We start from the raw sequence: 72,089 nt of genomic DNA, 5'->3' as shown, positions 1-72,089 counted from the left end.
GGTCACCACCGGTAGACGACTTCTCCTGGAGGCAATGCTTTCCACTGTAAGCTGGTTGGCGAGGAAAGTTCCGGGGTGCATAATTGGGTGGTCTCATATGATCCCACGAAAAGTGTGGCGGGGGGCTGTTTCGATTCCTGCTTTGAACCATTCTGTTAGAAAACTTAATAACAAAGTGAGTAGGTTGTTTCGTTCCAGGACATTGCATTCTATCTCGCACGGTTGTATTAATGATGACAGTATGTATCTAGGGGATGGTGTGCATTTGTCTCGGGTGGGGAATGAGTTACTCATAGGAGACTTCTTAGCATGGTTAAAAACGTTGAAACATGACCTTTAGCTAGGAGTTTTGTGGGGGGCCCGGATAGCCGGTCAACTATCCGGGCCTGTGGCGGTAAGGTCATGATCGGTGAGCACTAATTAGTAGATCCCTATGAGTGGGCGTCACCCAACACGGATGGGAGCGCTCGGGAGAGGTGGCCATTGGCCCCTCAATGGGGAGGCGGTCCCTTCTAAGGATGGGTCGCCGGAAGTAAAGGAAAGGCGGTCAAGGCCCCTTCCTTTGTAGGAGGGGTTACAGCCCCCTCCTGGGGAATTTCCCGGGGCCAGTGACATCTGCGACGGCAGATGCGGTAAGTTGTGTGGGGTTGGGATAAGGTCTACGGTACCTTCTAGATACCTCACACGAGTATTCGAACGACCTTTAACTGGCGTCGAGTCTTTAGGTGCCCCCGTCAAGTCAAGGGAAATTGGTAATAGTTGCACTTGAGGTACGCCTCCGTGCTGTCGCCCAGCCCAAGTGGGAGGGGTAAGTCCGGTTAGGGATCTTGACACCGGTTATGACCTTGCCGTTGGCCCTTAAACGTTAGGTGTACAATTTCAATATGTCAAGAAATGTTTTGTAGGATGCTAGTTCGGCTAGGAGAACCTCTGTATTAGAGAATCTGTTAAGGTTAGCCAAACATCGCAATATGGTAATGAAATTGTACATAACATGAAACGTTTAATGTTTTAATTTTGTTTTAATAAATACGGCCGGGATGGTCACTCCATCCCACTTCCAAAAACTCAAGAACTGTTTCCGGTTTCCCTCCTTTGGGGATTGTGTTGAGAGGGGGTGGCGGGTATCTCGGCCATATGGAAAGGGGCGACCAACTTGGTCCCCCCGAACTTATGGCTGCGTGCCTCGATCCCCCCGGGAAGCCATTTTTGGGGCGGGAGGCGCGTCTCGGCTGGTATGCCCGAAGCGGCGTAGCCGGGGCGCGCCTGTTCCCGCCCTAGAGTGGGCTGGCCTAGACACTGACGCAGCCAGCCACGCCCTCGGGGCAGGCAGGGGCGGGTATACGCCCGCCCTGAAGACGGATAAAAAGGGACGCAAGACCAGAAGACATCCTCTTGTTCTTGTGCTCTGAAGCTGCACCTCCTCGCTGCACGTGAGCTCGGGACAGAACGAAGAGCCAATTTTGACCCACCCACCAGCCCCTGAAGACAGCCAGTTGTTTTTAATAAAGTTGATTAATTTTGCTGGTGTTCTCGTTTCCAGGTTGGAGTATCATGTTGATATTGAATTAATAAAGAATGGTCTGTTTGAGTACGTTTTACCATTAAAGAGATTCAGATTTAGTGTTGAATTTTATGCATGCCCTTTCGGTCATAGTGGCCAATGTATTCGGAGTTTTAGTTAGCACTGTCGTATTTATTTGGTAGGCGGTAAGGTCATGATCGATGAGCACTAATTAGTAGATCCCTATGAGTGGGCGTCACCCAACACGGATGGGAGCGCTCGGGAGAGGTGGCCATTGGCCCCTCAATGGGGAGGCGGTCCCTTCTAAGGATGGGTCGCCGGAAGTAAAGGAAAGGCGGTCAAGGCCCCTTCCTTTGTAGGAGGGGTTACAGCCCCCTCCTGGGGAATTTCCCGGGGCCAGTGACATCTGCGACGGCAGATGCGGTAAGTTGTGTGGGGTTGGGATAAGGTCTACGGTACCTTCTAGATACCTCACACGAGTATTCGAACGACCTTTAACTGGCGTCGAGTCTTTAGGTGCCCCCGTCAAGTCAAGGGAAATTGGTAATAGTTGCACTTGAGGTACGCCTCCGTGCTGTCGCCCAGCCCAAGTGGGAGGGGTAAGTCCGGTTAGGGATCTTGACACCGGTTATGACCTTGCCGTTGGCCCTTAAACGTTAGGTGTACAATTTCAATATGTCAAGAAATGTTTTGTAGGATGCTAGTTCGGCTAGGAGAACCTCTGTATTAGAGAATCTGTTAAGGTTAGCCAAACATCGCAATATGGTAATGAAATTGTACATAACATGAAACGTTTAATGTTTTAATTTTGTTTTAATAAATACGGCCGGGATGGTCACTCCATCCCACTTCCAAAAACTCAAGAACTGTTTCCGGTTTCCCTCCTTTGGGGATTGTGTTGAGAGGGGGTGGCGGGTATCTCGGCCATATGGAAAGGGGCGACCAACTTGGTCCCCCCGAACTTATGGCTGAGTGCCTCGATCCCCCCGGGAAGCCATTTTTGGGGCGGGAGGCGCGTCTCGGCTGGTATGCCCGAAGCGGCGTAGCCGGGGCGCGCCTGTTCCCGCCCTAGAGTGGGCTGGCCTAGACACTGACGCAGCCAGCCACGCCCTCGGGGCAGGCAGGGGCGGGTATACGCCCGCCCTGAAGACGGATAAAAAGGGACGCAAGACCAGAAGACATCCTCTTGTTCTTGTGCTCTGAAGCTGCACCTCCTCGCTGCACGTGAGCTCGGGACAGAACGAAGAGCCAATTTTGACCCACCCACCAGCCCCTGAAGACAGCCAGTTGTTTTTAATAAAGTTGATTAATTTTGCTGGTGTTCTCGTTTCCAGGTTGGAGTATCATGTTGATATTGAATTAATAAAGAATGGTCTGTTTGAGTACGTTTTACCATTAAAGAGATTCAGATTTAGTGTTGAATTTTATGCATGCCCTTTCGGTCATAGTGGCCAATGTATTCGGAGTTTTAGTTAGCACTGTCGTATTTATTTGGTAGGCGGTAAGGTCATGATCGGTGAGCACTAATTAGTAGATCCCTATGAGTGGGCGTCACCCAACACGGATGGGAGCGCTCGGGAGAGGTGGCCATTGGCCCCTCAATGGGGAGGCGGTCCCTTCTAAGGATGGGTCGCCGGAAGTAAAGGAAAGGCGGTCAAGGCCCCTTCCTTTGTAGGAGGGGTTACAGCCCCCTCCTGGGGAATTTCCCGGGGCCAGTGACATCTGCGACGGCAGATGCGGTAAGTTGTGTGGGGTTGGGATAAGGTCTACGGTACCTTCTAGATACCTCACACGAGTATTCGAACGACCTTTAACTGGCGTCGAGTCTTTAGGTGCCCCCGTCAAGTCAAGGGAAATTGGTAATAGTTGCACTTGAGGTACGCCTCCGTGCTGTCGCCCAGCCCAAGTGGGAGGGGTAAGTCCGGTTAGGGATCTTGACACCGGTTATGACCTTGCCGTTGGCCCTTAAACGTTAGGTGTACAATTTCAATATGTCAAGAAATGTTTTGTAGGATGCTAGTTCGGCTAGGAGAACCTCTGTATTAGAGAATCTGTTAAGGTTAGCCAAACATCGCAATATGGTAATGAAATTGTACATAACATGAAACGTTTAATGTTTTAATTTTGTTTTAATAAATACGGCCGGGATGGTCACTCCATCCCACTTCCAAAAACTCAAGAACTGTTTCCGGTTTCCCTCCTTTGGGGATTGTGTTGAGAGGGGGTGGCGGGTATCTCGGCCATATCAACACAACTGCTTCCTCAAAACTTAAAGCACAGGCTAGAATCACTACTGAAACCTGCACTCAAATCTGAACCCATAGCAAAATTCACAATCCTGCACTCTGTATCAAAAGCTAGGTATTCTTCAAATATATATAAAGATTTCTATCTGAGGACGATTAAATAAAAAATGAAACATGCACCCACTGTACAATGGAGCTTAAATCCAGGTTGTGCCTCAACAGCAGTGCTGCAGTCTTTACATTCCAGCACTTGCAATACAAATCAATACAACTGCTTCCTCAAAACTTAAAGCACATGCTAGATTCACTACTGAAACCTGCACTCAAATCTGAACCCACAGCAAAATTCACTATCCTGCACTCTGCATCAAAAGCTCAGCTAGGTGTTCTTCAAAATTAAGATTTCTATCTTTGAGGACAAATAAATAAAAATGAAACATGCACTCACTGTACAATGGAGATGTAACAACTGTAGAATCTCTCACAAGTCAGTACAACAACTGAATGGCTTCTGCTTCTGGAAAATTCTACAACATCAGTAAATAGAGAAAGGACTACCAAATGGCTCCCATTGCTGGACAAACGGGGCGGCCATCTTGAAATCAACCACTAGATGTTTCCAAAAACCTAATGTGACAACAGAATATTATTTTGCTTTTGAATTTTCAGTCCCAATCCGTAAACTGTAAAGTGTTTTTTTAACATAACATACGTAAGGCTACACATTTATACCTTTTTTTTTACAGCTAATGTTGTATTGCTTCTCTTAAAAAAGGGCAAAAGCATAATGAATCTTTGTTTTTTAGAGCACACCGACACAAAGATGGCTTAAAAGTGTGTATCTGCTTAGACTGGAAGTGTTTTATGTAGCCAAAAAGCAGTGAGGTACCGCCTGTGCAAGTGGCTAAGCTGAACTATTTTAAATGTGGCATTCATCTACACCTGCTTTGCATGTTTGCCCCATTTTTGATCAGTAATATAATAAGGTCGCAGAAGAAAAATATTGCTCTTTTATTTATGTTGCCGGATTCTAATAAGGCATGGAGCTGATAATTAAATATGATTTTCTGTTAATTTGTTAGCTTGGCAACACTGAGAGTGCGCTGGTAATAATTTAGGAATAGATAGCTCTAAAATTCTTTTGAAGTGTTTTCTTCATGTATTTGTTTTTGATATGTACAGTGAATTGGGAAAAATATCTGTTTTGTTGATTTTCTCATTATTCTCAACAACCTCAGCATAAATAAAAGGCAGCTACATCAGTAATATGCTCGGAAGATGGAAACTGCATTTGTGCTTCCTTACGTCTAGTATTTATTTTCCCAGTACTTGATAAGTAGGATGTCCTGGATTTGCCAGGACAGTCCCGATTTCCGCCCCCTGTCACAGCAGATTTTAGTAAATTTAGCACACGCCCCAAATCGGGTCAACTGAAAAGAAGGGAGTGAAGTTTTCACGTCATGCTTATCAGAAAGCAATTCAATTAACGCACATGGTACTGGATTTAAAAGTTGCATTTAATTTATTCCCTTAGGGGGACATGCATCAAGCCTTTTCCCATTCGCAAACTGGCCGATTCGCAGAATTGGCCCGTTTGCGAATGGAAAAAGGCCTTTTCCAATGCAGGTACCTTTTGTCATTTGCAATTTAGGTCATCAGATTTATCTAAATTGCGAATGCATTTAGGGAATCGCAATTTGCGATTCCATAATGCCAAGGCGTTTATGCCTTTCCTAAATACAAACTGTGCAATTAGGAAACGCTAATTACCATAAACTTCAAGTTGATGGCAATTTGTGCATGCTTCGAAAAATGCACAAAATGCATTTTTCGAAGTATGCCATGTAGCGCACTTTGCTTCACATGCGCACACTTACTATTTTTGGGGGGTGCTTCAGGGGGGCCTTAAGCCCCCGGCACCCTTGGACTTCCATTTGTAATTTACGATTACCAATTTGGTAATTGCACTTTGCAAATGCATTACCATTCATTCCTATGGGCCTGCAGAATTAAAACAACACTTTAAAATGTTTTCCATATTAAAATTAATAAGTTTCAATAAAAATTACACAATGTAAATTGAATGTTATCATAACAAGTTTCCTTAAATTTCCTTTCTTCTGAGATCGCAGCAACGCGCGACGGGTAAGCTAGTATTAATATAAAAATACTGCCGGATCAAACTGAATTACATGGAGTATTTTTATCGACCTCATGAAAATGGTTTGTAAAATTGATTGGCTAGATTGTTTTGGGAGAAACTGTTAAAAATTGATTTGTAAAATCTTGCGGAATGTACCCATTTTTAACAAACTAGTTGAACATTCATACTAGATGAGGGAATATCTATCACAGAGCACTTTAGTGACCACTTTAGACAGACTGATAAGCCACACTTTGTTCTCCCCAAAGGAGCAGACTAGCATAAATGGCATGACACAAAAACTCATCACAAAAATATTGTTAATTGCTCAAATTTCTCAAAATAAAATACCATGGTATTCTTTCATTAGAGAGGTGCAGCTTACTTTACTTAGCTTTGAGACTAAGCCTTCAATATTACAATAAAGCACTCAGCTAAAACTCATCATGAGTTCCCACCGAAGAGAAACATATAAAAACCACAAGTGCTGGAAGCAGGTGCTTGATCCGAACCATGCACCATGGAGATGGATGAATAGTTTGTCAGTCACATTCCTCCAGGCCAACCAGAGCAGAGAAATGGTTCTGACCTGGTAATGGTTGATGTGAAAGTGTTAGCTTATGTATGACATTCTCAAAGGACAAGTATGTCCAGCACAACTGCGCGATTCCTAAAATTGATGACAGCACAGTCACCCAGGAAACGTCTAGGTTTTTTATTGGGACTAATCTCTGATATGCATCTAACTAAAAAGACTTCTAGCTGCAGATTCTTCACCATGTAAATATTCCCCAGGCATCAGACTGGAATGGATTTTTTGTTTGTTTGTAGTACCTCTGCGTGCTGGAAGGTGGTGCCGTGCAGCTCTGCACTAACGCTGTTCTGCTTCAGATGTGATGTGCAGAGGCAAATAAAGGCGCTACTCCCATGCGCTGATGTCCGTGCCTTTCTTTCCGCACCTCTAGACATGGATCCAGAGCTTCTCTCATCAACTGCTTTTTGTCAACTATGTCTTCAATTTTTCCACAATGTGCAAGCGATATCACCATCTAAGACGAAAGGTTTTAAACCCTGTATGGACTGTTGCAGACATATGTCTGTGACAGATTCCCACCAGGTTTGTGTATGGTGTCTGGGGTTGACTCACAACTTGAAGACCTGTGGGGACTGTGCATCATTAAATCTGGAGCCTGTCGGGAAACACAATGAGAAGTTTTACATTGCCAAGCACAAGACAACGCACCACCGGGACTGCTCCGAGTCAAAAGCATGTCCCCAGTATCAACAGAGCTGCTCTCGAGGCCAGTTTTTGCTGCACTCCAAATTTTCACATAAGCATAAGAAGTTGAAGTGTTATACTCGTGCCCTCCGCCCGGCCTCTCACAGACCATCCAGTGTGGTCGTGATGCATCCAAGTTCACAATTAGTTGTGGCTTGGACACCACCAATGCAGTTGGGCAGGCCATGGGCACTAGTGCCGCCATTCACCACCATGGATAGCTATGATCCACTTGGTTCTTGGGTGATGTCCAGTCCTCCCTAATGGACATGCCGTTCGATGGGACTTGCTTGTTCGGGGGACAAGGCTGACTTGACCCTTGAACAATTTAAAGAGAGTAGACTACTGCTCGCTCTGTGTCTTTCCGCTCCGCCTCGACAGCAAAAATTCCAACATTCCTTTCTTAGCTTCAGTAGAGGCATTCCCTATCCGCTTATCTATGCCACTTCAACAGGAAACCCAGCAGTTCATGGTGACCACTGACCCTATGGCCAAGGTCAGCGTACCGCTCAGTCCACCGTAAACCCACTTCCCCACAACCCCACCTGCAAAGCTCCTTTAGTGTACCCTTACATGGTCACAGCCACACAGTGTAATATAGAATCCACTGATTCTATCTGGACTAACAAGTGGTCCTTCAAATTGTTTGGAAAGGCTACACCATACCCTTCCTTTCATCACTGCTGCAACTTCCACAGCCTCCCCAAAAACTGATGGAGGAGCATCTCTACATTTTGCTGCAGGAATCACAAGCTCTTTTGGCCAAAGGAGCTATTGAGAGGGTGCCAGCACCAGATGTAGAACATGCTTGTTATTCCTGCTACTTTCTGATTCAAAAGAATGTCTTCTGCCTATTCTAGACCTTTGCCCTCTCAATTTCTTCCTCCAGAAGGAGAAATTTAAAATGATCACTCTGACACAGGTCTTGTCTGCCCCCAACCCTGGAGACTGAATGGTGGTGGTAGACTTTCAGAATGCCTATTTCCATATTCACAGCCAGTGGCCCATTGGTGCTAACTTTGGTTCATAGTGGGAGAGTTGTATTTTCAGTTCTCTGTGCTCCCATTTGGTCTCACCAGTTGGCAGTAAACCTTTAGAGGTCAAGGAGGCTATTCTTTTCATACCTGGATGACATGCGGTTGAAGGTGGACTCGCCCCAGGCGGGTGTCAACCAACTCTAGACTACAGCAAACCTACTGTTGTCTTTGGGTTCACTGTAAATTTGCTGAAGGTACACCTGACTCCTTCCCAAACACTCACCTCATTCTGGATATTGTTTAGTTTCTTCCCCTGGAAAAGAGAGTCCATGACATTCAGACTATGATCCCGATCTATCAGCCTCAGGCCTGGATTTCAGTGAGGTCAACTCTGAGGTGTCTTGAACTGATAGCTTCCTCCATCCTGCTGGTCGAGCATGCCAAGTGACACATGTGGGCTCCGCAGTGGCAGATGAGGCCCCATTGGGCCCAACATCAAGGGGACCTCCTTACTATGTCTAGATTATGGAGTTTACTTCAAGAGATCTGAAGTGGCGGCTTCTAGGCTGCGATTGGGTCAGCGGCAGGCCGCTCTCCCTTCCAAACACAGAGCTGGCAGTGATGACCAATGCATCACTTCCGGGTTGGGGTGGCCACCTGAGAGAGGTGGTGAACAGAGACTTCTGGTATCTGAAAAAGTCCTGGCGCCATATAAGCCTTTTGGAGCCGAGGGCCATCATTTGGCAGTGAAAGCCTTCCTGTTCTCCATCAAGGGGAGACTGGTACAGGTGCTCACAGACAACACCACTTCCACGTGGTACTGCAACAAACGGCTAAATCAAGGGAAGCTAGTGCAGGTGCTCCCAATCAACAACACAGCCGCTGTACGGTACAGCAAGAATCGGGGAGAGAGGGGTGTGCTTCTGTGCATTGGCGTTTCCAAGGCATCTCTCACTCAGGGATACGTTCTGCCTCGAGTGGCACTTAGGACTCCTGGATGCCTTCCTGTCTTTACTACTCCTGCCCAGAGTTCTCAAGGTGGGACAGTTTGAGCTTAAGTCATCCTAGTAGCTCCGGACTGGGCATGGGGAGTATGGTATCCAGAACTTCTGAGCTTGAGCTTATGTCCTCTAATCAGGCTGCCTCTCTGAGAGGTACGGCAGTTGCAGCAACCAGGTAGGGTTCTGCACCTGCGCCTTCGCAACCTCCACTTTCAGGCATGGAGATTGAGCAGCAAAAGCTGAACACCTTTGACCTTTTTCCAGAGGTGTTTGATGTCACTTTGGCAGCCAGGCATTCATTGATGAAAACTGTGTATGCTTGTCGTTGGGAGAAATGTGTGGTTTGGTGCGGCATTCACCAGGTTTTCCACCTGCAGGCCAGGTCTGAGGTTTAGCTTTTTATTCTATCTCTAGCCCAGCAAGGCCTTGCTCTGAGCACAGTAAAAGGTCATCTTTCTGACTTCTCTGATTTCTTGTGGTTCACTGATCAGCCGCCTTTGTTTAAATTACCAATTCTGATGCGGTTTTTGAAAGGACTGAAACAAGTGTCCCCCTTCTCCCATTGTCATGGCTTAATGGGACCTCAATCTTGTCTTTACTTAGGGCCAGATGTAGGTAATTTCCATTTACCGAATGGAAAATACCGACTCATACCGAATCGGTATTCCCCAGTCGGAAAATGGTATGTAGTAAAAAAATCGGTAAAAGTTACCGACTCGGTATGACTCGGTAAGCCAAATCGTAATTTACCGAATCGGAATTGACCGAGTCGGTAAAATCCGATTCGATGAAACCCAAGCAAACCCATGGGCCACATTGCCCATAGGAATCAATGGGAATTACCGATTCGGAAAAATCCGACTCGGATTTTACCGAATCGGTAAATACCGATTTGGGAGTTTGAAAGATGCCATATGAGCCTGTCAACCAATCAGGGAGAGCCTACACCCCCCCCCCCCCCCCCTCCCCCAGCCAAGGCCCTGTGAATCCAACCAATGAGAGAGAGGCACCACACCCAGTACCTGGGAGTGGCCACACCCATGCAGGTGGAAACCAACTGTACAAACAAATCTGCAGAGGAGAGAGGAGCACAGCATTCACAGGCCAGCAGACTGAGAGAATGGAGGCACAGGAAGGACAGAAGGATGCTGCTGAGAGGAAAGGAAGCAGAAGTTCAGCCAAGAGGAACTACAGGTGACTGTGGATGAGATTGTCACCCACTACAGCCAAATATTTGGGAGGCAGTCTCTGCATGTTGCAGAGACTGTGAAGCGTAACATATGGCTAGCAATTCAGGGCAAAGTGAATGCCATAGGAGTCACCCACCGGGACATTGAGGACATCAAGAAACGGTGGTATGACCTGCGTATAGTCACCAAGAAGAAGATAGCAGGACAGAAAAAGGATGCTGGTCTGACAGGAGGTGGCAGGGCCAAAGCCCCAAAACTCACACCAATAGAGGAGCAAGTTGCATCCACCATGGAGTCTGAATGCATCCACGGGATTGGAGACCTGGATAGCACCGCAAAATCAGCCAAAAAACAAGGTAAGAGGCATGTACCCACATGCACCCCCACCCATCCCAACCCTGCACACCACTGTGTACACACATGACACAGCAGGAGAGGCCAGAAATTATTGCAGCAATGCATCATGGTAGACGTAGTCATGTACACACAGAAGCAAAGTACAGCACACATGACTCAGCAAGGCATGCCACACACATCCCCAAACAAGCAATGTGGACTGTGCAAAGGTGTGCAGATCATTTAATTAAGAAAAACACACAGACAAACTACAGCATTGACACTATGTCAATTTCATTCCATAGGTGAGTCGTCACGAAGTTCTGCACCGCCGAGGGAGGAGAGGGCACCACCATCTAAAAGAGGGGAGAAAGAAAAAAGGAAAAATCGTCACAGCGCAGGAGAAGGTGGAGACGACACTACCCAGGACCCCTCATCACCAGACCCACCCACTACACCAATCCCAATGTCCCCTCTGTTGCTTGGGTCTCCAGACCTCACAAACACGCCCATGCCGGGAGGGGAAAGTAGCCAGGCGGAGCCCTTGCAGAGGATCCTGCAGACCTCTGATTCAGAGGATGAGGAAGATGTCCCCCAGAAGAGTGCGCCAGTGCCTGACAGGCCAAGAACAACTATGTCTGCTGGCTCAGCGCGCACTACTGTCCTTGGCAGGAGGGCACGTGATGGTGGGGAGGGCCAGGATGGTGAGAGCGTGTTCTGTGGGCTGGAGGGCACAATGGTGAAGGTCCAACTGCAGCAGGCCAAATCGCTGCAAGCCATGCAGCGCCAGGTGCGCGGTTTGAGCGCAACAATGTCCAACATGGACAAGGGCATTACCCAAATGGCTAGTAGCATGGACCTGATTGCACAGGGGATCTCAGACATTTCAACCTACATGGGGGTCCTCTCGGACAAGCTTGATAGGGAACATCTCCAGCGTGCAAGTGAATGGCAGTACATGCGCGACCAGACCAAGGCTATGAACAGGTTCACTGCCAACACAGCTCTCCTCTGCAGACGCTCCATTTCAATGCAGGAGGCAATAGAGCACTGCTGCACTAAGTTAACCCGGGGCATGGGCAGAGTTACCTCTGCAATGGAGCAGATGTTGACCTCAAACCTAGGTCATGCTGGTGACACGGGTGTGGAGGAGACTGAGGGGTCAACCAGCAGGAGTGGCTCCAGTACACCTGTCCAGGAGGTGCGCAGGAGCGGCAGGCACAGCCATGGTGAGTCAGGCACCATCAGGGAACCTGAAGGACAGGCACCTAAGTCCCGCAATGTGGTGCGAGCGCGCAAGAACTGAACTATGCAGGGAACTGACTCTAATGCACACAGTGACAGCAACTGAGTATGTGCAGCCAGTGACATTCACGTACAGTCATGTGACCATCATGGAGTAGTGAAGAATAAACTACTCATGTCCGGAAGTATACCTGTGTGTGTGTCATACTTTACCTAGAAATAGCGTTGTGTAATTTCACTCCGTCTCAATCTGCCATCTACTGCGGCTGGCCCTGTTGCCTGGGGATCAGCATGTTCTTGGTCCTCATCTATGTTCTCACGATGTGTCAACTCCACCTCTGTGCCTTCCTTAGTCGCAAGATTGTGCAATATGGCACAGGTCACTATTATTTTGCAACACAGGAGGGGGGTGTACTGTCGCGCACCTCCACTTTTGTGGAGGCAACGGAACCTGCTCTTCAGGAGTCCAAAGATTCTCTCCACAACTTTGCGGGTGGACCTGTGAGCAACATTGTATCGCCTTTCTGCTCTGTTGGTTGGGTTCAGGTACGGTGTCAGCACAAAGGAACGCAGGGCATATGCACTATCACCTGGGAGAGAACAAGAGGTACATGGGTTTCATACACATTCCACATGGAGCAGAAATACATTTCAGGGTGTGTGCTACATATTTTCCTAGCAGATAACCATCTCCAAAATCGCCATTCTGTAGCCGTCTATATATTCCACTGTTCTGGAATATGTAGGAGTCGTGCGTGCTCCCTGGAAATTTAGCTACTATGTCGGTGATGATGTTCCCTGCATTGCATATCACCTGCACGTTGATGGAGTGCGTAGACTTACGGTTTCTGTATATGTGTTCCGTGGCTGCAGGTGGGCATAGGGGAATGTGGGTGCCATCAATGCAGCCTATCACATGTGGGAAGTGAGCCAGTCCATAGAAGTCTGTTTTAGTATTGGCAAGTTCCACAGGTGTGTCAGGGAACTGTATGTAGTCTCCCATTCTCTGAGTCATGACATCCAGGTACTTCCTGAAGAATCGGGACAGACAGCTCTGGGATACTCCTCCTACTGCAGCTATCACACTCTGGTAGCTCCCAGAGGCAAGCAGGTGTATGCTGCACAGCACCTGGACATGGGGAGGTATGGCGTGGGCCCTGGGTGTTGGATGATCCAGGTATGGGTGGAGGTCCCTTATTAAGTCCATGATGGTATTGGGGTGCAGCCTGTACCTCTGGAGTATCTCAGGCTCAGTCAATTGGAACAGAGTGATCCTCTGCCTGGTCACCTGCTCCTCCCTTTGCCATACCCTCAGTCCTGCAGCCTGTAGCCTTCGCCTCCTCGCTATCACATAGAGTGCAGCCATGTTGACTGGAGGGTTGCATTTTGGGAGCCTTTTTATAGCATCCACATGGTTACCACCACCTTTCAGTCCATGGTAAAATCCGACTCAGAAATACCGAATTTGGATGAATTCGGTATTTTTTCCCTTTCCTACATCTCGATGGCCATGTTTTCCGATTCCTTATTTCCCGAATCGGTGTATACCGAGTCGGTATTTATCCGATCGGTGAATTCCGAATCGGTAAATATCGAACCGGTTATTTCCGAGTCGGAATTTTACCGCTTGAGATTTACCGATTCGGTTTTGTTTGGCACCTACATCTCATTCTCGCAATACCGCTCGGTAACGGCCGATTTTACCGATTTTGGGCCCTTACCGACCGGTATTGGCCGAACTACATCTGGCCCCTAATGTGTACTCAATTTGAGTGCTACACAGCTGTCCTTTGTGGCTTATAACCATTAGGACTGTGTTCCAGATTGCTATCACCTCTGCACGGCATGTGATTGAGCTTCAGGCTCTGTGTATTCATCCACCAGACACCCTTCCCAGGTAAGCTGGTTCTGTGAACTAGAGGCACCTTTATACCGAAAATTGTGACACTGTTCCACTTTGGCCAAACCATCACTCTGTTGGTATTTTATGCTGTGCTTCACCCCTATAGGGAGGAGAGACTCAATCACTTGGACTCCAAAAGATAACTCAGTTTCTACATTGTTTGTACCAATGACCACCGGGTGGATGATTAGCTCTTTGTAGGGTTGGCCAGACTTAAAGGTTCGATGAGAGGGACATTTTGCCTTTTGGGTCCTGCAAGACGTACTGGTTTGAGTCCACACACAGACCCACCTCCTACTAGATACTGTTTTAGTATCCATTCAAAAGGTGAGGAATCTGTGGCTAGGAGTCTGTATCAGAACAACAAGTTGCTTACCTTTGGTAACAGTCTGTCTGGTATAGACTCTGTCTAGCTGCTGACTTCTTACATATCCTCCCCATTCTGTGATTGATCTCTGCTTCTTCTCAAGATCCCAAGTCTAGGAATTTGCAAGCTGATATACTAATTTGCTTTTGGTGCTCCACGTATAGAGGCATAGACAGTCTGTAAAGCAACTGGCGTCAGCTTGCAGGTGTGGTACCTTTATAGAACCTGCATGTCACTTCTGGAGTGGAACAACATTTTATGCAGCAACAATGTATATTCGATGTGTTTTAATTTATTAAAGACATTTCACGTACTAGGCCAGTACTAAATGAAATTACTAGTAATATTATTAATCAGCGCATTGACTAATTTATATAATTAATAATCCCAATTTGGGTTGTTCAACTGTCTTATTTTTCATATATTCGTCAATAACTTAGTAAGACTGCCTGTTTTTTAAGTGTGTTATTGATGTATTTGAACTTTCTCCTCTAAACTCATGAACTCATTTTTGACAATATGAAGTAAAGATAAATAGTTGTGCACAGTTTGCATGTTAAGGCAATTTAATCTTATAAACAGGTTGGATGAATACAAGAACCTAGTGTAGCAGCAGGTACTATACTAATTTACTTCATGTTATTATAACATACTTTTGTATATATTATACTATGGCATCATATTATATTGCCATAGACAACTGTGATTAAGAAACCAGTATTGGTCACCCATCTCTCAGTCCATACTTTTCTTCACTTTTTGCAAATTAGATGCATTAAAATGTGGACGTACCTATAGCTCTTTGAAAACCACCAACCAGAGGATACCTGCAGTTGACAATGCCACTGTGTAGGGTGATGCTGATGTTCTTTTGATAGAATGTATGGCAGCAGGCAGCAGTAATGAGCAATTAAAAGCATCATTTGATGCCATGCAAAAGACTATAATGGAACAACGTGTCACATCATACAATTGTCTTTATTTATATCTAAGAATGCATACTGTCTGGTGACGCAAACCTCCAATGATAATGTCTTCTAGCAAAACCAGAAACATTATATAAGAATATATTCTTATTTCCATAAGAGTTTAACAGCTGTTGGACTTACCTACAACAATGACCATATACAACACTGTTTATCTTGTTTTCTAATTCAAAAGCAACGTGTCTCCTCCATTATAGGTGTCTGCAGGAGCTGCTTTGAGCGGCTAGTCTACATTTAGTGTTACAAAAGACAAGAGCTGAGTATTCTATAGAAACCATTGGAAGACTGCTGACTTATTAATGGTCTTAAATTATGCTGGTAAGCACAAAGCAAATAGAGCTTTGAACATTATATACTACCCATTATAGTGGTATACAGTTACAGGAAATAGATATTATCAGCGTGATTGCTTCTTGGGTTTGATCCAAGACTTCCGGAGAGCAACACATGATGATTCAGTTAGAGGACAATGAACCCCTCCACTCTGTGCCAATCTCAAGCTCATGCTATTATGCCATTTCTTTGAAACATCTCTGACTTTTTTAATATACTAATTGCATCATGTGGATGAATCCTCACGATCCACGTTACATCTCCACATCTGTGGTGCCACATCAGTCCCCGCTAACACTCACATTGCTCAATTGGCTTTCATCATATCTTATTCGAATATTATGAGTATCTTTGTTTATCACACTGTTTGAGCAACTGGTTCCTTGTATATATACTCTATGCATAGTGTAGACGCACACCTGACAGTTTAAATTCCATAAAATCCGTTGTGAGGCTGCCCCAAGATGAATGCGTAATGGAGGACTGAGACACCCATTTCCAGTATTGTTTCTCAATCATGTCTTTACTATGCAATAATTCTGGGTCTTTTTTTCCCACGATCCCTCCATCACTATAGTAGTAAGCAGGGACTTCAACTCATTGATCACCGTCAGGAGCTCAGCCAGCCTTCGCCCGTCCCTGTGCCCACCCACCCACCAGGACCTTTACCCTGCTTACTTCCCTAGACAGCTGACACCTGGCTACTTTTGTCTGATGCCCGGTGGAGCTACCTCGCGAGCTAAAGGGGAGATGGACTTTGGACTCCCTCCTTGATCATCACCTACCAAGCTGGACTTTGGGCAAACGCTCCTGCGTCTCTCCTGACCTTATCTCCTCCTCTCCCTTCCCTCTCGGCTCCTACTCTTTCCAGCTTCTGTCCTTTGCACTCACCTGCCCTTGCCCTTTGTCCCCACCCTGTTTTTCTGTGAATTTCTTCCCTCGCCACTTGAGACTGAACTATTTTGTCTGATGCCCGATGGAGCTACCTGGTTTAGCTAAAGGGGAGATGGGCCGTGGATTCCCTCCTTGGTCGTTACTTACCCAGTCGGTCTTTAGACAGACTTCCTTTCGTTTCTCCTGTTGCCTCTTCCCTTATTCTCCCTTTCTCACCTCCCCTTCCCCCCCTCCACTACTGGTGGGAAAGGGGAGTTGTATAGTAGAGTGGAGTGTTGTGTCCTATTGTATAGAAAAGTGTTGTATAGTGGAATAGAGTGTTGTACATTAGAGTGTATGGGCATGGAGTGGACTATAGACCTGGACAGTGGGATGTGTGGGGATAGAGTGGAGAAGAGTGCCACAGAGTGCCAAAAGGGTAGTAGACTTTTATAGAGTGGAGTCATATAGAGTGGAGGAGAGTGTCAGATGTTGGAGCGGCGTAGAGTGAAATGAAATGAAAAGGAGTTTTGTTGAGCGCGACTGCTGCCCTAAGGCGTGCAGGCGCTAAGAAGAAGGATAGTGCCTCATGAGGCCACGGCTTGGAGGAAAATTCAGTTGGTGAAGAGGAAGGTTTTGAGCTGTTTGCGGAAGGATAACAGGTTGGAGTTTGATCTTAGGTGTATAGGGAGTGAGTTCCACAACTTAGCAGCGTTGAACATAAAAGATCTTCCTCCTGCTCTTGACCTTTTGATTTGGGGGACTACCACCAAAAAAGCTTGAGCGGAGCTGCCTGCTGGGGCAGTAAGGGGAAAGAAGGGAGCGGTTGATCTTGGGACCGGTTCTCCAAAAGGCTTGATGGGACACGAACAGGGCTTTACATTTTATTCTCACCCTAACTGGGAGCCAGTGTAGGGTTCTCAGTCCGGAATCTGTTGAAGCTCTACGTGGGATCTGGAGCAGCGTGCGTGCAGCACAGTTCTGTACTCGCTGGAGTTTTTGCAACACATATTCTGGTGCCCCCACGTACAAGGCGTTGCTGAAGTCGAGTCGGGATTGTATTAGACCCTGTATCACGATCTGTTTTGCTTCAAAGGGAAGGACTGGGAGGATTTTTTTAAGCATCCTGATAAGGCCAAAGCAGGTTGCAGATGTTTTGGTTGCCTGGGTGTTGAGAGTTAGGGATTTGTCCAGCCAAACCCCTAGACTTTTGATGTTGTCTTTCGGGGTAGGCGGTGTACCCAAGCTGGTGGGCCAAAGGTGATCGATGGTCGACAATGCTGGGGGACCGAGTAACAAAAGCTCGGTTTTGTCCCCGTTGAGTTTGAGAGAGGAAGTTGTCATCCATGTCCTTACCTCCTCCATGCATACCGCTAGGTTGGTCTGTGTTAGCACGCTGTTCTTCTGTGCAAGAGACACCACTAACTGAGTATCGTCCGCGTATGTGATGATCTTAATATCATATGGGCGGACAATCTCAGCAAGTGGCTCCATGTAGACATTGAACAGCGTGGGGCTCAGTGACGAGCCCTGTGGTACCCCGCAGTCCAGAGGCCTGCTAGTGGAGGAGGAGTCTCCCTCAAAGACCTGGAAGGTCCTTCCACTCAGATAGGATCTCAGCCAGGCCAGAGCATCCCCGGACACTCCCAAGTTGGAAAGTCGACACAGCAGAGTTTTATGGCAAACTGGGTAGAATGCGGCACTCAGGTCGAGGAGGATAACTGCCACTGATCCTCCTCGATCCAGAATCCGCCTGACTTCTTCCGTTACTGCTAGGAGGGCGGTTTCTGTTCCATGTTTGGGACGGAACCCTGTCTGCGAGACATCGAGTAGGTGGTTAGACTTGAGGAATCTGGTTAGGTGGAGGTTGATATGCTTCTCCAAGATCTTACTCCCCCAAGGCAGCAGGGAGATGGGGCGGTAGTTGTTGAGGTTATTAGGGTCCAAGTTGGGATTTTTCAGGAGTGCTCTCACCATAGCTTTCTTCCAGCCGAGTGGGACATTACTCTTTATTATGGAGTTATTGAGTAACTCAATGAAGGTGGGAAGAATAACTTGGCTGGCAGCAACCATGGTACGGGGTGGAGCTGGGCCACAGAGGGATCCTGATTTTACTTGGAGTGACAGGATTTCCAGATCCTCTAGGTCTAGCAGAGGGAAGTGGTTCAGAGTTTCTCGAGGAGAGACCTCTACCTCCCTTGGGGGCTGGGGAACATCAGTGGGGGTATGGAATAGGGTTTGCGAATGTAACATAGATTTTATTGATTTTCTGGAAAAAGAATTCGGCTAGGTCGTTACAGCGCGTGGTGGGATTGTCATTGGAAGCTCTAGATGGAGGGAGCTTGGTTAGGCGCTTGACTATTTGGTAGATCTTGCTCGGTTTTGACCTAGCCCTCGTTATTTGTTCATTGTAATAGATGGATTGTGATTTTTTTTTATTTCGAGTTTGTAAGCTTTGATGGCTTCCCTATAGATAGCTTTATCTATGGTGGCATATTCCAGACGCCACTTCCTTTCGAGCCTCTTGCAGTAGCGCTTTTTTGTTCTGAGCTCCTCTGAGTACCATGGGGCAGTAACCCGTGGTCTTTTTAAGCTGACTTCCCGAATGGGAAGTATGGAGTCAAGAGATTTCAGAATCCAGTTGTCAAAGTTCGTGTTGTCTGAAGGGGGGTCCTGTCCGAGAGAGGGTCTAGAGTCGGGGTACACCGAACAGGTTTGTCGGTGGACCAGGTGAGAGGAATTAAAAAATGGTCGGTCCACGGAAGACGAATAGTGGGGGCTACCTTGAGCTCAGCGGAGTTGCTGAACACAGGGTCGAGCAAGTGCCCCTTGATGTGCGTGGGGGCTTGGACAATACAAGACATTGGAGTGCAATACATTATAATAATAATAATAAATCCACATTTGTAAAGTGCACATTCACCCGCAAGGGTCTCTAGGCGCTGGGGGCTGTGGGGAAGATTAAGCAAGCTATTGCCCAGAGTCACATGGTGCTGGGCTAATCTGCCGCCGGTACTGGGGATCGAACCGTGATCCCCAGATTCCGGAATCGGTCGCCCTACCAGCTGTGCTAGAGTGGCGTAGAGTACATTACTGTATAGTGGAGTAGCATACAGTGGAATATCGTACAGTGCAGTGTAGGAGAGTGGAGTGTCATAGTGTAGAGTGGAGGGGAGTGGTATACGGTGCAGTAATGTAGAGTGGAGTAGGGTATAGTGGATTAGTGTAGAGTGAAACGGCGTATATGGAAGTGGCGTAGCGTAGAGTCGAGTAAACGTATACATTGGAGTGGAATACTGTGTCATACAGTGTTGGAAACTGCCATAGAGTGTACTTGAGTGTGGTACAATAGAGTGCACAGGTATAGAGTTAAGTACACATTTGGAGAGTTGAGTAGGGTCTAGTAGACTGGCATAGAGTGTAGTACAGTTTTGAAGTGTGGAGGTATATAAAGTGTAGAAAAGTACACTGGAGTGGCGTCGAGTAGAGCAGCCTATAGTGGAATAGCAGACACTGGAGTATTGGGGAGTGGCATGCAATCGGATAGCTTAGTGTGGAGTGGCATAGAGTGGAGTGGCGTAGAGTGGAATAGCTTATAGGGGGTAGTGTACAGTGAAGTTGGCATAAGGTTGAGTAGGATAGACTGGAGTGGCCTACAGTTTAGTGGCATAGAGTGGAGTGTTTTTAAGTGGAGTGACATAGAGTGTAATAGCATGTAGTATAGTGGAGTGGTGTATAATGGAATGGTGGAGTAGAGTGCTGTGTCACAGAGTGGAGTGAAGTAAAGTGGAGTGCAGTTGCATGCAAAGAGTTGTGTACAGTGTTGTATAATGGATTACAGTATCATAGAGCACCATAGAGTGGTGTAGAGTGTTTTCCAGTAGCATACAGTATAGTACAGTGTTGTACAGTGGAGTGTAGGAGTATAGATTGGTCGAAAAGTGTCAAAGAGTAGCATACAGTGTAGTAGAGTTGCATAGAGTACAGTAATGTGTCAAACAGTGGAGCTACATAGAGTGGATTGAGGTAAAGTCTTGCACGGGGAAGAAGAGTTGAGTTGAGGGGAGTGGTGTAACGAAGTGTGGAGTAAAGTATAACACTGTGTATTGGTGCATTGTAGAGTGGCATGGGATGGAGTGTAGTGTAGTGTAGTGGCATACTGTATGTAGTAAACTGTTATAAATAGGAGTGGAGTATGCCAGATTGATAGACAACTGTAGTGCCACTACCAGTGGAAGAAGTAACTTTTGAGAGGATGATTGGCTTTGTCCATTCCCTGGCATTTCCTATAACCTCTTGGAGCAGGTACATCCTGCTAATTGAAGAAAATGCAAGATACCTGGAAGTGTTTCCATTGAGGAGCACAACTACCCCGACGGCAACAATGCTATGATTGCTATATTTTAATGGGCCGTTTTCCCGAGAGAGGTGGTTCTCACGGTGAAATGCCCTTCATGTACACTACCACAAAGCCACATTAGCTGAAGTTGGAGTTACTTGCAGGTTTTCTAGCCCAAACCACCCGCAAACCAATGGATTAGTTGAGAGGATTACTAAGACTCAAAAGTATAATGCCTGTTATGCAGCAATATTTGAGGAAGAAGTGGTACCTCTTTCTACCATGTTTACAATACACATATAAAAGAGCTACAAAAAGGCATAAACTTTAAACAATTTTACCTTTTCGGCCCACACCCTATTCATGTCTTCACTGAAAGAAAAATTGGAAACGAAACTTGAGGTTGTTCATGCACTACATGGTGCACTGTGTGTATGGCCTCAGCTGTAAGTTGATACAGCAGATGTACAAGGTGCAGAGTAATATTTAAGCAAACTGAGAGCTACTAAAGAAATAGTATGACCAGAAGACAACTATGACAGACTAACTGATTACCAGGACTAGAGGTCCACATTATGTAGCCTATGAGTCCCGATTGTCTGGAGAATAACTGGACCAGAACCTTCATGGTTTGAAAAAGTTCAATTAAATCAATTATTCAGCTAATCTGGGGCTGGTCATGGGGGCGTGGCTACGGAGCCGAAGGGAATGGAGGCGTGAGCTCAGAGCTCCATGCCTGATCCCCGCAATCATCCTGTTAAATAAAGCGGAGGCGCCCGCGAGAGCCTCTACGCGCAGACCGGAGGCAAACGAATGTTAACTGCAACCTCGGACAGTTAGAGGAGTGGAATATCAGCCTGCCAGCGAGGTGCAGGACCATCGCGGGTCGGAACTCGGAGGGGCACAAAATGGCGGATGGCTCTGCAATCGGGGACGACGGAGCAGCGCAACTGCCTGGGAGGTGCCTCATCCTCGGCCGAACGAACGGGGGAAGCGTCCTACCCGCAACGAGAGAGACTTGGCGACGTTGAGGCAAGCCCTGAGCAGCCTGAATGGATTACCGTGCTTCGGCTTAAGTCGGGCTGGGACTCCGGCGCCGAGAAGGCAGCAGAGGGTACTGTGAGGTGCCGAGGGGCAGCGGTCCTTTCCGATCCCCAGTCGGCTGGGGCTTAATCGAGGTGTCAACTGCCCCCCACGCAGCTGAAGGTAGGGCGAGAGATCCCTGGGGGACGGCAGGGCTACCGGCTAGCATAGAGTGCAGGGCGGAGAAACTGTACGCCGATCCCGGCCGGAAGAGGCGCCTGGTGGCTTTGTCTGCACGGCGAAGGGAGCGAGGGGCCATCCCGCTGTAGCAGGAGACAGCGCGATAGGGGGGGAGACCGCTGCCCGCATAGGGGAAGAAGGAGCCCAGTGTGACACAAGAGAGGCTTCGCCCTTCAACACCTGCCCTGGGGAATATCGAAGGCTCTAAGGCGGCCCAGCGAACACTGGTGGGTCGTGGTGGAGCGAGTGGGGAGGCTGAGTGGACCGGCCTCGTGAGACCCGCGCCCGGGCCATACGAGCACAAGCGGAGACTAGATCCCGTAACCCGGATACCTCCGGGACAGCCCTACGGTGCACAGCAGTGGGAGGGTCTCGCGACCTTGGCCCCCGGCGGCGGCTCGCGTTCCCTGGCCTGCGCTTCAGATAAGCGGGAGTTTGACGAGCTCGGACGGCGCTGCCCGGAGATTGGTTGCTTCCCTGTGGGCACAGGGTGATTCCAAAGACGGGAGCCTGACTGGCCGAACTGAGCTGGGGTCGGTTGCGGCGCAGCCTCTGCCCTGTGACGCGGCCCTGAAGGGGAGCCGGAGGTGGATGCACAGTGGGCCGCCCTGTTGCGGGAACGCCATCGGGATACAGGCCCCTGACACGACAGGAGTGAGACATGAACCCTGAGAGCCTTTCTCTGCATCGGACGGATGAGAAGGTGGACCAATGATTTGGTGGAAAAGGAACACCGCAATCCGGTGAGGAGGCACCTTGAGGGTAGAACTTGAAACGGGCGCACAGTGGCTGACACTGCAGCGGGGACAGCGGCAAAGGGTGGAAGAGGACATGGTAGCCACAGAGCTCTATCTGAGGTGGCAATTGAAGATGCCCCCCCTGATGGCGTGCCAACTGTGGCGCTAGCGAGCTGAGTTGGAAGGGAAGCAAGATATTGTGGACTGAAGGAACCAAATACAGCCTACGGACACCGGAGCGCATACTACCATCACGCCATGGGGAAAACCAAAGGCAAAACCGAGGGGGCCGTGACCTCTGAGTCCTTGGAGGGGGGCACTGCGGGGCCATCGGACCTAAAGCAACTTCAGGACTGCATCCTTGCGGCTATTGCAGCAACCAGAGAAGCCTTGCAACATGACATTGCGCAGGTGGTAACTGGATTGGGGCTCCTGCGAGCTGACCACGACAAACTCAAGGATAGAGTTAAAGAAACAGAAGACACTTTAGAGGTCTTAGCCCCGGCCCACAAAAACATGGAAGCACGGCTATCGGATCCTATGGAGAGGATACAAACGCTGGAGAGGAGGGCCGAGGATGCAGAAAATAGAAGTCGCCGCAGTAATGTCCGGATAGTGGGTCTGCCGGAAAAAACAGAAGGGGATGTTATGATAGGGTATCTGGACGATTGGCTTAAGACTGAGGTAGCATCGGAAGGCCTATCGTCATTCTTCACCCTGGAACGAGCGCATCGCGTTCCGGCTAGACCCCCCCAAGCCAGGTTTGCCTCCGAGACCTGTAGTGGCCAAACTGCTACACTACAAGGACAGGGACCTCTTGCTCCAGCGTGCCCGAGAAGTGGGGCCGTTCCAAGTAGCGAACAGTAAAGTGACCTTATTTCCGGACTATACATTCGAGACGCAGAAGCTGCGGGCCTCCTTTTTATCCATAAAACGTGAACTGAGGAATGAGGGAATTCGGTACTCCCTGCTCTTCCCGGCTAAATTGAGAGTTGTTCTGGACGATAAAACACACTTCTTCCCTACGTCGGCGGATGCCTGGGACTGGTGGGAGACGTATAAAGCGGGCACGGATGGTGCCAGAGTTCGAGAGGAGAGGGAGCGAGCGAAGACACAGACGCGGAAATTACAGAGGCTGCAATGGTGGCGACAAGGCTCGAAGAAACCATCAGTGTCTCAGATGGAGGCGGAGAGACAGGCTGCACTGCAGGCAGTCGAATCGATGTCGAATGCAGACGCCTCCCCATCACAGAGGGGTTCGCACTCAGAGACCAAGGACACAGGATCAGAGTCGGAGGCCTGAGAGACATGCAGCACCAAGGGCCCGCTGGTGACTCCGCAAACCTCGGAGGAGATCCTGAACATTTGATATGCAGCGAACATTAGAAGGACACTCCTACAGAGGAAAGAAGTCGCAAAATGTAAGGTATTGCTGTGTGGGGGCTCAAACTGGGCGATCAGACCGCTGCTACCCAATGGGCGAGGGGAGGGCGGTTGTTACTACTTTCGGACCTAGCCACAACCCGGTTGCCCTTAAGGCGCTCACGGTTACGACCGTGAATTAGTCTGGCAGGGGAGGGGATTGATGTAGTTTGGATGGGTACTGATAGTTTGACATTGGGGCCTATTCTGGGGGGGGATGGTGGTAGAGGGTATTGTTGGGGTTGTTAGGGTTTTTTGGCAAAGGATGGTGCAGAAACAGGTGGGACATACTATGCCAGACGTTTTGAAGGTTAGTTGGGGAGACTCCACCACTCACGATTCCACAGAACAGTGACAGGACCTGAACTACGAACTATGGGACAATGGCTAGCGCAAATGAAGTGAGATGTATAACCCTGAATGTGCGGGGGCTGCACTCAATGGCACGAAGACACAAAGTACACGCCTATCTGGTCCGTCGAGGGGTACACATTGCAATGCTGCAGGAGACACATATCACGAAGCCGGAAGGGATAGCGCTACAAAAGAGATGGAGGGGCCAGATATTCAACAGCGCTTACTCAGCGTTTGCTAGGGGGGCATTGATATGGATCAGGGCGGGTGTCCCGTTCCAGGCGACCAGGCACATAATAGACCCTGAGGGACGCTATGTGGCAGTGGAGGGCAGGTTGAGGGGAAGGGCCATTATACTGTGTAGCATATACGCACCAAACACTGACCAGGTGTCCTTTTTCACTAGTCTATCGGAGTCACGCGCGCGAAGGGTACTGTTGGAGGATCTACGAAAGGCGGACTCTACACTGAGGGACGCTGAGCGGGCTAGACAGGGGCGCCCTGACTTGGCTCCTGAGTGGGTGGTGGACACATGGGAAGGGAGGGGGAGGGAGTTGGGGACATTTTGTAGGGGTTTGGGGAGTTTATAGAGTGGAACTACAGAAAAGCAGACGAACAAATACTTAAGTGGGAGGGTCACACCGACTACATATTACTAGGCATTGGAAAGTTTCCTGATTATCGCCGCCCGACCTCCGGGTTGTGGGCCTCAAGGCTATGTAAGGATGCGGATGCAAACGGACAAAAATGAGAAATGAATGAAGTAACCCTGTGTAACGAATGTGATACTGCAAGTCTGCAATAAAAATTATGTTTCAAAATAAAATCTGGGGCTGGTCATGAGGCGAATCTTCAATATCCTCTCAACAGGTTTAAGGCCTACCACTATGCCTAGACATAGCAATAACCTTAGTAGCTGGAGAAGAAGAGTTGGATGACAGTGTGCCCTTCCTGACATTCTATGAGGAAAGTTTCAGCAGTGCACAATGAATACTACTGCACAAACTTTCTCCTATGAAGGACACAGGTACACTGGTGATTCTCTGTAGTTACTGACAAACTGTGCACAAATTGTTTGTATAAATTAATTGCTTTCTTCTTAGAAAATACCATCCGTGCCCCCTTTTTACATAAAGTTATATTCTTCCAAATATCAGGCTTTGCTTAGCCTGCTTTTTATTGAACCCGTTGTTGAATGGAGTCATCCGTGCACGCTGTCTGGCTCATTAAAAATATGAATTTTTTTAACATGTTTGTTTTCTTCTGCTGGTAAATAAAGGACACGTTCACGAGTTAAAACGGATAATTCTTTGGCATAAGATTTCGAAGTATTCTTTGCTGGCAGCCTTAAAGTCTGTAGGTAGGTTTATTGTACTCTTCACTCAGTGAAACGTTCGAACTATTCGTTGGCCAGATATTATACAATGTCCTAGTTTTATTCATTGACTGCAGTTGAGAGGTGATGAAAAACAATTGTTTCTTTTTCAAAAGAAAACGGTGGTTATCATGTAGTCATGTTTCAAAGTGGAGGTGACTATATTGGAGAACTATTTTCACTCAGTTCCATTCTTGAAACCTTTGTTCCTTCAATTTTGACGGAGAGGTTGGGAATTACCAGCATGTAAAGACTGCTGTTAGCTTCACTTTATTTAAAAGAGGGTGCTAGATAGCATGTGGTGTGATTATATATAACTTGTACTGGCTTTATATTTTTCAATTCTTGTGTTTTTGAGTTTCATGTTGCAATTGAATTATACCACCGTCCCACCGAAGAAAGGCTATGCCCTAAATGCATTGATAAACCTTTCACCATTTGATGCTTGGAGGAAATTGATGAAAAATCATTGATTTTAATTGGATTATCAGCTAACCAATTTTCAAACACTAGACAACTGGGATGTTTACAGAAACGTCTAAAAAGTAGGTGAATTAAGAATGTGATATAAATATATAAAGAAATTCTTGAAGTGTAAATTTATGTCCAAAGTGAAACATCATAAGCAAAAAAGGGGGAGATGGAGGTAGACGTTAGGTTAATCCTCCAGACTGTGTATAGTTATTAACAAATCTGTAAATGACAGATCAGAGAACCTAACCAAAGGGAAGGGCTTCCGCTAAATGTGCGAAACAATGCCCCAAATCTAAGAAGAGAAAATTCTCTTCTTGAGTCCCCTCGCTCAACAAGGGTTGCCCCTAGGTGACATGCTTCATCCTTGAGGCCATCCCAGACAGCTACTGTCTGGGGCATGCTGCAACTTGCGGAACTACGTAGGAGAATACATACGGTTAAAATCAGACTCTTAGTATTTTTGTTTTGAAAACGATGTGCCTCATGAACTGCTGGGGTGGAAGGGCTTGTAGTAACCTTGGCTCAGCACCCCTCCATCAATGACACCTATTCGTACCTGGGTGGACCGCATATTTAATTTATGCGCTCACACATTAGGTGTGCATCTGGGATCACTAACGGAATACTGAGGAGCAAAATATCGACCTGCCAAAATATCGTGGACAAAATATAGAATGCCAAAATATCGTATTCCTATCTACAAACAGGTAAGTACAAAAATATCGAATCCAAAATATCGTTGTAAATAATATAGTTTAAAATATCAATATTTAATGTATTAAAAGTAATGTAACATTAATAAAATAATAAATATAATTAACTAAAACATACTTAAAAATACTTAAATAACCTTAAAATTAGTAAATAATGAATGTAAGTTAAACAAAAACATGCATTTTTATTTTTTAATACATATATATATATATATTAACTTAATATTAAAAAAATATATATTCAATACTTTTAGAGTAGGTTAGCGGGAGGGTAAAATTTACTATTCTCACTCCAGTGAGTGCATCAGTAGGGAAAGAGTTGGATAGCGGGAGGGTAAAAATTACTATTCCCACTCCAGTGAGTGCAACAGTAGGGAAAGCGTTGGATAGCGTAGGGGTAAAAATTACTATTCCCACTCCAGTGAGTGCAACAGTAGGGAAAGCATTGGATGGCGGGAGGGTAAAAATTACTTTTCCCACTCCAGATAGTGCAACAGTAGGGAAACCGTTGGATAGCTTAGGGGTACAAACTTACTATTCCCACTCCATAGAGTGCAACGGTAGGGAAAGCGTTGGATAGCGGGAGGGTAAACATTACTATTCCCACTCCAGAGAGTTCAACAGTAGGGAAAGCATTGGATAGTGTAGGGGTAAAAATTATTATTCCCACTCCAGTGAGTGCAACAGTAGGGAAAGCGTTGGATAGCGTAGGGGAAAAAATTACTATTCCTACTCCAGAGAGTGCAAATGTTGCGGAAGTTATCGTGAACACTTGGACACTGTTTTGGACGTTTTCTTGCCCTGAGCATATCGCTGGAAGCTCCGGTGTGTTCTCTCTTCACTTCAATGCGAGCGCCCGCCATTTTGGGCTGTGCTCGCACTTCATATGCCGGTGATTCATTCTCCTCAACTGCAAATGCCACGCTGAAGCCCCTTTTTACTGGCAACATGTTTCTATTTGCTTTTTCTTGGGATATTTATCTACCTAAATGAATGCTGCCTTTCTCTGCTTACCTACAGGAGTTTACAGCTTTCCATTTCTTTTTCTTGCCACAAGTCATTTTACATCAATGCATCATTTCCATATTCCTCAGATATATGCTCGCAATGGTTTTTCTTTTTTCACCTCTCACCCTGCTTGAATTGTGACTCTACTTGATGCCATTTGATGACATTTTGAATGAGCTGGGAATTGCACTTTTTTTCTGCGCTCCATTTTAAGAACTTTCATCTCAGCGACTTCTACCTATTATTCTGCCTACACTACGTTGGTATGTGGTTGTTGTCTTTGAGTCTTCTGGATTTTTGCCATGATTTAGATTGGTCTATTTCCAGTTTTACCCTAGACAGCTTTATTTTTTGGTCATCTGCTCTTCTGTTGGTGACGTGGGCGGCCGCCATTTTGGCTGTTGAGCTCGCCTGTCCAGGAGCCACCCTGCAACAGACTGCTGATTTGTTTTTTTGTTCTCTACCTGAGGAATTTTTTCTACCTGTGGAATTTTTCTGATTTCATTCACTATAGCAATTCCTTGTGTCAGTATTTGTCTTGTGGCATTAACTCTGTGCTATTTTAATCTCCTTGATATAATGGCAAGCGAATCCCATTTTACCAGACCTTCCGCCACAGGCACGAAACCTAAGAGGCATAAAAATGACCCCCGTCATCTATTCAATCCTCTCAGAATCCCGTTCTGGACTCTATTCTGGATGAGGTGAGAGGCCTTCAACCTTTCATGATTGCAACTAATGAGAAATTGAAACAGATAGAGGACAGATGGATTGTTATGGAGAGCAAAGTTTTGGATCTGGAGCGACGTGCCAGCGATTTACAGGATATCTCTACCAAGATCCCAACTCTGGAACAGGAAATTCATAAATTAAAGATTCATACTGAGGATTTGGAAAATCGCAACCGTCGTAACAACCTGCGCCTATATGGCCTTCCGGAAAATGTTGAAGGCTTCAATATGGTCTTGTTTCTTTAGAAATTTCTTCGTGATCTCCTCAATCTTCCATCTTCAGAATCTCCCCTCAATATACAAAGAGCTCATCGCTTGGGCCGCCTTACTCCCAATCCTACTAGACCACGTGGCATCATTATGCTCTTTTTGGAATTTACTGAACTTATGTCTGGTTTGAAGGCTGCTAAACTCAAACAACGGCTCATTTGGTCTGGCCATAACATCTTCATCTCTCAAGACATCTCTAATGCAAAGAATGCACGCCGGAAGGAATTTCTTGCTCTTCATCCTCAAATGAGACATCTTAATATTCAATATGGCATACTTCATCCATGTCTCTGCAAGATCACTCATGCTGGGCGCTCGCGCTCCTTCGATGATCCGGAAAAGCGTAAACTTTTTCTTCAATCCTTTTCTTCCAATGGAATGGTCACTACTACCTGATTCTCTGTACTGTTCTTACCTCTTTGTCTCTCTATGACTGATTTAGTCGAATCTTCTTTCTTCACTAACTTGTTTTAGTATGATGCTCTTATTTATGGTTCTCTTTCTCCTATATCTTATTTCTCTTTTTGTGATCCGCCTCGCCTTGCGCCACTATGCTTCCTCTTCATTGTCTTCTTCTCTTCTTACAGATCTGGTTATTTTGCCTTGATCTGTCTGTTCATCTTTCTTTTCTTGCTTTATCCCTTTCTCTTTCTCCTTTTTCCTCTTCTGCTTTCACTTTGATTGTATACTTTTTGTTTCTTTGTATTTCTATTTCTATTTCTTCTTCAGTGTTCTTTGTTATTTTCTCAGGGTTAATGTATCCTAGTATTGTGGTTTTTTTGGTGGTTTGTCTTCATGTAATTTTTTTGTTTGGTGTGTTCTTTTTGTAGTCTCATCCTTGAAGTGTATCTATTCCACATGTCTTCCATCCTCCCAACCCTCCATTATGTGTAACTTTGTCACGTGGAACGTCCGGGGTCTTGGGAATCCAGTCAAACGACAAAAGGTACTGTCACATTTTATCTAAACTCAATTCCCAAATTGCTTTTCTTCAAGAAACTCATTGTTCAGATGTGGAATTGCTAAAGTTGAACAGACAATGGGTGGGCCAAGTTGTTTTTTCTCCTGCATCCAACAAAAAAGGGGGTGTTGCTATATTGTTTCATAATTTTTTATCAGTTCAAATTTTATCTACTCAAAATGATGGTGATGGTAATGGCTAAGATTGTGATACAAAACAAGGCATTAGTTTTGTTAAATATCTATGGTCCTGTTAGACCTGATCCCAAATTTTGGAGCGATGTTAAAATTCTTCTCTCCTCAACTGATTGCCCTAATAATATTGTTGCTGGTGACTTTAATCATTGGTTGAACCCATTATCTGATAGACTGTCCCAATATAAATTTCAACCTGATAAATCTCGTAAATCTTTTCAATCGGCCATTGCCTCTTGTCCGTTATATGATGTTTGGAAAACCTGTAACCCTGATTTGCTTGAATACACTTTTTTTCTCAAATATGCATCATACTTGTTCTAGGATTGATTACATTTTGGTTAGTAAGTCCCTACTTCCCTCTATTCAAAAATCTGAAATTGGATCCATTTTTTTTTCAGACCATGCACCTGTTTATGCTGTTCTAGATCTCTCACTTACCTCCTCCAAATTCAGCCGTTGGAAACTTAATACTTTCTTAATATCTGACATAGTTTTTATCAAAGACGTCACTATTTTTATTAATGAATTCTTTACTTTCAATAACCCATTAGAAACTTCTGTCCCTAATAACTGGGATGCTTTTAAAGCTGCTCTCCGTGCCTTCACCATTTCTTATGTATCTAAGAAGAAGAAGGTCACCAGAAATAAATATGAGGCTCAACTGCAAAAAATTAAAGGATTGGAGCATAAATATTTTACCTCTAGATCTACTGATGCCCTTCATGATTTAATTGTAGCAAAAACTGAACTTAATAAATTAGCAACTATTGAAGCATATTCTGCCTAAGATTAAGTCTAAGTATCATGGAGGTCAAAATAAAGCGTGTAAGATGCGAGCAAACTACTTAAAAGTTAAGTCTGAACGTAGAACTATTGGCCCTATTCTCAAAGAATCTACTAATAAACTAGTCTCATCAGACGTAGATATTGCCGAGGTCTTTCATGAATATTATCAATCTCTGACACACTCCCCTCCACTCAAAATTCAAACACTTTTTTTTCAGGTCTCCCCTCACCACCATCTCTTCCTGATGAATTTGAAGCATTAGAGAAAGATGTTACTCTGTCGGAAGTGATCAATGCCATCCAATCTTTGAAAAAATCGAAGGCACCAGGCCCTGATGGGTTACCTGTTGAATTTTATTCTACTTTTAACTCAATTTTTGCCACCAAACTCTTACAACTTTTTAACTCCTTTATTGCTGATGCTAGAGCATCTGGGTCTTTTATGGATACCTTAATTGTTATAATTCCTAAACCTGATAAGGACCATTCTTATTTTAAAAATTACCGTCCTATATCACTAATTAATTATGATTGTAAAATTTTTGCCAAGATTATTGCGTCCTACCTTGACAGCATCATTCCTCTTTTTATTAAAACTGACCAAGTTGGATTTGTGAAAGGTAGACTAGCTTCTGACAATGCTCGAATGTTTTCTAATATTATTTCCCATGGCAAAAAAATTAAGGACCCCCTTGCAGCCCTGTCTTTAGATGCTGAAAAAGCATTTGATCGTATTAACTGGCAATTTATGTTTCAAACTCTCCAATGGTTTGGTTTTGGGCCCTCTTTTATTTCTTATATTAAACTTTTGTATTCCTGTCCCCGAGCCAGTATTTTTGTTAATACCCATTTCTCAAGATTTTTTTCTTTATCTAGAGGTGATAGGCAGGGTTGCCCTCTTTCTCCTTTATTATTTATCATATGCCTTGAACCATTCTTAGAGCATATTCGGACTAATTCTCAGATTACTGGCTTTAAACTTAATTCTGTTGAAACTAAAATATCTGCTTATGCAGATGATATCCTGATTTATATGTCCAATCCTGTTGACTCCCTTCCACATTTTATGAATGAAGTTCGACTCTATTCCTCTATTTATGGTTTTAAACTCAATTTATCAAAAACAGAAGTTCTACCTTTAAATTCTATGTGTTACCAATTTATGTTTAATGATACTAATTTTGCTTGGTGTCCCTCCAAATTTAAATACCTTGGTATTTGGTTTTCCCCAACCCTAACTGATACTCTTAAATTCACATTTAACGCATTACTGAAGAAGCTTCAAACCCTCCTCCTCATATGGTCTCCCTTATATCTTTCATGGTGGGGCAGATTGGATACTATCAAAATGATGATTGCTCCTCACGTATTGTACACAGTGTCTATGCTTCCTATTAAAATCGCTAATGTATACTTTTCTCCAATATATTCCATTGTATAAAATTCTTTTGGAATAATAAACACTCACGTATTGCTCTAAACAAACGTATTCAACCTAAAAATGAAGGTGGCGTTCGCTTTTTTAACTTTAAAGCTTATCACTCAGCTTTTTTGATTCAACAATCTTTCTCATTAGCTTATGATTTTTTGGATACTCTTGTCCCCAGATGGATCCTTTTTGAACATTCATTGTTAAAAGATTTTATTTTTCAACATATTATTTTTATGTCTTATTGCTCCTTTTTGTCCAAAAACCCTGTTTTGAAATACTCCCAAACGTTACTCTATAATACATTTTCTAAGGATTTGACTCCTCTTCAATGTTTTTTATCCTCTATTGTATGGTATAATACATTTCTTAAATAAAAAGGCAAATCTTTTTACTATAAATATTGGAAGGAGAAGGATATCTCTTTTGTTTATCAATTTCTCCATAATTATTCCATTATCCCCTTTCATGAGCTACAAATTCGCTATCAGTTACCCGTTTCCTTTTTAAATGAGTACACTATCATTGCTAATGCCATACAATCGCATTTGACCACTTTTTCACTCCCACCTGCTTCACCATCTTTAACTCCTTCTACACCTCTATATCCTTTATTTTCAACCCACAGACCTAAGGCCGCCCTTGTTCATAAGTTATTGTTATCCAATGTTACTGATCGTTCTAAGTCCACTATTGAGATTGCTTGGGAAAATGATCTGTCTGTTTCTCTCCCTGTTATAACTTGGGAGAAACTGTGGTTCAAGTTGTTTAAAGTTTCTGCTGCTGCGCGTATAACTCAATCTTAGTTTTTTATTTATCATAGAGCTATTATTACTCCTGTTAGCATTTGTAAGTTTTCACCATCCTCTTCTCCACTTTGTTGGTCTTGTTCTAGTGAAATGGGCACGTTAAAACATCAACTATATGAGTGTTCTTCTGTTTTATCTTTTTGGAATTCAGTTTGGAATGTTTGCATGTCAATATTTAACTTCAGTGCTACTTTATCACTACTGCATGTTTTTTTAGGATCTTTATCACCTGCTGTATACATTGCATCCTCTGTTTCAAGACTGTTTGATCTTTTTATTGCTTTAGCTTTTAAGGTAATTTTATCATCCTGGAAATATAATTCCAAATTATTGTTACTTACTTGGTGGAATTTTATTTGTGATGAACACAGGATTGCTACTTTTTCCTCTTCTTCTGTTTCTCAAAAAATCAAATCTGATCTCCTTTGGCTTCCCTTAACTACTTACCTCTCTTCTAACCCTCCTTTACGTTAACTCATCTTTTTTTCTCCACAATATTATCCTATACATCATTTTGATTCTTCCTTTCCTTTCTTTCTTTCTTCCTCTTTCCTTGTCATCTTTCTTTCTCTTTCTCTTTCCTGCTATCCTTTCCCTTTTCTCTCTTCTAATTATAAATGTATCTTTGTTATATGCCTGATTGTTTTATTTTACTTAGGTTACAATATGTTTTAATATGGCTTTTGTTTTGTATTTGAAAAATCTTAATAAAAATTTCTTAAACAAAAAAAAATTAATGATCAATTACAAAATATTTAATAAACAATTGTTTATAAATACCAATACATATTATTTATTAAAAATGATTTACCTATTAATTAATTTACAACCAATTAATTTTCAATACCAAAAATGTAATAAGTAATAAAAAATGCCAATTAATAATTAATTATCAATAAATTATCAATACACAAAAATAATTGCATTAATTACAATTAAATTACTTCCCACCCTACTCCCCTGTAAACCCACAACCCACTCCGAATAATACATTTTTACAATTAACATGATTATCAATTAATCAATTAATAAAAACGAATTACCAATTAATAAAAATGAATTACCAATTAATAATTAATTAACAATAAATTAATTATCAATACAAATAAATAAAAATCAATATTTACTTAATTACAATTCAATTACTTCCCACCCTATCCCCCTATTAACCCACAACCCAACTAAAACGGTAAATTAAAAATAATTAACAATTCCTAAAAACTTGTATTTAATTTACTATAATCAAATTACTTCCCACCCTATTCTCCTATAAACCCACAACCCGCTCCAGAATTAAATTACGCAAAACTTAAATAACATGAAATTCATTACTTTAAAACATACATTACAAAAATAATATACACTTTTAACACATATACTAACCTACAAGGCACTTAAAAAATCGATAATATTAAAAATTCGATATATTTTAATGCCTATATTAAGATATTTTCAGTCGATATTACTTACCCGCATTTCGATATTATTAACCACTATATTATGCCCATTCGATATTATGTCCATTCTATATTTTGTCCATTCCATATATTTTTTTCGATATTTTATCTAATTACAGTGCATCTGTTCTATATTATATTATTTCTTTATTATAGGATTGTTTTTCTCACGGAGTGGTACGCATGGGTCTGGTCCCCATGTGGTCCTGAAGGCGAGGCTTATGGGACACCTCGAAACATGTCGACCAAATATTAGAGACAGTATACACATAACAGTTACACTTCCTTCCTACTATTAACCCCTTTTTATCCATACCAACTAGTAACAGGAAAAAATTAATCACTCACTAGCTAGGTGTTTTTAGCATCACCACTCCTCCATACACTCCACTACACATTTTTTTACAAAAAGTGCTCCTACGTAATTCCGCAAGTTTCAGCACGCCCCAGACAGGAGCTGTCTGGATGGCCCCAATGATGAAGCATGTCACCTAGGGGTAACCCTTGGTGGGTGAGGGGACTCAAGAAGAGAATTTTCTCTTCTTAGATTTGGGTGGTTTTTTTGCACATTTAGCGGAAGCTCTTCCCTTTTTAGGTTAGGTTCTCTGATCTGTCATTTACAAAGTGAAACATCAACAAAGTTTATTTTTTTAAGTAGTGCCCAGGTTGACGTTCTGGATTTTCCAGACCACTTTTCTAAAGCTTGTTATGAAAGCTCATGGATAGGTCAGTGGAGGGAGTTAATCTTTCTCTAGGTTGGACACCAGTTCAACTGGTGTTCATTTTCAGGCCTCCTCTCACTGGCCCCAGATGTGATGCATGTGTGCGCACACACGACCGGGGAAAGAAGAGTCAGATTTACAGGATGTCAGGTAAGATCCAAGAATTTGTCAAGGCAGATGTGGCCAAGATGCTGGTCCGTAAAATTCACAGAAAAGTTCTGGAGTCTATGGGCAAGCCCAGTGGTACTGGTTGCCAAGCAAAATACCACACATTTGCAGTTTTGTCTTCACTGCCTTAGTCTCAATGAGGCCATTAAGATGCATTTCCTTTTGATTGAATTGGATAAATTACTTGTGGACAAGTTGGGTGTTGCAATATTTTTGAGTACATTTGTTCAGACTAGTGTCTACTTGGCAGATCAAACTTATCCCTGGTACAATGAAGCAAATTGTGTTTGAGATCCACTTTGCAAGTTATAGGTAATGCTGTTTGGGCCAAAGCATCTAACCACTACCTTTGAATGGTTGAAAATGGCAATGTATCTGCACTGGAGAATGTTGCATCTTCTTTTTAAATGGCATAGAAGTCTTTAACACTAAAAGGATGGACAACCTGAACTATATGTGGAGGGCTCTGCAGGCACTACATAAATTGAAACTCACTATCAAGACACAGATATGGAGAGGAGATATCAAGTCCCTTGACATAAAAGTCCAAGCTGTGTTTAATTAAGAAGTTCCCAAGAGGCAGATCCACGTAACAGCCTTTCTAGGATTTGCTGAGCTGTACTGCAGTTTTGAGAGGAACTAAGCGACTATAGTTACTCCACAGACTGTCTTGCCTTCCAAGAAGCTTCCCAGACAGGATAATTGGGTCGTTGCGTTGCAAGAAGGCTTTGATGAGCTTGAGATTTAACTGAGCAACACCCTTGTGCTTCAGGCATCTGATTATGGTGCACCCCCGATTGTACAGATGTATGTCTGTAACAGGAATATTGTAGCCATTTTGGTGAAACAGACCATCATGTTCACAAAGGACTTTGTCACTGCTCATAGATTGACTATTGACTTGAAAGCAGAACTGAGTGGTGATTAAGAGAAAGGCTTACCACATAATTTGGGCGTTAAATGTCAGCCATATATGCTTGGCATAATCTTCACTGCCCAGACAGACCATAAGCCCTTGAGATGGCTAAAGGCCATGAAAGTAAATAACCAAAGGTTGGTGTGCTGGTCTGCCCTTGCACGGTCAAGATTTACCAGTTGGACAAAGGGCCGGATTGTCCCACAGGAATACTAATTGACTTACTAAAATGTTTACTATAAAATCTAAGATTTCCCTGTGGAGGAGTAATCTTTGGCATGTCTTAACCCCTTGGCCGCGGTGGTAATTCCGCCGCAGCGCTAGGGGGGAGGGGGGTCGCGCGGCGCCGCCATGCTAATGACGGAACCACTCCATCACGAGCCACAGGCGTGCTGTGCTTATGACGGAGTGGTTCCATCATGGCTCCGCCCACTCACTAATTAGCCCGCATAGGCGGGGAATCAGTGCCGTGTGGGCCGAGCGGCCACGGCATGACGGAACCACTCCGTCATGAGCACAGCCCGCCCGTGGCTCGTGACGGAGTGGTTCTGTCACAAGCATGGAAGGAGTTATAAGAGGATGACAGGTTGTAAGGTCAAAGGTTGATGTTAAATTGCAATCCTGCTACTTATTTTATCATTCTGGTCGACCTGGTATGATTTCATTTGCAGAATGCTCGTCTATGTGGCCCCTGAGAGGTGCTGTGTGCTAAATGTTGCTCATCAATAGTTTTAGACTTTGTTTGGACATAGAGGTATCACCAGCAATCCTTTTTCAGAATTGATTATGAGACAAAGAGCTGCATACCCCCCTGTAATGAGTCTGGAGCCAGGGCAGGAAAGACCGTGGCCTTGTGATCTTCAAAGGCATCTTTGATGTCTTCCCAATTCCAAAGCACATTTGGGTATAAGTGCTGGACCCCTGACACTACCAAATCAGAACTTTACTGGTACCAAGGACATTCTGCCTGGAAAAAGAGCTGCTGTTGTGTAGGAGGGACTTTCATTTTGCTACCTGCATTGCTGTGGTGGGCTGCTGCCTGCTGATTACTGTGCTGTAGGGGGGATTGCCACTTTGCTACCTTCTCTGCTGTGTTGGCCTTGGAGTGAGAGAGACTGGGCCAGCTCTCTACATCCTTGAATCCAAGTTTCTACAAGGGTTTGTTGGTTTGCCTCCTGTTCTCTGAAGTCTCCGGGTCACAAAATACTTCTTTCAACTATGCTAATGCTGCTGGACTCTGACATCTGTGAGCCCGACCCTTCCTTGAGGTGCCCTCCTCCAGTCGTGGGCCATAGAAGTCGTTTTCTGCAAAAATTGATCTAGTGACCCCCTTTGTGCAGATTGGAACTGATGCAGAGTCCTCCAACACTGACGCAGTGCTGATACAAAATTCACTGACAAACTGCAGAACTACGCAGAGTTTCGCCTGCGGGCGGAGTACTATTATGATTTATGATACCAATTTGCGGTGCGTCTGGGGAGGGGTCACTGGGGGCAGGGAGGTGAATGTAGCCCAGACTAAGAGATAGTTTGTGCCATCTGAGATCAGCAAAACAAACAGACACACTCCAATTGTTCCCTGAAGGTTAAACAACATGGCGCTGACACCATGGGCGGAAAGAGCAATGCAACTGCCGGTACCTGCTCCTCCTCCGCTTCTCTCTAGCAAAAGATCTTCTCCATACACCCGCCTAGATCCGCACCCTGTCAAATTAATGAATACCCCCTCCTACCGTTCTAGTGAAGTTCTCGTCTGGGCTGAGGGAGGAGCTATGCCGGTTGGGGCTTCAAATCTGTCCAGTAAAACAGGGCTGATTTAGGCTGGACAAAAGAGAACTAATTCGCCGCTGAGCACGTCAGTTGCCCCTGTGGGCCTCTTCAGGCCCCTGGTCTCTGTCCACTAAAGCGCTACGTGATATCACGGCCCCCCACTCACAGTGACCACTAGGCAGCAGGCCACTGCCTAGGTCACCAACCTACTGGTCCTCCAGTTTTCAGCGAGGAAGGCTGGCTGACCTTTAGTGAAATATCGTAGTTAACGTAGTTCGTGCTATGTTTCACCGCAGTGGGTACGTTGTCCCCCTGTCAAATTGTCCATGAATAACGGGTACCCTGTCAGAAAAGTCTCTGCCCCGCTTTGTTGCTGCATTTCCTACGTCTCCAAGGATGCCGTGAGGCCACGCCCCGTGGGGCGGGAAGATGTTTAAAATCAAGGTGCTGCAAAACACGCTTTTCCCCTGTATTCCTCACCAGCCACTGACGAAGAGACTTACTCGAAACGCGTTTGGCTTCACTAATGGTGTGATTTTACCTGTCCCAAGAGACCCTGCTGGCAGGCTGTGTTTCAAGAATAAAGGCTGCTGCAAACACTTTGGTCTCCCCTGGCTCTTCTGAAATTGGGAACTGCATATTTTTGGATGTGTTAACGGCCTGCCCAGGTCGTTGGAAAGAGCCGACTGCTTGGTGAGCGGGTCCGCGGCAGCGTCAGACGATGCTGTCTACGAGCGGAGGAGAGTGAGCACGCACCGAAGCAGTATGGTGCCTTCTCACAGCAGGAAATGCAGCAACAAAGCGGGGCAGAGACTTTTCTGACAGGGTACCCGTTATTCATGGACAATTTGACAGGGGGACAACGTACCCACTGTGGTGAAACATAGCACGAACTACGTCTCCCAGGATGCCGTGAGGCCACGCCCCGTGGGGCGGGAAGATGTTTAAAATCAAGGTGCTGCAAAACACGCTTTATCCCTGTATTCCTCACCAGCCACTGACGAAGAGACTTACTCGAAACGCGTTTGGCTTCACTAATGGTGTGATTTTACCTGTCCCGAGAGACCCTGCTGGCAGGCTGTGTTTCAAGAATAAAGGCTGCTGCAAACACTTTGGTCTCCCCTGGCTCTTCTGAAATTGGGAACTGCATATTTTTGGATGTGTTAACGGCCTGCCCAGGTCGTTGGAAAGAGCCGACTGCTTGGTGAGCGGGTCCGCGGCAGCGTCCGACGATGCTGTCTACGAGCGGAGGAGAGTGAGCACGCACCGAAGCAGTATGGTGCCTTCTCACAGCAGGAAATGCAGCAACAAAGCGGGGCAGAGACTTTTCTGACAGGGTACCCGTTATTCATGGACAATTTGACGGGGGGACAACGTACCCACTGTGGTGAAACATAGCACAAACTACGTCTCCCAGGATGCCGTGAGGCTACGTCCCGTGGGGCGGGAAGATGTTTAAAATCAAGGTGCTGCAAAACACGCTTTTCCCCTGTAATCCTCACCAGCCACTGACGAAGAGACTTACTCGAAACGCGTTTGGCTTCCCTAATGGTGTGATTTTACCTGTCCCAAGAGACCCTGCTGGCAGGCTGTGTTTCAAGAATAAAGGCTGCTGCAAACACTTTGGTCTCCCCTGGCTCTTCTGAAATTGGGAACTGCATATTTTTGGATGTGTTAACGGCCTGCCCAGGTCGTTGGAAAGAGCCGACTGCTTGGTGAGCGGGTCCGCGGCAGCGTCAGACGATGCTGTCTACGAGCGGAGGAGAGTGAGCACGCACCGAAGCAGTATGGTGCCTTCTCACAGCAGGAAATGCAGCAACAAAGCGGGGCAGAGACTTTTCTGACAGGGTACCCGTTATTCATGGACAATTTGACAGGGGGACAACGTACCCACTGTGGTGAAACATAGCACAAACTACGTCTCCCAGGATGCCGTGAGGCCATGCCCCGTGGGGCGGGAAGATGTTTAAAATCAAGGTGCTGCAAAACACGCTTTTCCCCTGTATTCCTCACCAGCCACTGACGAAGAGACTTACTCGAAACGCGTTTGGCTTCACTAATGGTGTGATTTTACCTGTCCCAAGAGACCCTGCTGGCAGGCTGTGTTTCAAGAATAAAGGCTGCTGCAAACACTTTGGTCTCCCCTGGCTCTTCTGAAATTGGGAACTGCATATTTTTGGATGTGTTAACGGCCTGCCCAGGTCGTTGGAAAGAGCCGACTGCTTGGTGAGCGGGTCCGCGGCAGCGTCAGACGATGCTGTCCACGAGCGGAGGAGAGTGAGCACGCACCGAAGCAGTATGGTGCCTTCTCACAGCAGGAAATGCAGCAACAAAGTGGGGCAGAGACTTTTCTGACTGGGTACCCGTTATTCATGGGCAATTTGACAGGGGGACAACGTACCCACTGTGGTGAAACATAGCACGAACTACGTCTCCCAGGATGCCGTGAGGCCACGCCCCGTGGGGCGGGAAGATGTTTAAAATCAAGGTGCTGCCAAACACGCTTTTCCCCTGTATTCCTCACCAATCACTGACGAAGAGACTTACTCGAAACGCGTTTGGCTTCACTAATGGTGCGATTTTACCTGTCCCAAGAGACCCTGCTGGCAGGCTGTGTTTCAGGAATAAAGGCTGCTGCAAACACTTTGGTCTCCCCTGGCTCTTCTGAAATTGGGAACTGCATATTTTTGGATGTGTTAACGGCCTGCCCAGGTCATTGGAAAGAGCCGACTGCTTGGTGAGCGGGTCCCCGGCAGCGTCAGACGATGCTGTCTACGAGCGGAGGAGAGTGAGCACGCACCTAAGCAGTATGGTGCCTTCTCACAGCAGGAAATGCAGCAACAAAGCGGGGCAGAGACTTTTCTGACAGGGTACCCGTTATTCATGGACAATTTGACAGGGGGACAACGTACCCACTGTGGTGAAACATAGCACGAACTACGTCTCCTAGGATGCCGTGAGGCCACGCCCCGTGGGGCGGGAAGATGTTTAAAATCAAGGTGCTGCAAAACACGCTTTTCCCCTGTATTCCTCACCAGCCACTGACGAAGAGACTTACTCGAAACGCGTTTGGCTTCACTAATGGTGTGATTTTACCTGTCCCAAGAGACCCTGCTGGCAGGCTGTGTTTCAAGAATAAAGGCTGCTGCAAACACTTTGGTCTCCCCTGGCTCTTCTGAAATTGGGAACTGCATATTTTTGGATGTGTTAACGGCCTGCCCAGGTCGTTGGAAAGAGCCGACTGCTTGGTGAGCGGGTCCGCGGCAGCGTCAGACGATGCTGTCTACGAGCGGAGGAGAGTGAGCACGCACCGAAGCAGTATGGTGCCTTCTCACAGCAGGAAATGCAGCAACAAAGCGGGGCAGAGACTTTTCTGACAGGGTACCCGTTATTCATGGACAATTTGACAGGGGGACAACGTACCCACTGTGGTGAAACATAGCACGAACTACGTCTCCCAGGATGCCGTGAGGCCACGCCCCGTGGGGCGGGAAGATGTTTAAAATCAAGGTGCTGCAAAACACGCTTTATCCCTGTATTCCTCACCAGCCACTGACGAAGAGACTTACTCGAAACGCGTTTGGCTTCACTAATGGTGTGATTTTACCTGTCCCGAGAGACCCTGCTGGCAGGCTGTGTTTCAAGAATAAAGGCTGCTGCAAACACTTTGGTCTCCCCTGGCTCTTCTGAAATTGGGAACTGCATATTTTTGGATGTGTTAACGGCCTGCCCAGGTCGTTGGAAAGAGCCGACTGCTTGGTGAGCGGGTCCGCGGCAGCGTCCGACGATGCTGTCTACGAGCGGAGGAGAGTGAGCACGCACCGAAGCAGTATGGTGCCTTCTCACAGCAGGAAATGCAGCAACAAAGCGGGGCAGAGACTTTTCTGACAGGGTACCCGTTATTCATGGACAATTTGACGGGGGGACAACGTACCCACTGTGGTGAAACATAGCACGAACTACGTCTCCCAGGATGCCGTGAGGCTACGTCCCGTGGGGCGGGAAGATGTTTAAAATCAAGGTGCTGCAAAACACGCTTTTCCCCTGTAATCCTCACCAGCCACTGACGAAGAGACTTACTCGAAACGCGTTTGGCTTCCCTAATGGTGTGATTTTACCTGTCCCAAGAGACCCTGCTGGCAGGCTGTGTTTCAAGAATAAAGGCTGCTGCAAACACTTTGGTCTCCCCTGGCTCTTCTGAAATTGGGAACTGCATATTTTTGGATGTGTTAACGGCCTGCCCAGGTCGTTGGAAAGAGCCGACTGCTTGGTGAGCGGGTCCGCGGCAGCGTCAGACGATGCTGTCTACGAGCGGAGGAGAGTGAGCACGCACCGAAGCAGTATGGTGCCTTCTCACAGCAGGAAATGCAGCAACAAAGCGGGGCAGAGACTTTTCTGACAGGGTACCCGTTATTCATGGACAATTTGACAGGGGGACAACGTACCCACTGTGGTGAAACATAGCACAAACTACGTCTCCCAGGATGCCGTGAGGCCATGCCCCGTGGGGCGGGAAGATGTTTAAAATCAAGGTGCTGCAAAACACGCTTTTCCCCTGTATTCCTCTCCAGCCACTGACGAAGAGACTTACTCGAAACGCGTTTGGCTTCACTAATGGTGTGATTTTACCTGTCCCAAGAGACCCTGCTGGCAGGCTGTGTTTCAAGAATAAAGGCTGCTGCAAACACTTTGGTCTCCCCTGGCTCTTCTGAAATTGGGAACTGCATATTTTTGGATGTGTTAACGGCCTGCCCAGGTCGTTGGAAAGAGCCGACTGCTTGGTGAGCGGGTCCGCGGCAGCGTCAGACGATGCTGTCTACGAGCGGAGGAGAGTGAGCACGCACCGAAGCAGTATGGTGCCTTCTCACAGCAGGAAATGCAGCAACAAAGTGGGGCAGAGACTTTTCTGACTGGGTACCCGTTATTCATGGGCAATTTGACAGGGGGACAACGTACCCACTGTGGTGAAACATAGCACGAACTACGTCTCCCAGGATGCCGTGAGGCCACGCCCCGTGGGGCGGGAAGATGTTTAAAATCAAGGTGCTGCCAAACACGCTTTTCCCCTGTATTCCTCACCAATCACTGACGAAGAGACTTACTCGAAACGCGTTTGGCTTCACTAATGGTGCGATTTTACCTGTCCCAAGAGACCCTGCTGGCAGGCTGTGTTTCAGGAATAAAGGCTGCTGCAAACACTTTGGTCTCCCCTGGCTCTTCTGAAATTGGGAACTGCATATTTTTGGATGTGTTAACGGCCTGCCCAGGTCATTGGAAAGAGCCGACTGCTTGGTGAGCGGGTCCGCGGCAGCGTCAGACGATGCTGTCTACGAGCGGAGGAGAGTGAGCACGCACCTAAGCAGTATGGTGCCTTCTCACAGCAGGAAATGCAGCAACAAAGCGGGGCAGAGACTTTTCTGACAGGGTACCCGTTATTCATGGACAATTTGACAGGGGGACAACGTACCCACTGTGGTGAAACATAGCACGAACTACGTCTCCTAGGATGCCGTGAGGCCACGCCCCGTGGGGCGGGAAGATGTTTAAAATCAAGGTGCTGCAAAACACGCTTTTCCCCTGTATTCCTCACCAGCCACTGACGAAGAGACTTACTCGAAACGCGTTTGGCTTCACTAATGGTGTGATTTTACCTGTCCCAAGAGACCCTGCTTGCAGGCTGTGTTTCAAGAATAAAGGCTGCTGCAAACACTTTGGTCTCCCCTGGCTCTTCTGAAATTGGGAACTGCATATTTTTGGATATATATATATATATATATATATATATATATATATATATATATATATATATATATATATATATATATATATATATATATATATATATATATATATATATATATATATATATATATATATATATATATATATATATATATATATATATATATATATATAACCAGATGTTCCAGAAATTACGGGGAGTGGCAATGGGGGCCTGCTTCTCCCCCAGTTACTCATGTCTGCACATGGGGCTGTGGGAGGAGCAGGTCCTGGGCAATGCCTTTAGTGAGGTCATGTCTAGTAAAGTGCTGGTGTGGTACAGATTTATTGACGATCTTTTTATAATCTGGAAAGGGACAGCAGGTGAAGTAGAACAGTTTATCAGCGATATTAATCAGAATGAACTGAATCTACACTTCACAAGTACCATAAGTGACAGGAAGGTAAACTTCCTTGACGTAGAGGTTTATGTAGAGGAAGGGAGACTGCACACGAAACTACATCGCAAGGAAACTGCAGGGAACACTATCCTCCATGCCTCTAGTCAGCATCCCAACCACCTAATCCGCAGCATCCCCTACGGGGAGATGTTGAGGATTAGAAGAATCTGCAGCACTGATGAAGCTTGTTCAAATGCACAGAAAGAAAGCAAGATAAGGTTTTTACAGAGGGGCTATACGGAAAGTGTAGTGTCTAAAGCAATGGAAAGGGCCAATAAGACAGTAATATCTCCAAAAACATCAATGGGGGTAGATTCAACAGCAAAGAATACAGTAGTGGACCAACCGAGATTTATTCTAGGTTACAGTTGCCAGCATAGACAACTACAGAAAATAGTGAAGAAAAACTGGCCTATAATCACAGGGGATCCTGTGATTGGTAAAACCATGTCCACTTTTCCGGCTATTACATATAGCCGTGCCAGGTCTATGAGAGACATGCTAGTCAGTAGTAGCCCGGAAGTACCAACTCGGGGCAACTGGCAAGGAAAAAGTAAGGGTTTCCTAAAATGTGCAGTATGCAAGGCGTGCACCATAGGGAAGAATAAGACAACGTACTATTCCCCATTTAGCGAGGCAGAAATCCCCATTACCAAGAAAATAACATGCAAATCAGACTTTGTCATCTACGTCTTGGAATGCGTTTGTGGACTCCGCTACGTCGGTAGCACTAAGCTACAAGTCCACAAGCGCATATTGCAACATATGAGGGCAGTCATCAATAAGGACGAGGCTTATCCTGTGGCAAGGCATGTCAATCTTTGCCATAAGGGGGATGTGAACTGCCTGAAATATTATGCTATAGATATGGTGCAGGCTTCACGCAGAGGTGGAAACAGGGAAGCACATTTACGAGTACTAGAAACCCGTTATATCCTGGAATTAGACACTAAGGCACCGTATGGCCTTAACGCGACTGAGGATCTGTACACTTGCTTACATCTGGAATGAAAACTATAGGTGGTTACAGAGTTCTGAGAATGGAAATGTCCATATGAATTGGGGCGTAGGTTCATCAATAAAGGCTATATTATCTTTTACTGCCAGATTTTAAAATAGTAGTAGAAATTACACAAAATTGGGTAATCACACATTTCTTGTCTTTTTAATGGTGTTTGGAGGTAATATGAAATAACCGAGCAATGTAGAAGCAGTGGTCCAGAAGACTGTTAACCATGCCCACTTGGGCAATATTAATCAAATCCCTTCAGCTTAATCGATTCCGTTGTAAATAATGCACAATGCACTTTATTATTGCTGAATACAGCACATAAAATGCTTGTATATATTCGATCCACAGTGATTGGTTGTACATAGATGCATTGCTATTTTTTGCACAAGTGTAAATATTAATTTTAAAATATTTATTGCAGAATTTTGCACATTTCGTGGGATCGTTTGTCAATATTAATTGAGACAAAGGTGATTTGTAAATTGTAAATGCAATGTAAAAGTCGTTGGTTACACAATCTGGTCCAGGCTGAAGTATTTTCTCTATTTCTATAGGCTTGGGACCATGTGACAAGTCCAGCACTACAAAACACTGGTTGTAATTCGACCATGTCATGTGATCAAGGGCTCCAGGGCGCGAAACGCGTCATGGCGATCGAGAGGTTGCACAGAATGGAATAAAAACGCTTAAATCAACTTACAAGGGTCCGTTTCGTTATTTGGCTTCCTGTTGGTTTGCGCTGAATTTCGGAGTTATATATATATATATATTACCTACTGGCGGTCGCCAATGAAATTCCCCCGTTATAGTTACTTCAGCTAACTATAACTCGCGCGCCAGCAATGCACTGCTGATGACGTCACATATTTTATCACTCATGACATCACTGATGATATCTGAAATAACATCACTGATGAAATCACTGATGACATCATCCTTGTAAAAGAGTGGTAGACCTCCTCTCAGCGTAATATAACCTTTGATACACACATTTAAAAATATAAGCTAAAATGTTCAAAGCATGAGTGATGTAATATGTGACGTCATCAGCAGTGCATTGCGGGCGCGTGAGTTATAGTTAGCTGAAGTAACTATAACGGGGGAATTTCATTGGTTTTATATGAGTAAAATGTCCAGTTAACTATAACATGTGTCAAACCTATGGTTTTTTCAGTGAATTTCATAGGTTTTGCAAATGCTACTTCCTAACTATAACGTGTGTAAAACCTTTGGTTTTTTCAGTGAATTTCATAGGTTTTTTGAATGCTACTTCCTAACTATAACGGGTTTAAAACCTATGGTTTTTTCAGTGAATATATATATATATATTTCCACAAGCTGAGCGTGGCAACGCTCGAATATGTGCACTTGTCTCCACAAATTCGGCTATTCCAAGAATACATTTATAGCAAACACAAGGAGATGAAGGACGGAGTGCTGAAACTTTTCAGACACTCACCCCCTATCACAGTTCTGGGTTGAATCCATCATCGTTCTTTAGCTCACTTTGCCACCACAGTTCAGATCCAGCCATATGCAAATCAGTCTTGACCCTGTGCCTCATGGGAACAGTTCAGGCCAAACTGCCAAGCCAGGTCTTTTCTGAACGGAAACAAGCATCCTGGGACCGGTTTCAAAATTCATCACAGTAAACTTCTGGCTGCTTGTATTTGTGGATGCGAGTGCAAGTATTCGAGCGTTGCCACGCTCAGCTTGTAGAACTACATACGTTCAGAGTCCCTCATACCCTAATGTGCACCAATGCCGCTCCTGGGTCTTGGATTTTTTCTATGAGGATTGTGGCACTGCTATATAGTTAGATGTAGATAGATAGATAGATAGATAGATAGATAGATAGATAGATAGATAGATAGATAGATAGATAGATAGATAGATTAATTGATTGATTTATAGACACATATGGTATGGAAGCTCATATTTTACAGGGACTGGTGAATATTCTCTGAATATTTTAATATTTCACCTAAATATCATCATAATTGCAGACATTCCAACTGAAACCAGGGTCCATTGTTAGATGAAGAATGCCTAAAAAGTTTAAAACATCTCTGAGCTTAATCATTGCTCTTTGTTTGACTAGCAGGATATTTGTGAAATCAAAATTTGAACATTCTAAATGCAATCTGTGCCCATTGTTGGCTGAACATTGCAGGAGTAGCTTAAAACATCTCTGGGACTAGCCACTGCGAATTATTCAATCAACATTCTGTTCATGAAAGCTAAACATTCTAATTGAAACCAAGGCCCATTGTTAGCTTCAACAGATCCTAATTCTTAGAGCCAGAGTGTGTTTTAAAGTAGTTGAAGTGGAGTTTATTGTACAGTTAATTAAAACCTTTACAATCATGCAATAAACATTTTTTTAACGATTTAAAACAGATCATTGTAAAAACACAATACAAAACGGTAAAATTTGACCCAGAAGTGTTGAACAGCAAAAAAAGAAGTATTGCGCAGGCTAGGGATGTACAATAAAGTGCAGGCTGCAAGGCATAAAGTGAAGCGATGTGCGCAAAGCCATGGAGTACTGGGGGCAGCTGAGGCTAGGTAGCTGTGGCTATAACTTGCTATAGCAAATACCTGTGGACTAGTGCGTACCCTGAGAGGTACCATAAGGTGCCCAGCAGCATTGGTCTGGTGCCTAGAAGCGATTTTAATTGAGAGTCAGAGCTATAACGAATGCTTCTTGCAGATAAAGGGTATGGCTCGCTGGCAGCGGGGGCTCTTTCTTCTAGATATTGGCAACGAGCGTCGGTATTCGGCCTAACTTGTAACAGGGTAAAGTGCTGGGTGCTGAAAGTGCTGTTTTTTGAGAAGCTTACTGTAGGGAAGGGTAACATGCTCTGTGCTAAAAGTGCTCGATTTTGAGAATCTTACTTAAGTAATGGTCTTCGTTGGAGATGGTTGGATGCTGAGTATAGTGGTTTATACAGGGACTTGCAATAAAGTTATGCATTGGGTCCTAAAAGAGGTACATTGGGCATCTTAGAGAGAAAGGTTGGAGAGGGCTTTTTACCTAGTGAAAAACATTTAAGGTGCATGATGTACAGCTTTGACATTACTAAAATTCCCATTTGCGGCAGCAGCTCAGTCTATAAAGTGCACGAATTACCAATCTCAACGGTTCTGAAGTTCCTATTTAGGACAGCAGAGCAGGCACCCTGGTCCGTTGAGTTGTAGTGCAGTCTGCAGCCTGGGTAGCATGCCTTTTTATGATCGTTTCTGCGGCGGATAAGTATTTTATCAGATGACAGCTTAGTTTGATGTCTTCATCAGAGAAGGATGCTAGCACTGCTCGTCTTCAGGTTCGAATAGATTTTTTGTTGAAGAAAGGTCTTAGCAAGATCCGTTGTTCCTGTTTTAAGGCCTCAGGGTGTTTTAAAGTGGGCAACGGCGGTTTTATCTTAAACCCTGCAATTTCCTTTGCTTTCACTACTTAATTATTATACTAAAATGGATAGTGTAGTGTTCTACTTACTGTTTTCCTTAAATGTTTCCCAGTTTGAAAAAACATTGCTTTCATGCAAATTGCATCAATATAAACATGTAATATAAAAAGCATGTATGATGTCAACAGAACATCTTAACAGCACCAAAGGACCATAGGCCAGATGTAAAATGATTAGCGAATCAGTAACAAGTCACAAACTGATTATGACGGGTAAAATGGACCTTTGCTATGTTCAAAAGCCCATTCAGAATTTCTAATTTGGTATTTGGACAAATACAGAATTTCTAAATTAATGTTTCCAAATAGTGATTGCTTGTTTCAGAATCACAATTTCAATGTACAAAAGATTCACAATTATTGAATAGTCTCAGAAAGGCCATTTTTTACATGCAATTTACCACAAACTGGTGGTAACCAGGTGAAAACTATCAAAATGAAACTCGGAATTCAGTACACTTTTCACAATGGCAGTACTTTATGCTATGGTGAAAAGAATGTGAATTTTAGCAGATCATGAAAGGAGAAGGAGGAGAAAGGAGAAGGTGTTTAGACAGCATGTTACACTTTTTAAGCAATCCATGGAGGAGATCACCGCTTCCAGTGTATGAAATATTGAATCCAGTATCTCTGAATCCCAAGCCATTCCCACACCACGTGAATCCGAGTGTCCCTAACCCTACCATAACTAAGGCATTCAGGACTGCTGCCCCCTCCCATTTTCCGCAATCTTGCCGGGGTATAATACACCCGTAAAATAACTTAAATGAGATTAGTCTTGGACCGGCTGATAGCACCTGTCTCAAGCTGCCATTTTAGCCTCCATCCACCATTCATCTTCCAGGGGCACCAGGTCAACCTCCCATTGGTCCCTTAATTTGGTCACCGGGTCTGGATATTACATACAAAAATCCTATATAAAACAGGAGATTCCCTTACCTTCAATTGTCAACATTGTTAGTTGTAGTAATTAGTCCAAGGAACCAGAGAGAAGTTGGAAGTAGTTTATTCTGAGAAGACAGCTTAACAACCACCTCCAGCATAACACCAGTAGGAACTGACCAGCTAGTACAGATAGAATGTTAAGCCAGGAATGTACAATAACAATTCTGAGAAGGAATGGTGCACTAACATGGAATACTACACACCTTCCCCCCTAAAAATAAAAAAAAAATAAAAAAAAAAGAAATTCAACATAAGTAATCATGTAACTTTACAGGTAATTGCTTGACACGAGAACTTTTCCTCTGTACAGTGTGAGGAACAACACTGTGTTTGGGAGCAGAACTTAGGGAAACAGGAACAGTCCCTAGAGCATTGGAATTATTAACGACACAATCATCAGCACACGGGGAAGATTGAGGAGGAGGAACATATGCAGGAACATTGGGAACCGGACTCTCCGGTACAAAGGTGTCAACCATGGCAGAATAAGAAGTGTCATCTTCAACAATGGGATATCCAGGTACAGAGATAGAAGGACACAGACTGTTATCTTCCAAGCTGGGATTCTTGCATAGAGACACTCTCCTGAAATTCCATACCTTCCCCCCTTCAACACGAATAGCTTTAGAGAAAATTTCAATCACCCTACAAGGATCGGACCATTTGTTCCATTTGTTCCCAACAGACCTTCCGAACTTGACTCGTACAAAATCGCCAACTTTGATTTTGTTACTTTGGCTATTTAAAGACAAAAAACTGTTTTTCATCTTCTCTTGATATTTCAAAACCCTGTCCTTGACTTCATCACAATCAACAGAAGATTCAAATGGGAGTTTGGATTTTAACCACCAAGGGAGAAGCTTGGAACCAGGTTTCCTACCCCTGAGCATTTCAAAAGGGGATAGACCTGTGACGGAATTAGGAGAGGTTCGGTAAGACAAAAGCATAGCACGTAAGGATTTCTTCCAATCAAGGTTACTCTTAATGGCCAGTTGGATAGATTCCTTGATGACCTTATTAAAGCGTTCCGTTTGACCATTGGCCTGAGGGTTATAATTGGACACCCTCTTATGCACAATACCACACCTACCAAGAAAGGATTCAAATTCCCTACTCACAAATTGTGGCCCATTGTCCGACACAATTTCGGCTGGTATTCCTTCCTTGCAAAAAACTTCATCCAGAAACTGAATAACCTGTGTAGAACCAACCTTATCCACAACTTTAAGTTCAGGCCACTTAGAAAAATAGTCGATAAGCACTAAAGCAAATATCTCCTTATTGGGAGACAAAGATAGGGGACCAATAATGTCAATGCCTAATTTTTTCCAAGGACAAGCTACAAATTCGATAGGAGAAACACTCGTAGACAAAGGTTTGACGGTCTTGTCGCTTTTGGCACACGGGGAGCAGGAACTGACCCACTTATCCACCATCCTATCAATCCCAGGCCACCAGTAGAATTCACGGATACGCCTCTTGGTGCTGGACATGCCCATGTGGCCCTCATGTGCCATAGAAACAATTCTTTCTCTCAAAGTAAAGGGAGGAATGATCTTGTCACCTCTGATTACAAAACCTTGGTCAAACATAAGTTTGTCCTGAATTTTAAAAAATGAGAGAATGTCACCAGAAAGATACCTCTCTTGAGGCCAACCATGTTGCAAATAATCCACCACACTTGATAAACAAGTGTCCTTGGTCATGGCTTCTCTCCAAACAGCCTCAGATATGCCATCAGCAGAACCAGAAATGGCACATTCATTAACATCATCGATGTTGAACACAACATCAGAATCACACTGTTCACACCAAATAGCGTTGATTAACGGTAACCTGGACATACAATCAGCGTGTACGTTAAGACGACCAGGAATATACTCTACAACACACTGAAATTCTTGTAGTTTTGCTGCAAGACGGGCTAAACGTGCAGTTAACGTTCTACCACCACCAGCTGCCAGCATGTTTATCAAGGGCTTATGATCAGTTCTTAACCGGAATCTGGTTCCCCAAATAAATTGCCTAAAATGTTCACAGGCCCAAGTGCATGATAAGAGTTCCTTTTCTATTGTAGAATAGTTATATTCAGCACCACGTAGTGTCCTAGAAGCATATGAGACTACACATTCATCCCCTTTGTCTTTCTGGATTAAGACAGCACCCAAACCTACATTGCTTGCGTCCACACAAACTATGCATTCATTACCCAAAGTAAATGGTTTAAGAAAAGGAGCATTTGCTACTTCTTGTTTCATCAAATCGAAAGCCAGTTGTTGTTCGTGGCTCCAAACAAACTTTGTGTCTTTCTTTAATAGGGATCTTAGCGGATGTACCTTTGAAGCATAACCCTGAACAAATTTGCTATAGAATTCAGTTAAGCCCAGAAAAGACACAAGTTGTTCTTTGTTCAACGGTGCTGGTGCCTTTAAAATACTCTGTATATGATTGAATTTGGGCTTGATACCTTCTGAGGATATTTCGTGACCCAGGTATTCGACCTTGTTTTGCCTAAATTTGCATTTTGATAATTTTAAAGTTAGACCTTTCTCTTGGACACATTTTAAAACATTTTCTAAATTAACATCATGTTCTTCATAACTTTTCCCGTAAATAAGGATATCGTCTTGAAAGGCGATGGCACCAAGACAACCCTCTAGAACGGTCTTCATTAGTCTTTGGAAGACCGAAGCCGCACTGGCTAGGCCGAAAGGCATCCTGCAATACTGGAACATGCCTTCAGGCGTAATAAATGTCGTCAAAAACTTCGACTCTTCATGGAGCAACACTTGGTGGTATGCACTAGTTAGATCTAGAGTTGAGAAAACAGTAGCTCCTGATAAAGTGGAAATGAGTTCATGGATATGGGGCAAGGGGTGTCTATCAATCCAAATTTCCTTGTTTAAACTCCGAAGGTCAACACATAAACGGAGTTCGCCATTACTTTTGAGGGACAAAACTACTGGCGAAACCCACGGAGAGGATTCTACTGGCTCAATGATTTTCTTGTCAACTAAGTCTGCTAAAATTCCCTTTAATTTTTCACGGTAGGCTAAAGGAACGTTCCTTACTCTGTGTCGGATGGGAATAGCTGAATCTTTAAGTATTATGCGGTGTTTGAAATTTGTGAAGGTTCCCAAACTGTCAGAAAAAATAGATGAAAATTTTTGCTTCAACTGAAGAATGAAATCATTTTCAGGAGGAACAACATAGACAGGGGGTGATGCATTTGGGTCAAGCTTAATGCCAAGGTCATGTTGGTGAGGCCAACATAATAGAGATGCCCCCTTAGATGAAACATAAACTTTCCCTTTAATGGTCCTGTCTTTGAATTTGATGTCTGCCCACATGTAACCTTCCATATCAATCTTCTTACCAGTGTACCCACCTGGATGTACGTCAGGTGGTAGTAACTTAGTAGAAGGCCAGTAGCGATCAAAAACATTTTTGCCAATTAAAGTGTACCAAGCACAGGAATCTATTAGCATAGAAATATCCTTACCATTAATACTGATGATATCAGAGGGAAACCCTTCACATTTTGTGTCACTTACACATAACAATGTGTTAATTTCGGAAGGTTGTTCGACATCTTCACAATCTTCATAGGACAAAAAGTTAACTTTTTGAGGAGACTTACACATTTTACTGAAATGCCCGGATTTTTTACACTTGACACAAATTTTGTTCCACGCAGGACAACCTCTATAATTGCCTACGTGGTCATTTGCTCCACATCTATAACAAATAATTTGGCTTTTCCTAATAGGAAATCTATTCTCCCTTCCTGCAAAATCTTTTCAAAAAGGAACGGGAGTTTTCTTAAAATTATTGACGTTTTTGACCAAAGAAACTTCAGGAATGACCACTTTACTTTTAACATCCTGGTTTCTAATTTCGTTTACAAATAGTTCAGACTGTTCGATGCCCTTTGCAATGTTCAAAACAGCACTGAGAGAAGAATCAGTCCCCATCCAGAGACGTTCTTGAATTTTTTTACTTTTAGTGCGCATCATAATTTGATCTCTAAGGACCTGGTCAAAATTTATAGTTTCAAAAGCACAGGATCCAGCTAAAGTGCGTAAAGCAGCTACGTAATTTTCTATGGATTCATCATCCTTTTGTATTCGAGAGTAAAATTTAAATCTTTCCATAACAATGTTGATCCTTCTACCAAATCTAGTGCTAAGTTGTTTTATAACTATATCAAATACATTTACATCACCAGAACCAACATTTTCAATGGGAGGTAAGTTTTCTAATTCTTTAAGTCCTGCACCGCCTAAACAGTTTTTTAATAATGCTAACTTCCTTTTCGGAGAACAGCCATCTTCTTCAACGACATCAACATAAGCAAGGAATGTGGGATACCAAAGATCCCATTCTACCTTTGGATCTCCGGCAGTGGGTAGAAAGTGTGCAGGAGAAATAATGTTATTAGACATTATAAGCTAAAAGGTACTTAAGTTAAGGTAAATGACAAAATAGGATTAGTAGAAATATACCAAAACAAAAAAAGTAGTCACCGTTGTCTTGTAGTGAAGAATGGAAAAAGAAACAGGAACATCCACAGTGAAGTTTTCAAAGTTTGTTCTTCTTTTTTTTTTTAATAAAAAAATGAGAAAAGTTAATTAAATGTCAATAGCGTGGTCCTTGTGAGGAGTGGAGGTTAGGAACAGTGAAAACGAGCGAAAACGGTGAAGTAATTATGGAGAAATACTTTTAAAACGAGATCGTGGTTCTGTAGTCATGGAAACGGAGAAATAATCACAAACAAAATGGCCGCTGAGACGCACACGTTGTAGCGTGATGCGTGGTGACGTCGGAATGACGTGTGAAGTGTTCCTTCCTTCGTTCGGAGAAGACACGGGAACAGTGCGAGGCAGGCGCGCGTTGGTAAGTTTATCTTTGTTATTTTTTGAAAGATGCTGTGTAGAGACAACAGCATGAGTAGCGCGCGCTGGGGAAAGACTAGCGAGGCCACTCAGCAACAAAGTCAAATGTTATAAAATCACATAGGTCGAAGTGACACAGAAGAGTGGTAAATGAAGCGCACTCCACCAAACGCGCTTGACAGTTAAAATAAACAATGAAGATCCTTAAATAAGACGCATTAAGGATTGCGGTGCGGAGAAAAATTAGAATAAAACTCCCGCTGGTGCAATCAAGGCACTTAATATAGTAGACAGCCGCTGGTGCAATCTTACACACATGAGAATAAGAAAGAAAAAAAAAATACCTGGTAACTTTTTAGCTGTAAAGGCGAACGCTGTCAGGTTTTCAGAATTTTTCCAAGAAATGTCTTTAAAGGTGGAAATTCTTCTCTTGAAGCTGGGTAGTGAATCCCGTTCGTCGCCAAATTTATGTAGTAATTAGTCCAAGGAACCAGAGAGAAGTTGGAAGTAGTTTATTCTGAGAAGACAGCTTAACAACCACCTCCAGCATAACACCAGTAGGAACTGACCAGCTAGTACAGATAGAATGTTAAGCCAGGAATGTACAATAACAATTCTGAGAAGGAATGGTGCACTAACATGGAATACTACATTAGTCTGGCCTCTAAGGGCCTATTGCCTGGGAGCACCTTGGTCCAGCGCTTCCTGAAGCTGTAGATAGAGAAAGAATTGTGATTTAAGCAACTCCTATTCGGAGGTCATTCTTTATTATGACATCATATGATGTCAGAAACGATCCTTAACCAGACAGAAGCCGATCACCTCCTCAGGCACAGGAGGGGACAAGTGTACAGCACTAACTACTCCTCCCAAGCACATGCGGCACTAATATGGATAAGGGTGGGAGACCCAAATGTAAAGGATGAAGTAATAGACCCAACGGCAGATATGTATTTGTTGAGGGTACACTAAACGGTCAAATACTCCTCATGGGCTCCAGATACGTCCCAAATATGCAACAAGATCTATTTCTTGGTAAGATGGAGTGGGATCCCATGGCTTCCAGGGGGGACTTCAATTCAGTATCAGATGCGGATCTAGATAGGTAATGACCGCCCCTACCAAGAACAGCAGCGGCATCCATCGTGCAGGCACTATCAGACTGGCTAGAACATTGGTCGCTGATTGATATATGGCTCACTCTTCACCCAAACACACGCATCTACTTGTGAACTCCCCGGTTCACGGGTTACATGTCCGTCTTGACCAAGTGGTTGGGTCTCCCACCCTTTTGCCACTCATCAAAAAGATTGAATACCTAGGGTGCACGCACTTCGACCACAATCCAGAACTCTTGCAGCTCACGTGGGATGTGGGTCTTCCTCCAATCCCCATGTGACGGCTGCAACCAAAGGCGCTGGAAGATCAAGAATTCCGCTCCTCTTTAGGGACAGTAATCCTAGAATACTTCGAGACAAATGACCACTCTAAAGGAGACACTTTCTTAGAATGAGATGCCTTTAAGGTGACTGTGAGGGAGCACTGCCTGGGCGCTACGTGGAACAATCGTAAGCAACGATGCACTTAAAAGAGTAGAACGCCAGCTTCTGGGCAGCGAGATTGATGTATTAGCAAGCGGGAGGGGCACAATGCGCCTTGAAGAACTGTATGCTGAGCACATGGATTTACTAGAAAGGCTTAGATGTCACAATTATGCAGTACACTCTGTGCGTAAGCATGACACAGCAGATAGGGCAGGTCGAACGCTTGAATGGCTTCTAAGCCAAGAGCAAACCCCTCAAACCATAAGTGCTTTAAGTACAGAGACTGGACGAATCCTATATAAACAACATGAAATACACGCAGCAATGATGCATCACTACACAGCGCTTTACCAATCCTTGGGGCACTGCAATGAAGGGGACTTAACTGCTTTCCTAGATACTGTGCACCTACCAGAAACAACCCTAGAACAAAGGGAGATGCTGAATGAGCGAATCACGCCCGAGAAACTCCGAAGTGCCATAGCAGCGTTAGCAAATGGGAAACTCCCAGCCCAGACGGGTTCCCTCGAGAATACTACAAGGCATACACTGCATCCCTGACCCCTCGTTTACACGCACTATACACTGCAGCTCTGAGTGAGCAGAGTCTTTTCCTGTCTATACGAGAGGCATGTTTGGTGTCATTGCTCAAGCCGGATAAAGACCCCACAGACTTGGGATCCTATAGGCCACTAGCCCTTCTCAATGTTGATTACAAGATACTGGCAAAGATTCTGGCCGACAGGCTTGCACAAGTGGTTCCCACTCTGGTTCATGCAGACTAAAATGGATTTGTGCCCTCTTGGAGCACTACTCTAAATCTGAGGCGTTTCTTTAGAATCGCCGCATATTCTGTACCTCGTTGGCCACATTCAGGTTGCCTGATATTCGATCTTGAGAAAGCATTTGACTCTCTGGAGTGGGGATTTTTATGCGCTGCACTGGCAAGATACAATCTGGGAGACGTGTTTGTATGCATGGTGCGAATATTATACACAGCACTGATGGTACTAGTAAAAACCTGCCCCTATATATCCGACCCGGTCATGGGGAGAAGAGCGACCACCCAGGGATGTCCATTGCCTCCCCTCCTCTTCTCACTAGCTATGAAACCGCTAGCTGAGGTAATCCGTACCGCGATGGGTGAAGGTATCCCACTAGGTGATGGCACACATATGATATCTTTGTACGCAGACGACCTACTATTGTACATAAGAGACATCATCCAAATCCCCCCATGGCTGGCGCGCATATTCGGGAAGTTCAACCTCCATATCTGGCTGAAGGTCAGTACCTACAAGCCTTGCCTCTATCCTTTCAGTGAGACGTGTAGAGATCCAGGGTATGTCCTCAATGGGGTACGTGTGCAATGGAATACAGACACATTCCGTTACCTAGGAATTGGTTCTATAGGCGGCCAGCCGGTTTACTAGACGGTAACCTCAGCAGAGCTTTGACTGCTGTCTGTTCTCAAATGTCATTCTGGAGCACACTTCCACTATCGGTGACAGGCACAGTAGCTCTTACAAAAAAGGTGATCCTGCCACGGTTCTTATACTATTTCACAAACCTACCACTTTACATTCCTCCTCCTTTTTTTCTCACTGGAAAAGGCACTGCGTGGCAATAAACAAGCTTTATCTACCCACAGACCAGAGAGGCCTTGCAGCCCCAAATCTAGAGCAGTATTACCTGCCCGCTCCATTACAATGGGTGGCTAGATGGTTAGCAGACCATCAAAGAGGGGACACTGTGACCACACAGCCACCCCAAACTCTATCAGAGCTAAAAGGATTATTTCACCCCTGTGTGAAAAGTAAAATGCTGGATTCCCTGCTGCTCAGAGTTTCTGCAGAACTCTATATATTACCCTCAATGTTACCCCATACGCACCTGCCCTACCACTGGAGGGAACACCCAGAGGCCGAGCAGCGACCACAATCGCTGAGCTACAAAGCTGGTGGGAGGTGGCAATACAAGATATAGGGGACCTATATCGGGAAGACATGCTAATCTCATACACAACGTTACTGGAGGAAGACGAGTTTACCTCCAGGCCAATTCTTGCTCCATCATTCACTGCTAGCTGCCCTTTCTGCTAGATGGGGTGACTTGACCAATGAACCTGAATCCCACCTCACCATACAATACATACATGTCATGGGACAGGGAGGACACCTCACAAGATGGTTTGCTGCCTCACTACAACACCACACAGCAAATAATCTAACACTGCTTCGCCTTCACTGGGAGGAGGATTTGTATCGCCAGTTTACAAATTCAGAATGATCCTCAGTTCTATCAAGCCCTGTGCAAATCCCCAAGAATGTAAGTTTACCCCAAATACAGTATTATATTACTCAAAGAGCGTACTTCACACACGCAAAGATCAACCAGTACTTCAATCATAGAGATGCTACATGTCCCTGATGATTACTCACTGACGCGAATTTGAAACACATGCTATGGGATGCCCTTCTCTGCTTACATACTGGAGCAATGCCGTGGACATTCTGACTCAATGCACTGACCGGACTCTCCCATTCGAATGGTACATTTACATCTTGCACTCATATCGCAGAACCCGTAATAACAAAGTCACATCCAGATTCTTAGACTTGGGAATGGCAATAGCGAATAGACTGATCACTAAGCGGTGGAGGGACCCCGACCCCCTCACATACTGGCATGGAGACGCTCACTTCTAACGTGGGCCAAAGCGGAGGGCATCGTACTTTACCGTGAGGATGCCTTAGGTATCTGTAGATCCCATTGCTGCAAGCTGAGACACAATACTGGCTGAGCTATCACACATCTACAATGCCATTACATTGACCCCACCCTCAGCCAGTCCTACACCCTAAAAACACCCACCCACCAAGAGGACAGAAGTAAAGAGAAACATGGAGTCGAAACAGTAGACAACCTGCAAAACTGCATTTCACTCAATACTACACCATGAACAAGTGCCAAGTGCTCACTACACATACCAGTACACTGGATGCACTAAGTGGAGTAGCTGGGGGCAAGCTCCGTTGTTATGACCTTTGTGTTATGTTTTGATTTGTCCCTATTGTGTTATAAACCGCCTCCACAGTTCGTAAATCATTAGGTAGTAAACAACAATAGTGCTGACATATACTATATACCTAGATATCACTGAGTCCGCAGGATCACTAACACCCAATGCTGTAGTTTAGTGTCTGCAGGTATTGATATACCGTCTACAGTGTAGCTAAAGGCTTAAAGTTTATTAAAACGCAATCACTGACAATATATAAGCAACGATGATGTACCCATTGAATGACCTGTGTAATATGTAACTTACAAAACAAACAACAAAAAAGTGAACACCATCCATCTCTGACCATTAAAAGCCCCCCATTACCTCTAAACTCCACCTGTCACTGATCCATAAAAGCTGAGAACCTTAACAAACCCTCACCACCCTAAACTCCTCCCATTCCAGTACCCTAACACTTTCTGCCCATAAACTCAACCCATCCCTAATCCCTAAAACTTCTCACCACTCCTAAACGGCACCCTTTCCTGAATCCTAAAACCCTTCACCACTCCTAAACTCTACCCATCAATGAACCTTTAAATCCCTTGCCAGCCATAAACACCACCCATTCTGGTCCCTAAAAACCCCGCCACACCCCTATACTCTACCCATACCTAAACCCTAAGGTCCTTTACCACCCATTGCTGATTGCTAAAAAAAAAAAAACCACAACCCCTAAAGTCTACCCATCACTGAACCTCAAAAACCTTCTTCAACACTTACATTCCTGACCCATAAAAACACCTCATCACCCCTAAACATCACCCATCCCTGAATCTAAAAATGGCCTCATAACCTCCAAACAATTTTGATGTACGTTTGGATTTTTCCTTAAATGTTTCTTTCCTTTAAAATGTTTCCTTTAATTGTCATTATTTTGTATGTCCTTAAAAGTGTATTTTGTTAAAAAAAAAAAATGTATGACTTGGTTCCCCCAACGCGGTTTCTCGGTTTTCGATTTCCCATTAATCAAGATAAATAAAATCAACTGACCAATCAAACCCCTCATCCTGGTAAAGTGATATCTCTGCCTCTTTTTCTGATTTTAAGATGCTTTCTTCAGGGGACCACATAATTTAGTCACATTCTCAGTTAATTAATCCGTTTTATTTGATGTGATACTCTGTCCTTCTGCCTTGAAGACCTCTTTTATTGGGCTTTCCAAGGCACCAACCTGCCTACCTATGCTATGCATTGCCTCTAACTGATTATTTTCAGCACATTTTCGTTTTACATTTAACATTGAGCCTTTAAGATATCTAAAATAAATATGTGCTGGGATTAGGTCCTTATTGTTACCACCCATACTGGTTTCCTTTTTCAGCAGACCAAAAGTCACATTTAGAATGGCCAATATTCACATGCATTTCCTTCTTGTGCCTTAAAAGGAGTAGCATCCTTTGTTATTATCACACTTTCCTGTTCTCAGTTTCTCTTTGTTGAGAATTGTAATGGGGTTTTTCAGTGTTTTGGAACATTGTAAAATCAGTGGTTATCATTATTTATCTTTTTTTGCTCCATGTCCTCACCACCTCTAGACTCCATATAATTTTAATGTATTTTTGGATATCTCCTTAACTTTATCTTTTCTTTAAAATGTTTCTATAATTTGTTTTGTGTTTCTTTAAAATTGTGTTTCGTTAAAATAGATTTTCATACTCTGGTTTCCTCCAATGTTGTCTCTCAGTTTTCGTTATTCTAATAATTCACATTCCTCCTTCATGGCACCACATCATTCAGTCACAGACCCTGTTAATAAATCCATGTTATTAACTTGTTACGCTTTCCTTCTATTAATGCCTAGAAGCCCTTTTTAATTTTTCTTCCAAGGCACAAACTTGCATTGACTCTAATTCATTTTTTTCGTCCCATTTTTTTCGTAACACTTAACAGTGGTCCATAAGATCTCTGAAATAACTTCCAACACATATAGGCCTTTCCTTAATTCCTATTCGGCTTCATTTTAGGCATCTTCATTATTTATTATTCATTAATGTTCTATGGGAGTCTGCTCCTTAAGCCAACTTTCACATTGTGACAATTAATTCCTTATTATTATCGGCACTCATCCTGTTTCTCTTGCAACAGAACAAAAGACACATTCGAAACAACCACTATTCAAATGCATTTTCCTCTTGTGCATTGAAAGACGTGGTATCATTTTACGTTTACATTTTACTATTCGCAATTTCTACTTGTGAATTTTGGTGAGGTTTTTTCAAGGTTTTCCACTGGTCATAAAGAAATGTGCTTTAATTTCCTTCCCTCATTCATTCCTATTGTAAATTATTCCTACATTCTTTGCTGTGCCTGACTCTGTTCTTTGTTCCCTTTAATTAAATATGCTCTTTTAAGTAACTGTTCATTATTTCTCTTTATTCCCTGTGTTAGAAATGGAGGTCTCTAGTTGGCAGAGGTAGGTACCTTTGTCCAAATAGGGACCCTTGGTTCAAGTCAGGGTAAGAGGGATACACTTCTAAAATAACCCCTGCTCACCCCCTTGGTAGGTTGGCACAAGCAGATAGGTTTATCTTAGAGACAGTGTGTAAAGCATTTGTGAACTCATACTGTAATACAGTGAATACACTATGAATGGACACCACACCAGTTTAGAAAAATAAGTAATCTTTATCTAAACCAATCAAGACTCAAATCGACAAAGATCCACAATACAGTAAAAAGATATGGCTTTCAAATGGTAGAAATAGTTCAGTTCAAATCAAATTGCAGATGCGACATTTTTCACACAAAGTACCTTGGATCCGTCACGAATAAAGAAAAAAGGGCGGCAAGGTAGGTGATGCATTGGTTCCTTACACTCAGGGAAGGTGATGCGTCAGTACCTTGCTCCGGGGTAGGTGATGCGTCGGTTCCTTACTCCTGCGCAGGGGAGGTGATGTGTTGTTTCCTTACCGGAGAGGAGGTGATGCATCGGTTTCTTTCTGCGTGGGGAGGTGATGCGTCGGTTTGTTACTGCGTCCCCTAATGATGTGACAGACTTGGCGCCTCAATGCAATGCGACGATCTGGAACGATGTGTGGAAATTTGCAGACGCACAGCAGGCCTTGCGTCGAAACCGATGTGGTAATCTCGGACTTCGGAGATCAATGAGGCGTGTGGTGATTTCTCGAGCCGTGGTAGGCGCTGCAGCGCTTTCTGTGGCAATGCATCGGAAACAGGCACGGATGCGTCACACTTCTCGGTGTTGCATTGATTTTCCAACTCCCAGCGGCAAAGAGTCTCTAGAGGTCCAAAGCAACAACAGGCACCTCTTTTGCAGGTCTGAACTCCTAGCAGGGAAGTTCAGGGGAGCTGGTGGTGAAGTATTTGTGTCCCTGAGACTTCAGAACAGGAGGCAAGCTCAGTTTCAAGCCTTTGGAGATCTTCCTCAAGCAGGGGACACAGCAAACAGCAAAGTCCTTTCTCTTTTCCTTTGCAGTAAGTAGCCACTGCAGGCCAACCGCAGACAGCAAACAGCACAGGGGCAGTGTTCCTCCTCAGCTTCTCCGGCTCTTCTCCTTGGCAAAGGGTCCTCTTGATTCCCAGAAGTGATGTAAAAGTCTGGGGTCTGGGCCCCTCTTTTTATCCAATAAAATCCTTTGTTCTCTGGTGCCCTGTGCTTGGTCAAAACCAGTTCTGTCCTCTCTGGTGCAGCTTCCTGGCAGGAGATGGAGACAGCATTGTGTAAAGCAGACCAGGCCCATTCAGGTGAAAGAAATCTCCTCCCCCTACTCTAAATGCAGCCCAAGTCTATTCAGCCCCAGCCCTGACTCATCAGCCTCTCTGGAGCCACAACTCTCCCCAGCCCCTGTCATTCCAAAACCAGACATGCAATACACAAACCTAGCAGAGGCACACTTGATGGCTAAGCAAGAAAATTCCTAATTTCTAAAACTGGTATTTTCAAACCCAGAATGTAAATATCACCCTCACTAAAAGATGCATTTTAACATTCTGAGCTCAGGCATATCAAACTTTATTTCTTGTTCTCAGAGGTGGTTATGCTTATAAGATGTTATAAGCAAACTCCCCATTCTATCCTGTGGGAGCAGGTTGCCTTGCAATAGTGTCAGTCAGTCAGCAATTCTTTATTCGATAGTTAAAAAAAACATCATAAAAGTACATATATATATATATACAAGTTTAAAAGAAAATTACGTTTCAATTAATAAAACTATCGCAAATTTAAAAAAAAGCAGTCATATAAACAGTATACACTACAAGGGTCCCATCAAGAGCCCTCCCCTCTTGAGTTTCTTAACTTTACAGCAGTTCTAATGAAATTCATGATACAACAAAGTGACCATGGGTCCTGTGCTCTTTGTAAAAACAATAAGGCCATTTTGGCGTGACAGAACTTCTCTTTTTTTAGAAGCTCTACAGGAATCTGCGTCTAGGATCTTTAAAAAAAGGACACAAAAGTACAAAATGAAGGGTGTCCTGCGGAGACAAATTGGCGCAGCCGCAGGCACCCTTCTGCTCAATCGTCCATGTAAAACCTGGTGGGTCTGCCAATATATGGGGTAAAAGATTGAGCCTCAAACAAGTCATTAAAAACCTATCCTGGGCATTATACATCACATAGAGATATGGCTCCATGCCCTCTGTATTCTTGATGGAACTATAATCAACTACAGTGTGTTTCAACATCTCCCGATTTGTTCTACATGTGGAGAATTGGTCCATCAACAACGATTTAATTTTCTGTTTCTCCGAAGGTAGAATAGAGCTAGGATTAGTAAACAGATGCCTCTGGTCAATGCCCTCCAGGGTTACCTTAACGTAATTAAGCCAAGGTATTTGTAGTCCCTTGTCTCTGGACAGGCAATCTGTCAGAATTTGCCTGGTTAGATCTGCCTCTGCAATAGTGAAAATTGAAATTGGCAGTATTTTGCTATCAGGACATGCCACACACACCAGGGCATGTCCTACCTTTCACATACACTGCACCCTGCCCACAGGGGTGCCTTGGGCCTACCTTAGGGGTGACTAACATGTAAGAAAAGGGAAGGCTAGGGCCTGGCAAGTGGGTGCACTCACCAAGTCGACATGGTAGTACTAGACTGCCACTTACAGGCTGCTTATGTGTGTGGCACAATCAGTGCTGCAGCCCACTAGCAGCATTTAATTTACAGGCCTTGGGCACACATAGTGCACTGTACTAGGGACTGACTAGTAAATCAAACTTGGCAATCATGGAAACACCAATCCATAACAATAATTTACAAAGGGAGCACTTGCACTTTGGCACTGAACAGCAGTGGCAAAGTGTCCAAAGCATCTAGACGAGCAAAATGGAGTCCAACACACAGCAAAAACACAGAAGGTCAAGGCAAAAAATACAAGGGAAACCCATGCCAATGATGCCAGGTCGAAAACCCTGGCTGTCTAATTTCCCAGTATTCCAATCCTTTGTTCTAGCTGTCTAGTCCCATCCCATATAAAGGATGTGCATGGATGAAGATAGGTATGTGCAACATTACAATTTGATTACTGTAGATTAAAGGTTAATGGTGCTGCTCTATCCTTCAGGCAAATAACTAAGCTAAATGTAAGACCAGGACACCCAAAAAAAAATTATGAGTCCCAAAAGGGAATATCAAATGAGTGTCTATACTTGCTCATTTATTATTCACTGCTCCCAGCAAGGAGCCGCCCATAATGCCCTTCGTGGGCTATTTTGCATGATTTGTATACATTGCTGTGCCACAATCTGGGCAGGGGGCATCACTTTCATGTTTTCACATTGTTATTGGGAACTGCAAGGAGTGCAGCAGTCTCCCAGAAATCATTTGTTAACAGTAACGTTTCCTTTGCCTATAAAATGTGACTTCAAAGAAACTTAATTATGTTTTTAAGCTCTGTTTGAGCTGGAGCTTTTGCTCTTCAGCTAAGGATCTTAGGGACCTCTTGTTGTCGGGGTTATGGCTGCATTATGGTGCCTGAAAAAAAAGGAAGATTCTAACTCAGTGTTTAATGATGTTGATAAAATCAATAACTTTGCCTTCTTATGTTAATGTCCTCAACGATTGATGAAGCCAATAGGTTTGTCTTGTATAATGATGCATTCATCTTTTGAGAAAAGCCAATAGGACTGTTTTCATGTATTGGTTTTTGGACCACTTGACAGAGCCAAACTTGCAAATTGATGAGATGACTCCTTGACAAAGCCAGTATGTTTGCCTTTATATAATGATGTGGTGGCACCTTAACAAATCCAATAGGTTTGTCTTGTATACCGATATGGTTACCCCTTGAAAAAGCCAATGAGCAAGCCTTGTATATTAATGTGGTCACCTCTTGACAAATCCAATAGGCTTGCCTTGTATATTATTGTGGTCGCCATTTGACTAAGCCAACTTGATTGTCGTAATATAATGATGTGGTGACCCCTTGAAAAAGTCAACAGCATTGTCTATAAATGAAAATAAACCCTAAATATTCACCCAAAAAAACAAAGGTTATAGTGACTATAGTTAGATCTGGTAATAATTTATTATTTTATGTCAAAGAAATCATAGAAATTCACTGAAAAAGCAAAGGTTAAAGTTACTTTATAATAAGGTGAAAATGTCAGTTAAAAATACCATTTTAAACAACAACAAAAAAAAACATAACCCCTTAAGCGCTGCCGTCGGCCAACGGTCGTCGCGAGCACTACGTTGCCAGTGCTGCGCACGACCTTTGGCCGACGGGCCAGCGCTCGTTATTCGAACTTTCAGCACTGGGTGCTGAACGTTCGATGCAGCTATGAGGTTAAATTCACCTGTTATAGTTTACTGAACTAACTATAATCTGCTCCCCGCACATATTACATCCCTCTGCCCTGTTCTTTTCCTTGAACTACCAACAAACAACTGGGCTATTAAGTGTTTTTTTACAGTCTTAACAGGGCCTATTCCTCCTTTACATTGTTTTGTCCTAGGGGAGAAGCTGGTTACAAAATTATTATCTGCAGACTGCTAGCTTCAGGGATTTTGGTGGTAGCTGCTGCATGAAGAAGCAGTCAAGATACTAAAGAAGTTTCACCGTCTGCATGATTCCTTGCGTCATTTGCATGTGCAATAGGCCCGGATGAAATTTACATCATATTGGTGTAATTTGCATACTTTGGGGAATTTCACATTCAAACATGTTCTGTGAAATTCCAGAAATGATTCCCTTATGCCACACAGCATAGTTGCACACGATTTGCAGCAACAGTTTACTACAAGCATGCAATATTAACACAAGTGACCAGAATGTTAGCGAATGTTGCTGACAGAACTTTTGGTTTTTTTTCGCTGATTTTTCACAACTATATGTGTCACAAATTGACATGAGGATGCATTTCACCCTAAAATTTAGCTTTATATTATGGATTTGCAGTTCATGTAATTATGTGTAATTTTGTGTAATTTACCTGAAATTTCACATAATTCTGCAAAAGCAAATTACACTAATTTTGCACACCCCCACCATGCAGGTCAGATTAGCAATTACTTTTATTTTACATTGTCTGTGGTGTCTGGGTTTATTTGAGGACCTTTAAGTATTGATTTTTAACAAACATGTTTGTAGCCATTTGTTTTTTTAAAGCGGGCTGTGTTCCTAAGGGCATTTGGGACACTTGCTCAAGGCACCTCATCTTTGTATTTTCTGCAGTGTTCCCAGCAATAGTACATTGGGGAAAGAGCCATTACCCCCAGGATCCTTATGTCCTCGGCCCATTCATTACTTATGGAGATAACCATCTCCCGACAGAAATAAAAACAAGAGGAATGCTGGGATATCCCTACTGCCCCTCCCCCGGGAGTATAAAGGTAGTACAAACCCAGCAGCCCTCCTGTTCTTTTTTTCTGTCTTCGACAGTATTGGATGTTGGATGCTGTTGGTGTTGCTGGTGTTGCTGCACTCCCTCCTGCCGGGCTTGGGGGCGTGCTGGTTCTTCTCGGCTCCCCCTGCCCGTCTGCCTGGCTTCGCGGGCAGGGGTGACGTTTCCTGATGTGTCTGCCCCTCGGCCTGCCTGGCTTGCTGAGGGGTCCGACTTCTTCCCGGCAGGTGTTCCGGATTACCGGCCCTTTGCGGCTGGTGCGCCGCCTCCTGGTTGCTTCCGGGTCGGAGTGCGCGTCAACCAGTGCTTGGCCGGGTGGGAGACGCGCTGTGTGGCTGTTCGGATTCCGGTGCCGGCTGTTGCAGTGGGGGCCTTGTTGGTGCGGCCCCCGCTCTGGGTGAGTCCCGCTTTGCGGTGTTGTCACCTTTTTGGGGTGGGTGTGGCTCGACTGCTGGAGCGCCCTCCCTTGTGGCTGGCGCTCTCTGTTTGTTGATTGCTGCCTTTTACGCTGTGCGATGGCAGTGGGGGTCTTGTTGTGTGTTGACCCCCGCTGCGGGCTGCTTTTGTGCCTTTCTCGCACTTCTGGCCTCACAGGCAGCGCTAGCGCAATGAATCCACGTGGCGCTTCACCTGCGGCGCTCCCTCGCTGCATAGACTTGTCACTGGGTGTTTATGCCTTGTTGACTCCTGGTTGTGTTGGGGAATGTGCCCGCCTGCATGATGCTGGTGCTTTCCCTGGCCCTATGTGCTGTGTCTTGATGTGGGGGTGTCGGCTAGGTGCCTTGTCGCCTTTGAGGGTGTGCTGTTCATGTCTGTCCCTCCGGTCTCCTGGTGTCTCGTGGTTGCTTTGACCTGGGGGGGTACATGCACGCGGCCGCTTCCGCTCTTTGGTTATTGAGCTTCCTGCTCTCTTAGTGCTCGGTGCCTAGTCATCCTTTCTGTTCTACTGGATGTGGCCTCCTCTGTCCTCGGAGCACCCTGTATGATCGGGGGCTGTTTCCGGGGATTCATCCTTGGGCAGTTAGTTTGGTGGGGTGCTCGTGTCGTCTTGGCCACGGGTTCGATCCCTGTGTTACCCATGTTTGTGTGTTTGGGTTCATTTTGCGCTTTGCTTTCTTGCTGGCATCTGGCCTGTTGGGAATGGCGTGTTGTGGCCTCAGCTCCTCCTGGTGTTGTTGGGGGCTGTTTCTGGGGCTTCGTTCATGCGTGGGGTGGTTGCTTGCTGCCGCTTGGCTTCCTTTCCCCTTATTCTTGTTTTTGCGTTGGCTCTCGCTTCCTGTGTTTCTGGGTGCCTCGCTTCTTCTCCCTACGACGTCCGCTCATGTTTCTGTGGTGTGTTGTGTCGCGCTCTGGTGCTCGCTCGCTTTGTTTTCCCTTGGCCCCTTCTTCGTCTGCGTGTGGGCTGGCCTGTCCTCCCCCCTTTGCCTGGTGGGGCGTGGGGGCCTGTGCGGGGCGCGGGTTCTGGCTCCTGCGGGATCCTTGCTGCATCTGGGGCGCTCCATGTGTGCCATGCCTGGTGCTCCTGTGCTGCGCACTGTTTCCTCTGTTGGCGGGCTGGGCTTCTGTGTTTGGGCCTGGTTGCGCTGCAGGGACTCTTCCCCTCCTCTGCACTCTGTTGTGCTGTCGCCTTTTCGGGGGGGGGGGGGCTGCTTTGCTGCCTCCGGTTTGGTCCTGTGGGGTTTTTGTGTGTTGTAGGTCCTCGCTCCTTTTGGGTGTTTGTTTCGTCCTCTTGGGGCTGGCTGGGCTGCGTCAGGGGGGCCCTGTTTTTCTCCCTTTGCTCCTTGTTGAGTTGGGTTGCCTTTGCCGTGCTGTGTTTCACCTGAACCTTTGGTGTTGAATTGTCTGTTGCTGCTGTCTCGGGGTTCCACGCTGCTTGTTTTCGGGCCTTCGGATGGCTCCGGTTGTTGCTGTTCTCCGGTGGTGGGCGTTCCGTGGGTCCGTTCGTTTTGGCTCGGGTTGGCGTGGGTTCCGGTCGCCTCTGTGGGGCTGGTTCTTTTTCGCTGTTCCTGCCTTTGCTTGCTCGTGGGTTTCCCTGTGTTGTTGGGGTTTTCCTGCCTGCTTGCGACTTGCCCTCTGATGCTCTGGTCGCTTCTTTCTTCTGCTGCGGCGGCCTGTTGGTTTGCCTTCTGTTCTGCCCCGCCTGGTTGTGGGTCGGTGTTCCTGCTCCTTTTGCGGTTGTGGGGGTCCTGCGGGCTCTTCCGGTTCCGGTTGCCCTGCCTTGACTCCGCAGCGGGCTAGCTGTTGTGGCATCTGCTCTGCTTGGAGTTCTGGTTCTTCCCTTCCTGGCCTCTGTGTGGTTGGAAGGCGTTTGGGGCTCCTGATTCCTGGCCCTGTTCCTCCCTTCCCTTGGGCTGCGCCTGGTTCCGCTCGTGGCTGCTTGCTGGTGTTGTGCCGGTGGTTCTTTGGGGTGCTGTGTCGCCCTCTGCCTTGGGTGCGGCTGTTCTGTTCCTCCCTGCCTGCGCCCCTGTGGTTGGGAGTGGTGCTTGGTGGGGGCCTGCCTGGTTCTTTCTGGTGCTGGGCCTTCCTTTTGCTCAGGTCTTGGGCTTCCGGTGTTCCCCGGGGCCTTTTTCTGTGGGCTTGGCTTGGCTGCTTTTGCGCTGGCTCTCCCTGTGCTTGCCTTTGGCTGGGTTCTGATGTTCCTGCCCTCCCCTTCTGTTTTCTGTGGTATTGCCTTTTGTGGTTTGTTCCGGGCTGGAGCCTGCGGGCGGCTGCCGGGCTGTGTCTTGCCTCCTGTTCTCCGGTTTGGGGTATTGTTCCCGCGCTCCGTTCGCTGCTCGGTGGTTGTACTGGGTTTGGCTGGGTTGGTTCCTGCCGGGCCTGGTTGCTTGGGCTTCTTCCTTCGGTTTTCATCCCTTCCTCTTCTCGTTTTGGTGGTGGTGCGGGGTGGCTGTTGTTGTTGCCTATCCTGGGGCTGTGGTTTCTTCTCTCCCCGGGTTTCTGTTGGGTCTGCCTCCCGGCCTGCCGGGCTTGCTGGGGGGCTTGGTTCCCTTCTGGCCGGTGTTCCGGTTTCTCTGTAAGCGTGGGCGGAAAATCCGTTCCGCTCGCGGATTTTGCGGATTTTCGGGAAATCCGCAATCCGCGAGATTTGCGGATTTCCCGCAAAATCCGCAAATTCGCACAGAGCGGATTTTTTTGGCGGCGCGCGGCGTTGGTGATACAATTTTTGCGGCGCGCGGCGTTTATCATCGTTTGCCGAGTTGTTTTTTTCGATAGTTTGCGAGTGCTGCGCCATTTTGGATCTTGCTGTGTGATCCCGCGGGAATTGGCGAGTGCGATTACGTCATCGCGGCTTGCCAGCGATAGTTTGTCAACGCGAGTACGGCGAGATCACGTCTCGCGGTACTTCGCAATTGCGAGATTTGAGATGCGGCGAGCGAAAATATAAATTTGCAATTCTGCACAAGAAATCCACCAGCAAGCAGCATAAACCTTCTAGAAATGATGATTTTTATGTGAATAACTCCTTAGTTTGACATTTGCCTGCACTTTTTTAGCGAGGAGTCCATTTTGGGGAGGGGGCAGGGGGGTGGGAGGAAGGAAGTGCCCCATAGTCTTCAACTTCCTGTTCCTGTTCAGCAGGCTCCTCCCAGTGCTTTGTCCATCTCCTGGTCACTTTTCATTTGGATGTGGACCTGGAAGGATTACTTTTTGTGGATGCTGCTGGATCTTTGGATTTGAGGCCTTTTTGACTTTGTTTGGATCACTGTTGGATTAGAAATTTTACAAGTAAGTTTGTTTGGGGCATTACAGTTGCTGCAACTAAAATTTTGGGATTTTCGATTTTTGGGCTGTTTTGGGGCCTTTTGCCCAGGGGTACTCAGTGGTGGGTGGACTGATTCTTTCTGTGGGTTGTCTTGAACTTAAACATCATGGAGGCCATAGATGAATTGGGATTGTGCTGATTTTTCTGTGTTTTTCGATTTTTTTTTTTTGTAAAATTTTGTGTTTTTCGATTTTTGACCTGTTGTTGGGGCCTTGACCAGGGGTAGTGAGTGGTGCATGGGCCTAGTCTTTCTGTGGGCTGTCTTGAATTTAAACATCATGGAGGCCATGGATGGAATGGGATTGTGCTGATTTTGCAGTGTTTTTCGATTTTTGGGGGTGTTCATGGGGAGGGACATGCCATGTGGCTGGTGGCCATTTTGAGTGCAGCTACAGGCACTGGCCATGTGCTGGCAGGCAAGTGGCCATTTTGAATGCAGGCTTTGTTGTTAGGCCTCCAACCATTTTGCCTACTTTTCAACCTTTATTTATGCCGAGGGGTAGTGAGTCTTGCATGGGCCTAGTATTTCTGTGGGTTGTCTTGAATTTAAACATCATGGAGGCCATGGATTGAATGGGATTGTGCTGATTTTGCAGTGTTTTTCGATTTTTGGGGGTGTTCATGGGGAGGGACATGCCATGTGGCTGGTGGCCATTTTGAGTGCAGCTACAGGCACTGGCCATGTGCTGGCAGGCAAGTGGCCATTTTGAATGCAGGCTTTGTTGTTAGGCCTCCAACCATTTTGCCTACTTTTCAACCTTTATTTATGCCCAGGGGTAGTGAGTCTTGCATGGGCCTAGTATTTCTGTGGGTTGTCTTGAATTTAAACATCATGGAGGCCATGGATTGAATGGGATTGTGCTGATTTTGCAGTGTTTTTCGATTTTTGGGCCTGTACTTGTGGCCTTTTCACCAGGGGTATTTGAGTCTAGCATGGGCCTAGTCTTTCTGTGGGCTGTCTTGAATTTAAACATCATGGAGGCCATGGATGGAATAGGATTGTGCTGATTTTGCAGTGTTTTTCGATTTTTGGGCCTGTACTTGTGGCCTTTTCACCAGGGGTATTTGAGTCTAGCATGGGCCTAGTCTTTCTGTGG

The sequence above is a fragment of the Lissotriton vulgaris genome, chromosome 4_1 (genome assembly GCF_964263255.1).
Source record: "Lissotriton vulgaris chromosome 4_1, aLisVul1.2, whole genome shotgun sequence".
Taxonomy (NCBI): domain Eukaryota; kingdom Metazoa; phylum Chordata; class Amphibia; order Caudata; family Salamandridae; genus Lissotriton; species Lissotriton vulgaris.
This window is presented reverse-complemented; position numbering follows the sequence as displayed.